Source organism: Juglans microcarpa x Juglans regia, chromosome 6D, assembly GCF_004785595.1.
Source record: "Juglans microcarpa x Juglans regia isolate MS1-56 chromosome 6D, Jm3101_v1.0, whole genome shotgun sequence".
Lineage (NCBI taxonomy): Eukaryota > Viridiplantae > Streptophyta > Magnoliopsida > Fagales > Juglandaceae > Juglans > Juglans microcarpa x Juglans regia.
This window is the reverse complement of record NC_054604.1, coordinates 4,393,871-4,465,959: the sequence shown is the minus strand read 5'-3', so window position 1 is coordinate 4,465,959 and position 72,089 is coordinate 4,393,871. Positions and strand designations below refer to the sequence as shown.

Here is a 72,089-nt window from a genome sequence, read left to right as displayed (position 1 = left end):
TTCCAATAATTTGTTTAAGAAAAGCGAGAACTGAGAAGGAACAAGTTTCTTCTTCACTGCTTTCACCATCGGAATTTCAAAATGCATCTCTCGTATTGTTCACCATTGCTTTGTGTCATCTTCCGAAGGACGTTCCACACAGCATCCTCTTTCTGTCTCTCAAAACAACAAAAAAAAAAATTCAAAATTCAAAAGCCTTGCCAAATTGTCTCGATCTCCAACTTTAGGCGATGATGGTGGACATGACAATTGACAAATACACAATTCACTTGAGTATTAGATATTTTAAAAACATTACCAGATATTTTAAAACTTGAAGTTTATTAGGCAGTCCAACTTTCACAAGCAGAATAAACATGATCAGTGCGCCATCATCATAGGGCCAGCAGGATTCATGATAGGAAAGACACACAAAATGGAAAGAGAAAAAAGTTGGTTAGATTCATATGATTTCTTTCGTCTCTTTCCCTGTAGCCTCTCACGTCGAACAACATTCCTTTTGCCATTCCTCTTACCCTTCTCGGAGCTTTCACATATCATAGAAAAAACCAACGCTTGTCGGGCAAAGTTCTCATCTCATGTAACATGTTTTAGCTGATATGGCTCACAGCAAAACCAATGAAATGAAACATAACTGGACATATACTACAATACATTTTCTAAGTGAAAGTTTATGAGTGAAAGCAAGTACTAAGTAAAAATTTATGAGATTATTTATTGACGACAATTTATAAATAATTATATGAGATATGAATGGATCTTTATAATATATATATATATAAACTTACAGACTACAACTGAATGGCAGTCTTGTTTCAAGCCCTCTCCTTCATATAATGCTTTTATTGGCCAGAAGCCTTAAGTTTGTCCCGACGAAAGCCAAGGGTTAGGAGCCACATAAGTATAACCTTGGAAATGTTCGCCTGCAGTTGGTGTTGAAGCAGGTGAGTCAGTTGGAGGCATTGCTGTCCAGCACCTGTCAAAATTGGCTGTACAGTTTTTCCCAATCACATCAGGCTTAAACTTGGGCTGCAGCTCTCTGGCCTCCAATTTCTTCCAGTTGATTGATTGAAACCATTTATGACTTCTAATCTCATCCCCTCCGTTATGCCCGCTGCCTAATCTTCTCAATGGTTCCTTCTGCAGTAACTGCAGAAGTAAAGAGAAAGTCCAAGAAGAGCGATGTTACAAGAGGAAAAAAAAAAGGGGGGGGGGGGTGGAGAGAGAGAGAGAGAGAGAGAGATGATAAACTTACTCCTTTGAGCAAAGAGTGAGCCTCGCTGGTGAGGTAAGGCGGAAGTTTTACCTTCTCTTTGATGATTCTCTCCTGAAGTTTCTTTCTATTTGCATGTGTATATGGTGGCTGCAGGAAGAAATATTGGCAACTTTGGAACAAGAAAAAAAATGGTAAACTAAGGTTGCAGCCCTTTTGATTCTTTATACAGGCATTGTAGCAATAAATGAATTGATCGGACTAATATTGGAACCAACAATTATAATAGATTACATGATACATTCCTCACAAGATCAACCTAGATATCAAGAAAGGAACTCAGTTCAACCAGCAGTACCAGGCAGTCCCAACCATGTGACTCAGTATCATCTGAGCGATAGCACCAGGCTGTGCTGCGCAGGTGACTCGGTAACATCTCAGCTATATGGAACTATGGATACTAAAATGTGAGGAACTGTAATGAACTCAGCATGACAAGCACATTATTGTATGGGTCATGTGTTCAATACAACTCTCGGATACATACTCAGTGGGCATGTCCAACAAAGAAAATGAGGAACAACTTCCCAGCATACCATTAAGTTATTCTGACCATACCAAAAATAATTCCCTCTTCCTCGGACATCTCAATCTGATGAATTAAAATCCCTTAAAAAGCTGCTGTAGTTTTCTTAGGCACTTCATCAAGATATAATACGTAGCTAATTCAGTAAGATTTGTCCCTTATATAATTTTTTAACCCCCTTTCTTGCCGGAAGCAAAACATTGACCCTTTGACATAGGTGCACACTAATTAACAAGTTATTTTGACCACTGTGAATGGACTAAGATTAGAATGCTCATGGTCATAAGTAGGCAACCACTGCGGTTTCACAGGCATAACTTTCACTGTGACCACCGTGAATGGATTAAGAGTAGAATGCTCATAATCATAATTGGGCAACCTCTGAATGTCATCTTCGTGACAAATTGAAGTCTCTGATGAACTAAAAATGTTGAACCAGTGGTCTTACCTGCCCAGTTAGCATCTCATACAAGAGTATCCCCACACTCCACCAATCAGCATCTTTATTGTGGCCTTTAGACAGTAAAATTTCAGGAGCCATGTATTCTGTGGTCCCACACATTGAATTTGATCTGCTCGATTCATCAATTTCCTTTGCCAGTCCAAAATCAGTCAGCATAACCTATATCACAGGCACCGACATCAGGCAAAAAACCCAAATCATTTATGCAAGAAAAGCATATTACACGACTTTCATACATATTCCTAGAACAGAAATGGGTAAATGGGCAGGGCCATTACATGCCCATCTGCGTCCATGAGAATATTTTCGGGTTTGAGATCCCGATGCACGATACCGCACTTGTGAAGATGTGAAACGGCAGATACTATCTCAGCAGTATAAACCCTTGCTTGATCCTCACTACTCAAGACACACCCGAACAAAAATCAAACAGGTAGAACATAAAGTGTGACAAGAAATCTTTAAGTACAAGCAGATCCGCAGAAGATACCTGAAGATCCCCTGCCGGTACAGATGAAAGAAAAGGTGCCCTCCATTTATAAAATCCAAAATCAAGTAAAGCTTACTCTTTGTCTGCAAGGGTCAACCACAACAGAAGAATCAGGACATTATATACCAATTAAATTCACAAGAAATGGTCCGAAGTTAGAAGAGCCAAAACAAGAATTTCCAGCCAATCTTTGACTTTTTCAATGAAAGACACAACCATTCCCTAGTGAGAACAAACGAAATTAGCACATGCTAAGCCAAAATCTTCTAGATGTAGGCTGCATGTTTTTTTTTAATTTCCCAAAACAAATCATACAACCAATTTACAATTGATTTGGTAATCTATGACCACCAACACTATCTTTCCAAACTGAGTTGAAACTGTTGCCATACGTAGGCCAATTTGGTTATTTCTGTAAAGTGTATCATCATATACCCATAATCTTGGTTAAATTTGAAGTTAAAGAGAATACCTGGAAGGAGTAGCGGAGCTGAACAATAAATGGGTGCACAACTTTAGTGAGAATGTCCCTCTCGGCCTTCATGTAATCGACATGGTTCTTCTTTATAATGGTATCCTTCCTCATCACTTTCATGGCGTAAATCCCATCGCCATCGGTATTAGTATCACGATCTCCTCCACCTTCACAATCATTAGGAGTATCCACTCTCACTCTCTTCCTGACTACCTGGAACACTTTTCCAAACGCACCCTGCCCACAACTCTCAAAATGTCAAAATCACCGGGCCCAATTTTCCCGACTCTCTCGCTCTTATCAGCATTGCAACTTTCTATCTCTGTCTCGGGCTCGGATTCAGATTCGGAGGCGGACTCGGCATGGAAGGGGAGAGAACGGGAGAGGGTGAAGCGTGGGGAGGGGCCACAAAGGAGTGGGACCTGTTGTGGATGACCGGTGGGTCCCCAGAGGATGAAGTGGACGTCGGTGATAAAGAGGGAATTGGGTTTTGGTGTGGGCTGGAGGGGCCAAAAACTTCAGAGAAGTCGAAGTCGGACTCGGACTCTTTGGTGGAAGAGGACGATGGGATGGAGATGGTGAGCTTGCTACAGAGATTGCTGGCTAACAGAGTCTGAAGCCTTTTCTTCTTCTTCTGAGAATTGGAGATCATCTTCGATTACTCAGTGAAAGAGACAGAGAGAGAGAATTTGGCGGTGTTTGCGTTTAGGATGAAAGCGAGCCAAGAAATCTTGCCTCTCCAGGCAGGCTGAGAGAGAGCCTTGGAGTTAGAAATTTACATCAGAGACACAGAGATGCAGAGGGGAGGAGAGAGAGCGAATTCATTGAATTTAACACGGGCAAGTTGGCTGCGGCTCTCAACGCGCCTCTTGGTGCTCGTGTCGAGTACTCGCCAGAAAAAACTAAACTTTCATCCTTCTTGTTTACAAAAAGAACGTAAATGTCGTCTTTTTTTCCGTTTCTTTTAATAAGTCATGTCTTTTAGATACTGAGAAAATATAAGATGATTTTGAATAAAAATTACAAGTTAAATAAAATATCATTATAATATTATTTTTTAATCTTATTTTAATTTAAAATTTAAAAAAATTGAATTGTTTATTATATTTTATGTAAAAATTTAAAAAAATTATAATAATAAAATAAGATAAGATGAAATCGTTTCTGTATCCGAACAAACTAACTGTTAATCGTGCAGTGGATAGAATTAAGGCGGCTGGTCGATCCCTACCCGAATCATCTGTCGGCTACACATGGGTCCAAGTGAGCAATCCACTTGGCCTAAGAAGACAAGAGAGTGTACCTTTAAGAAAATAAACATGCGGGTACAGGGGTGGGCGGATGCTACCCATCCACCCGAGTTTCATTGGCTTGCCCCCACATAGGTCGGTATATAAGAGAAAAAAACCTAGTTTCACTTTCATTCCTCCCTTCTTTCTTCTCTCTCAATCCTTCTTGTTGTTAGACTTCGACCCCCTATCTCTCAATTTCTTCACTCTTATTCAACTCTTCCTTCGTCATTGACCCAACCCTGCAGTAGTGTATCACATTTCCTCCTCCTCCTCCTCCTCCTCTTTGCAAGGCTCAACCCTTAGAAAAAGCCCAACCCACCCAAAAGAATGAAAGAAAAAAGAGCACCAAATGGTGCGTTTTAAAGGTTAACATCTTCTTCCCCAAGCGTTAGTCTCATAATCACATTGTTATTTCCCTGACTGGTACATTTGGTGCCTATTGGAGTTGAATTTATCTCTGTTTTAAAGTTAGAACATGTAGATTTTGTGATTTCATGGTTGGTTAATGCTCGGAGGGTCTCTTGTTTTGTAATGCCGTGGACGAAGGAAGGGACAAACTTGAAAATGTGGACTGCTGGCATGAAGCTCGAGGCACCGACGACCATCTAGAATATTCTCCTCTGCACATAGCGATAAGTGGCTTTTTAGACTAACCTTGAAAATGAATATTGATGGTTGTGATCTGTGTGGTTCTATGTGGTGTGGCTAAGTGCCCTGTGGAAGTGTGGTGATCTGTATGGTTCTCTATGGTGTGGCCGAGTGCCTTATGGAAGTGTGGCGATCTGTGTGATTCTCTATGTTGTGGCTGAGTGCCCTATGAAAGTGTTATGATGTGTATGGTTCTTTGTGGTTTGGCCGAGTGCCTTATGGAAGTATTGGGATTTGTGTGGTTTTCTGGTAGAACCTTCACTTACTGTCTAATTGCTTATTTTGTTGCATAAATGTTATTGTGAATTTTTCATTATAATTATTGTTGTTATTTAGTTATGTTGTAGGGATTTTTCCCTCGTTCACACTATTTTTTAATCGTAAAGGGGTGTTGGAACTTTTCACTTTTACTGGTTTACAACTTGTGAATGTGTGCTAGAAACTCCCACCCTTGAGCTAAATTACAGTTTGTGAATGCTTGTTGGAAATTTCCCCATATGCACTATTCTTCATCATGTAATTGTTGTTGGAGTTCTTATTTTTGGAATGCCTTATAACTTGTATATGCTTGCTGAGAATTTGTCGCCAGACTCATTTTATACATGTAAATTGGATTCTAAGATATTGTTAGGTTTTTAGACTAAATGGGTTTTATGTGAGTCTATGAGTATCACAACTCTAAGCCGAGATGAGACATTATTTCGGTGGAGCTCCTCTAATCACTCTGGAGTACATAATACTTAGTGATATCACTTAGGTTGTCGCTGAGTGACATTGGACACGGATGAGACGGTAACACTCTCGAGTCGAAGTCGTGGCCTCTCTAATGCCAAAGGCCAGAGAACGTCGTGGTCAAGGACGATGCGCGAAGTTAAACATCTCTCGTAATGAAGTCACACACGGTCGTTACCTGTGGTGTGGCAAAGTGAGTCAAGGTGTATGAATGGTCCTTTTAAGGGAGACCATGGTGCACACATTAATAAAATGAATGTTTTGAAAAACGGAATTTTTTGGGATGTATCAACTCGTGAGTTTCGTTATGCGGTACGTTTTGGGTGAAAAATACTATTATTTGGTTAAGGTTAAATTTGGTTAATTTGGAAATTTTAATTATAACTTTCCTTACATTAATTATTTGCATAATTTTCATTTACACTAGCATGCATTTTTTAGTGTTAGTTAGGGCAATTTTGGACACTGTGAGAATTCTTATAATTATCGGGGTTTCTCATAATTTCATTCCCAAATATTACTAAAACACAAAACACTTTTCAATTTCAAATCTTTAGTTTTTTCATCGAATCATTACTCAATCATTTTTCAAATACAAAAATCAATACAACCTTTTTAGATTTCAAAATAAGACACAAAAAATAATACAACTTTTACACTTAGAATATCTCTGAATATCTGTAAATAGTAGTGAAATAGTTTGAGTTAAGATGTTTTATTGGGTTTTGAGAAATGAGAGAGAAAAAACTGAATAAAAATATTATAAAGTTAAATTGTTTAAATATAATTTTTGAATATAATTTTTATTTTAAACTTTAAAAAAGTTGTATTTTTTTTAGAGTTCGGAAAAATTGTAATTATTATGTAATGATTAGATAAAAAAGTTAAAAATTTGAAATCAAAAACTGTTTTGTGTTTGAGTGATATTTGAGAAGAAAATATATGATAATACCTGTGTTCCCAAACGCACCCCTACAAACTTCAAAACAAAATTATATTGAAAATTTATATTCAAACAATTCTTTGACTTTAATATTTTTATTGAACTTTTTCTCTCTTATTTCTTAAAATTCAATAAAACATCTTCACTCAAATTATTTCACTATTATTCATAAAATTTTGAGATACTCCAAGTGTTCAAACTTGCATTTAGTTTCACTTACTGAGATTTTGAAAAATCTCATCTTAGTTGTCTCACTATAGTCCCCTTTCTTGGAATCGTAAATTTTGATGCAGAGAAAGAATTTGGTGATGGTTATGAGCATGGAGGTTCGGCACCGCCAGAAGATTAAGGATTGGGGCTTTTCCCCACATTGTTAAGTTGATATCTTTAAATTGTTTTGAAAACTGGACAACTATAATTATTCTTTTGCTTACGGTTGGAGGTGTGACTTATTGATAATATTGGGATCATGTTGTATTTGAATTTTCGAATACTATTATTTAGACTTTATGACTATTATTTTTATTTCTCGTTGCGAATTAACTTTACACTTTTATTAAGCATGTGAACACACACTAATTATCACTACATGCGAGGGGTGTATGACACGAGCGGCCAACATCTCAACGTTCATGGCTTCCTCCAAATCACAAGCGGAACTGGGGGCGTGTCAATCTCTTTTTCTTCTTCTTCCTCTTTCTCTTCTCTTCTCCTCCTCCACTTTTTTTTTTTTTTTTTTTTCTTTCTAGGTGGTGAGATACCCATGGGTCACAATGGCGTGGGTCTGAGGCCATGAATGGTCATAGGTTTGCAAAGAGACTCAACCATTCGTGATTGTGCTTTTTTGCTCAAACTCACAGCCATGTACTGGTCAACGCCATTGTAGTTTCATTTGTGTATTTGAGATTTGATCTCTAGATTTGATAAATACATCTTGTGGACTTGGTGAATGAAGCGCTAGATGATTCAATCTCTGTTAACCTCCCCTAGTGGATTTTGGCTGATTTGCAGGCCATCCATCTCCTTAGCACTAGGCGAGGTCACCACCCATGTGGGATAGGACCAAGTGTTGGGATCCATTGCAGCATCCTGTGTAACACCCCGTATTTTAGTATATTTTTATTGAAGGATTATTTTTATTAATTCAAAAATTTATTCTCTTATTTTAAAATTGTTGGATTTTAAAATGGTTTATTTTATGATCTTTAATTGTGAAAATTAAATTTGATATGTTTCCTTAATATATTATTGTTATGCATTTAAATTGTTCTTCATTTTAAATTAATTGATTGTTGAATTTAATTATTTTATTTTTATTTTATCATTACGTTTAAATTATTTTAATTGACTTGCTGTTTAGAAATCTTTTTCGTTGAATCATTTTTGGTGACCCAAGATGTGAGGATTGGACCTCATTTCTTTCCATCCATTTTTTTCCTTTTCCTTTTTCATTTTCATTTTTCCTTCTCTTTTTCTTTCTTCTTCTTTTTCTTTTTCTCTCCTCTCTCTTCTCTCCCGCACACCACGTCTTCTTCCTCTCCTTGCATCCGCATCGTTCTCCACCAGCCCGCTGCCATGCGCCTCCGTCTGGCGACACCGCCCATCCCATTAGCTTTCCCTCCCTCCGGCGACCACCCCCTTCAACCTCAGCCTCCCTCACGCCGTCGTGAGTCCCACGCCCAACACCAAGCCGCGGCACCCTTTGAGCTCGCGCGCCGCCGTCGCACCACCTTCGGCCACCATCTCTTCACTACTTCATCCTCGACCTCATAGCAACACAATGCACCCATCCTTAGCCCCGATCTACCACCGGTGAAGCACATCCATCAACAATTCCGTTTTGGACTTTGTGGTTTTTGACCATCCTCTACGCCACCACCCATGACCAACCACCACCACCACTAGCTTCACTGACATCCCTAAGCCCTACCCTATCAATTTCGGGTATTGGTTCATCCCCATTCAAAAGTGAGTTTTTGAGACCCACGGCCACAGTGCATTTTGCACTGTTACGTTGTTGTGTCGCCACTTCTTGCACCTCCGTGATCCTTCAGAAATTATATTATAGCACTGTAAGTATTTTTCCAAAGAACTATCATGATTTGAATATATTTTTGCACTAACCCATATTGTTGTGATCTGGTTGGTTATGCTGGACTGAGTCCGAGGAGTTCGAGGGTTGGATGGATTGTGGACGGAGTTGTTGTGTGTTTGGTTTGCATTGTGAGTTTTTGGTTGTTGGTTATGGCGTCATTCATGTACATGACATATTTGCACGCATGATCATGTTTGTAAAGGAAATTGGGTTTTCGTGTAATTGCATTCATGTTCATGTGTTTATTAAAAATTGGGTTTTCATGTGTTAAAGGATTCTTGGGTGCGTGCGTATCACGACCCCAAGCCGAGATGGGGCATTATCTCGTTGGAGCTCTTCTGATCACTCGGGAGCGGAATATACTGAGTGACGTCCCCTGGGTTGTCAATGGGCGACAACGGGATTGGACGAGATGGTCTTGTGCTGACTCCGTGGCCCCTCTGCTGGCGGGGGCTAGAGGATGCTTGGCCATGAACGCGCTGTGCGTGGAACTGGGCATCGCTTGTTGCGTAGAGGATGCTTGGCCATGAACGTGCTGGGCGCGGAACTGGGCATCACTACGTAACCAGTAGGGCTGTGCATAGAAGGCCCTAAACCGATCCGTCCGCAAGACCCGCTATTGACCCGCCCGATAAAAGTCAGGTTCATTGGATCAAGTGAAACAATGGGTTTGCTAAGTATTATATCGGTCGAAACCGACTGCCGACCGGTAGGATAACTCATAGACCCATCCCTGGTTCGTTCACTCAAACTTTTTGGACTGCAGTAGTACTGTACCGGTGCAGTAGTACTTCATCTGTCATTGTACTTTAATCCATAATTTTTTTTTAAGCTGAAACACCCACTCACATAGTCCTGTCGTGGTGTAACTCGCGCTCACCCACCCAACCAAGATAAGGTTCTTATGACAATGTCTCAACAGTCCCTCCCTACACGTGGGTCTAAGATTTGGATTCTTTTTCAACACAACAACATAATGTTAGTAAAGTTCTCGTAGTACTTGGCGGTCAAATTTGCAATTCTCAAATAATAATATTATATTATTACTGATGGAATTCATTAATTAATGAGAAAATGGGAGTATGTCAGTCTCATTGGACCTATTTAGCAGACATTAATTAAGGCGGCAGTAGTAGCGAACATCATTGTAATCGGAGGGTCGAAAGTAGTATGAGCCAGAGTCAAATCAACGGCTACGTGAGCCCGTCCATCAACAAGTCGACGATTTCAGCTACACATGTGGTCTCAAAATATCTGAGCCAAAACTTTTGTTTTCTTTTTAAATTTTTTTTAAGGTCAGTCGGGTCATACGGGTTCGACCCGATTTTTATTTTGAATTGTCAGTTCGGATCGGGTTGCTGCTTCAGATGGAGGTATTCGGGTCGGATCGGGCACAAACCCGATATTTTGAGCTCGGGTTGCAGGCCTAGTAGCCAGGACGTGCGGATGGTCCCTAGGGGAAATCATGGTGCATTGGTAAAATGGATTAATGGACTATTTTTTGGAAAAATAGCGTGTGTTGAATAAAAAGATTTTTATGTGATTTATTTTCTGGGAAAATGACGGATTATTATTTTTGGGCCAAAATGAGATTTTAGCGTGTGTTGGAACAATATCTATTTTCGGAGAAAATGATATTTTTGGGTCTGACGCATATTTCATCATATGCATGCATGTTGGTTGCATTAATATGTTTTTATCTCGTAGTTATTTGGTTTATACTTACCTGCGGTACCGTTTTATGGTAACGCAGATTTTAATGCAGAGGAGGATGAGGGTGAGCCTGAGGATTCGGCTCCGCCTGAGGAGTGATTGAGATCACTCGTATTTGGTTTGAGACTTGTATTATATTTTATTTGAGATGATTGTGTAACTCTTTTAATCATTTTACTTATGTTAGTTTGTATTAAAAATTCTAGTACTTAGTTGACTTATTTATATTATCCGTTGCACTGTTTGTTGTACACTGTTGCATGTACACACACTCTTGGCACTATCGTTAGGATGCATGACCGTGTTGTTACCATCCTGGCGTCTCGATTCTCGTGTTCCCTTGCATGGAGGTCAGGGGCGCCACACCCTGTCCATCTAGGTGTGGGGTGGCCGATTGCCCATCCACTAGGGGCAGGTAACAGGCATAGATAGAACCCTAGATATGGTTCAAGAAAACCACAAATAGGATTCCTTGCGATATTGCTAAACTAGGAATGTAAATCCAGATGTGAATATGGGTACTTGGGTACATGTACCTACCCAGATTTTAATCGGGTATCTGAATTTTTTAAAAAAATCGTTTTTAAAATGATGACTATAAACACAAAACAACATCGTTTTATCTATAAGATATGTTTTTTTGAAATGTAAAATCTGGTTACTAGTATCAAGTATTAATCCAGAACCCGCATTATATAACATACCTATATTCAAATAGGCGTTGATACAAAATCTGAATACCTATCCAGATGAACTCGGTTTTCCAGGTTTAAGATTGGACCAGAAAAAAATAAAATAAATAAATAAATAAAGAGCCCAAATGCACATGCTAGTAAGGGTACAATTGTAAGGAAACAAGCAATGAAAGATCCCGTCACAATTCTCTTATAACCTTAATTTCATATATATATTAGGGTGTAAATCGGTTGGTCCGGTTTGGGGGGTGATGAACCAAAATTTTGGTCCACTATTTTTCCCGGATCGGATCGGACCGAACATCCATAGGGATTGGACTGGACTGGTAGCTATCGGTCCGTTCGGTTTGGCCAATTTTTTTTTCTTTTTTTCCAGATAAATTAATAAAAAAATTATTTAAATTACTAAATTAAAATTAAATTATTAATGTGGATTATGTAACTAACTCATTACAAAAATAATTAATTATAATTATATTGATGATGTTCATTGCTAATTTGTTACTAACTTAGAGTATGTCAATGTATTATGATAGTTGTCAATATATTAAACTTTTTAGTTTTTACATTTTGTATATGATTAATAAATAATTGTATTAGGTATTTTACACAAATTTATCTAATAAATTAGAACTTTATTTAGATGTAGATGTTAGTAATTAGTTAATGGTGAATTGGCATTAGGTTAGTTAATTGATATTCATATCATGCATTAGTTAACTACATTAATATTTGTAATTGCTTTATACTCACTTGCAAGTTGCAACTTAGGTATTTTACAAAAATTTATCTAATAAATTAGAATTTTAATTAGATCATAGATGTAGATATTAATAATTAGTGAATGGTGCATTGGTGATAGGTTAGTTAATTGATATTCATATCATACATTAGTTAATTACATTAATATTAATTTGTAATTACAATTTACATATTTAAGATTTTATATTGTAAATTGCGATAGGTTAGATGAAAATCACATGATTAATTATACAATTATTATATAAATAATATATATAAAATATTATTTTATTTTATTTTACTATTCAGTCAGTTCGGACCGAACCGAAAACTTTCAGTCTTCTATTTCATAGACGGAGACCGACTGGTCTCAGTCTTGGTTCTGTCCGATCCAGTCTGAACCAGTCAGTTTCTCCTGTCCAAACCAACCAACTTTCAGCCCTAATCTATATCCCTCTTTCTTTCAATCTCTAAATATTAAGGACCAATCTATGGAAATGCTACCTGCCCAAAATATAGCATAAAACAAAAATTCTGCAGTCCCACATAACCGTGCATATCTTACAACCACATTCACATAACTACAGAATATGGCTTTTAGAGAGAGCATTTTTTTTCTACGTACTATAATTATATCGTTTGGGAAAAATCTATTAAGAGTTCCCTTCTCTCTCTTATCCTCAACTAAAATCTTTTCTTGTTAATTTTGTGTATCCTTGCATACATTTCTTGTTAATATGAAAACAAGCATTCATGAAGCCATTATAAAACCAAATAGACTGGTTTTTGTTTGTAGCATTATATGAGAAACATTTGACCCTAAAATAAAACTTAATGTTATTATAGTACAATTAAACCATTTAAGATATTATTTGTTTCTGCATAATCAAACCATCTATCTGTAACCATAAATCATGAACATATGCACGTCATTCCAAAATAATGCAATGAAATTATGCTATAAAGGCAAATAGATTCGAAGATTTACTACATAGTAAAGGATGAAACACTCCGAAAATGTCCTTGTTCTCTTTTTTTACCCATTTCAGTAAAATACAATTCTTTACCAAATAAATTTACCCCCCCCCCCCCCCCCCCCCAAAAAAAAAAAAAAAAAAAAGAAAAAGAAAAAGCCAAGACTAGTGAAACCACTCGATGATCCCCACGTCAATAGAGATACAAGATCGCTCCTCCCCCAATAAGAAGAGGCAAGGATTCTCCTCTAAAATTGGAGAATGAAAATTAAAACACGAGGGAAAAAAATAAAGAATATTACCCCCAATACACAGCCAAAGTAACTAATGTCTATCAGAGGCCTAAGCAAAATGGCCTTTTCATGTCACTAGCTAATATCCTAGGATACAGGGGTCAGATTCAACTCAAGTGGCCTCAGGGCACCTTGAACAATCTCCTGAACAGTTCGGTTACGCCGGCAAACATCCGACATCTCTTCAATTGGAAGAGTCAGGTTATTAATATCAAATCCAGAAGCCGCATCAGATAATGCTTTCAGAAATCTCGACCGCTCGACTTCCGTGACAGCCGTCAATGGAATTAGAGAAACACTCTCCTTAGCCCACTCCACTGCACGTGCTCCGTATGCACGAGTTAACGCCAGTAGCGTGTAAGTTACCTGGGGTAAAGCAGGCTCCATAAATTCCAAAAAGTTAAGTGAAATGAATACGGCTAATCATGTACACGCAGAAATAGTAAAAGGTTAAACAGTTCTATAATAAAACTTGGGGCTACCGGCTCTATTCGAGAATTAGGAAGGGCCCCTGTTAAAGAGGCAATCAAAATTCTAGTGATGCTAGCCCCACGAGGAATAATCACCGAATCCCTGACAGGTATGTATTGCTCTCCCTTGCTAGAGTTTGTAAGATCAAAGATATCGGATAAGAAGGTCAATATGGAATTAGAGGCCTCTCTGCAAGATGGAGAAAAAAACACATGAAATATGTTAATCACTAATATAATTCCCCCGCGGGAGGGAGAGAGAGAGAGAGAGGAAGGGGGGGGGGGCTATACCTATGCTGTACTGTGATCCCAATCATAGAACAATCTATCAATGGTTGAAATATCTCAGATGGCATAAATAGCTGTGGACAATAACGAATGCACCTCGATGCCAACAAAAAGCAGTCATCTGCTATATCTGGTCTTGCAGTAAATTCCTGCAGAAAAGTTTGAAATAGGATGAAGTATCGATCAACGTAAAGGCAGATCTCAAGAACAGAAACAACAATTGCCCCAGAATCAATACCTGAATATTTGTGAGAAGACTTGTTGTATGAAGGAAGAGTGATTCAATCAAATTTTTTAAATAGCTTGCACAAGATGAGTCCGAACCAAATATCTGAAACCAAGATGCACACACCACTCAAATATTAAGTAACAAAAAGAATTAAGTACTAGCTTTTATGAACATAATCCATACCTTTATTACTTCACTAGAGAGATAAAGAAAGCAGGGCTGATGGTGCTGTTTATATAGGCCTTGAATCTCTTCTAGCATAGCTCCAATTGTGATTCCCATGAACCTTCCAGATGTTCTCACCTAAGAAAAATTAAGTTCTTTATATAACCACTAATAGTAATGTTACATTTCCATTCTCAGATCATACATTATACTAAATATAACAATATACTAGGCACGACAATCAAATGATCCTCACAATGTTGTCATGGAAAACCACTCAACAATAAAAATATAGGGGAAGAAGAAAGTGAAAACACACTTCAATGCAAACAAAACAGAGACAATTCAAAAGTGATACAAGAATAAATTGACACTAACAAGGTAACTCATCATTATAGAGAACCAAGATCGACATAGATTCCTTTTCAAAACTCAATTTTGTAAGTGTTGTAGGAATAACAATAGCTCACAAACAAATCACTCAATAAACGCACATCAAAAAATAAAACTAGTTATTGAGCAGCATCAACGGGGAACAGAACTTTGGTTTACAACATCAGTTATTTGCAATGAGCATAAACACAAGTCAAAGTGGGAAGTGATCTACATGGTTCAAGGGGTAGAATACTAGAACAATATTTTTTGATGATGTGGAATCTCAACAGGGCAGGGCCTTTTAGACCCACTTTTGAGTTGTGAACCCCAGATTCAGGAGCCCATTCCACCATAACTGTGTATTAGGTAATCCAGGTGCACTTCTCGCATGGAATCGAAAGTGGGATGTCTGAATCTACAGCTCACCCCAAGTCCGCCCTTTGACCACCAGGTCGCACCCTGATGAGTAGGCTACAAGAATAATATGGTACACACACCACTAGGTTCTCAGCACCATTATGCCAGGACATTTTATTTTAGATTTTAAATGTTACCGGTATAACAGGAGGATTTCACAATAGATTTATAAGTTCATCAAGCACACCTAAGAAATAACATGGTTCAGAAAACTCACAGCATATTTGCAAGCTCGGCAAAGAGACTCCATTGTTCTCATGTCCCAAGCACGACTAAACCAGAATCATTTAGAACATCGATCAGAGAAGAATGGGAAATCCAGGTACATTTACATGGCAGCTCATCCTAGCTAAGAAACAATTCACAGTTACTTACAGATCAAAGATGGCTTTGAAGATTGGCCAAAGCCTTTGAATTGCATCAGCTACTGCTTCAGGGTGATTTACGTATCTGAAATTGGTTTCGAACTTGGTTTTAGAAGCATGTTGACAAAATCTTAAAAGGTTAAGAGAAATAAAGAAAATACCAAAGGGAAGTCGATCACACCTAAAGATGTATGCAAATCGATCGATATGAACAGTTAACTCACGAGCAGGTTTCTTGTTTAATATATCTGGACCTTGACTTACAGATTCCTGGTTGTTCACATTATAAAATTAGATAAATCGTCCACATAATAAGTTTAAGCGATAAAACCACTTGGAAAAATAAAAAAACCAACCTGTAAAGGAGCAACAACTGGCAAGCATAATGCCTCAAGGGCCCTCTTAGCATTGTCAGGAGGAAGTTCTGTAATAACCATGCTGCAAAAGATGTTAAGAAAGTTCAGAATAACTTCTCATGGAGAATCTATTCCACCATGCAATGTTATCGTGTCTGAAGGAAGCAAAAATATACCTCAATGCTTCAACTAGATGCAATGAATCTTCAGCAGAGACTTTAAAACTACCTTCTCCGGTAACTGCCCTGTGATATATGTGGAAGAGACCATCTAAACATCCACAAAGCTTTCTCCGGCAATCTACAGTTAACATAGATTTATTTAATCCATACTTAATGAATATAATTTTTTTTTTAATAAAAGAAACTTAATGAATATGATACAATATTCTAATGTGCAAAACAGCAACCACAGGAGTGCGGTAAGAGAACTGATTAGTATCTTACAATATCAGAGCTGTATATTGAAAGAGGAAAGTAAAACCACAAAAAGCATATTTGAATAAAAATAATAATATCAAGCAATCCCACGAAGTAAATATAAAATTAAAAGTAAAGCCGATGGCCCTTGGACCAAGTAGCATCAGCTCCCACCATTACTAAAGGGTGGAAGGAATGTTATGGGTTCAATTCCTTGTGTTTCATGGGCTGTTTATCATCTATCAGAGAGAGATAGAGAGAGAGAATAAATACTAAATAAATAAATGAAAGGAGAAACCAACATAGACCACAGGCTCTCAGTTTTTCAACTTTTTACTGCTGATTGGATGATAACCCAAATGATCGAGTTGTTGGCTGGTTGGAGTAGTCAGGGTATGGGTCATTGCAACATATGGAGGATGGTTCCCTCATGTCTAAACTGGTGCTTGTGGAGGGAACGAAAAGAGCAAAACTTTAAAAATTGTGATAAAATAGTGGAGAAGCTTTAGTCCCTAGTGCTAAAACCTCATGTTTGGATGACAACTCAGAGTAACACTGGCTTCCCTAATTAATCAATTTTGTCTTTTTTGTTTCCGTCTCCCCAATATCTGGTGTTCTCTCTTGTATACACCTCATGTACTTGGGTTGCACCTCTATGTGCTCTTAATAAAATTGACTTATTTAGTCCTCATTTCAATACGAGTAAGTCCTTGAATGACTCCTCAAATAAAATAGGAACATAAGTTATAAATCCAAACCATTATTCTTTTGTTACTATTTACAATTGAGGCCAAAACTAAAGATCCTAGGGACTAAGATTCATTATAACTAAAGATCCAAAGATTAAATCCATCTAAAATTTTGTAAGGATTTGCATGTGCTGAATAAATGTATCTAGAGCAATACTCCTTACCATTATGTGAGTAACAAGCCAATCGTTTATGAATGTACAATTAACCCCTATGGGTTGGCTCAAGTGGTAAAGGCTTTGGTCATGGTGGTATGCTCCCTCCAAGGTCTAAGGTTCGAATCCTTTAAGTGCAAACAATCTCTAGGGGCCATCGGATTGGGGGATTTTCCCCTTGAATTACCTGAGGTGCACTTGCAGGAAACTCCTTGCCGATCGATTGTGCACCCCCCGGGATTAGTTGAGATGTTGTTCTCGGAAACCCGGTGCCAATAAAAAAAAATGAATCTAAAATCACTAAACACCATTACTGTTATGCAAGCAAACTTATTTGACAATGCTTGTATGCTTGTAAAAAGAAAAACACAAATCAGGTAAGCTTTGCAGTTCACAACACATTTCTCACCATCACAGATGTGTTTAAATGCCAAAGCCGCAGCTGCTGCAGAATCTTCAGATGTGCCCATACCACTCATGAGGATATCGATCAATGAAGGCAATATGGATAGTCCAATTGATGCAGAATCAAGCCACTTTGAGTATGCTCCAATTGTCAGGCACACTGGAGGTATTTTTCATATGCATATGACAAACATCAATTTTAAACAATGAATCTAAATATCATATACTGTGAAGAAAACAAAAAGAAAATCCCATTTAATATGTGAATGCAAAGGCGCATCCCTCTGAGCAGCGAGGTGATGCAATGTTTTGGACTAAAAACCTTTTCTACCTTTGTAGAGATGGTTTACCATCTCCACCGGTGGTAAGACATGACCCTCATTGGGGAGAAGGCGCAGGGAAGAACAATCTTTGAGCTATAATATAAATATTACCCGTCTGAACTAGTTGGGCTTGTTGAGGAATTGGAATTCCTCAGTTTTTGCAAGAAACAGCAAACAACATTCAAACGTACGTATCACTATGAACGTTCCAACCAACATCTATTCTTGTTAAATAAATTTCAAACAATATTTTTTAAACGAAAAAGTTTTTTGCTCCAGTGAAATGGTTTTGCTCAACGGTACAAAAATATTACCTGTCTGAAGTAGTTGGGGTTGTTGAGGAAGTTTGGGAAGGAAACTCATAACCTGCAATGTGGCAAACACAACAAAAACTTGGAACTCTTAAAAGAGTTCTTTACGGCTTAATATTGTCAAAAACAGATATTACTACAAAAAATCCCAAAGCACTTCTTCAACTAACTAATTATTTTTCTGTGAATTACACCACTTAGAAACAATAACTTTGCAGGATAAGAATACCATATATAACTATAGCCATTTTCTCACCAATGGAAACAGCCTTTTTACTACATCACAGGCAAAAGGTAAGAAGGATAGAGACCCAAAAAATATATATTGATACCCTACCAGTCATGCTTTTTTGTTCACAAGTCATTTTTATTAATTGCACAAAGGGGCTCTACCCAAGTACACATAACATATACAAGAGGAGCATGACAAGGGAGTTGAAGGAAAGCAGAAAAACATAAGACTCTAAATAAGAACTAAGATGACTAGAACAATTACGAGCCGACATCCTGACAGAGTGCTTTTGGCATTGTGGAGCTAAGCTCATCCAATGTCTTCTCGCAATCTTCAGTTTGTTCCTTTCACGCATACCACATTACGTGTAAAGGAGCTATCCTCTGAACTTCTACTCAACAAGCCAATGACTCTCCTACCTACCCTTTTGGGGTATCACCCACTCCACCCTAAAAGATAGAAGACCAAGGCCTAGCCACTTCATAGTACAGCGAAGGATGATACGTTGTTTTGCAGAGCTTTTTGCACACCAATCCATGACCACGCACAACACAAATCTGTTCCCATGGAAGAGCATTTGGAAGACAAAGACACCTCTAAATGCAGAATTTTTTGTATGGGCGGCTTTTTGGGGAAGATCCTCACTCTCTCACTCTAGACAATTTGAGGAAACGTCAAATCATAGTCATGGATTGGGGTTGTATGTGCAAGAAGAGCGGAGATTCAGTTGACCATCTACTATTTCATTGTGAGATTGCCATGACTTTGTGGAATAGAGTCTTAGCTCAGTTGGGACTAGCTTGGGTGATGCTGAGAAGGATAAGCGACCTCCTAGCTTCTTGGAAAGGCATTCGGGACAACTCTCAAATTGCATCAATATGGAAGATGATCCCAACATGCCTATGATGGTCTATTTGGAGGGAGAGGAATGCAAGAAGTTTTGAAGATCATGAGCGGTTAATGGATGAGCTTAGAAACATATTTTTCAATACTTTACTACATTGGTCGATTGTAATTGATTTTCATAGCATGACTTTCCATGAATTCCTTGTATCACTAAACTAGCACACTTACATGTTGCTCTTGTATATGTCTCGTATACTTGGGCCTTGCCTACTCTTTTGATCAATATAAATTTGTTTACTGATCAAAAAAAGAAATTAAGATGCTCCTCCTTGCATTATCCATGGTTAGGTCCTTAGGAGCCTCCCTAATACAGCTGTCCATATAGAGAATGCCACCTGTGATGGAACTTTGTTCCACCAAAGACCCACCCATGAAAAACAAGTGCGCACGGGTCATACATAGGGGTTTCTTTTCTTTTCTTTCTCTGTAGAAGTTTTATCTAGCTAAAGTGCCAAAACATAAATGTACTATACCCCTAACCCCATGCTTCATTCCCCAACCAGTTTTTTTTTCTTTTTTAATTAAAAAATAGAAGAAAAAAAATTGTTGGCTAATGAAGGATGGGATAAGCAATAAAAAAAACTCCATCCAGTTTCCTGTCCATATAATTTTTGGGCAAATGTTGTTTGGTTCTCCCAGAGGAAGAACTTCAATTCACACCCCCTCCCTGGAAAACCTGTATTTTTTTTCCCGCTTTTTGAACCTCCTTATCTTTTTCCCTAACAAATGCTGACTTAAGAACAAAGTAGTAAGTATTGATGAATTTGAATGACATTATACCTGAGGCATAACTTCAGCTTCAACAACTGAGACATAATTTGATATAGCCCGAATGCAAAACAAAGCAGCCTCCGCTGGGTGCCACTCATCGCTTTCACCATTTCCACAGCAAGCTACAGCCTTCAATCATACAAAAGATAGTAAATATACCATAGCAAAAGAAATCTCGCAACAAGATTTTCAAACAACAAAAAGTACAATATACTTAACACATTGTCAAATTTTAACCTACAAAACACAGATCCACAACCCACCATATTTTAGGGAAAACTAGGAAAAAAGAAAAGGCATTAACAAAAAATATATTTTTCCAACACCTTCCACAGATGCTTCATGAAGGACAAATGGTCACAAATTTTTGAATTTCCTTTTTTTTTTTAATTGGACTGGGTGTCTAGGACAAAGTCCTAGGAAATCCCGAGGGTGCGCGTGCACCTTGGGTAACAGGAAATTCCCCCAGCCCGATTGCCCCAAAAGTGTGAATGTGGAGTTTCAAACCCAGGACGTCCGGTTTATACAGCTCGCCCTAGGACCACTACCCACCTCTTGGGGTTTTTGGGATTCTTATTCTTTTTTCTCCATCTCAAATCAAGAGCATGGGTGCCCAATAAGTTTGATCCACGGCCTGACTTAGAAAAAACCAAAGGTGATTCATTCAAAAGGAGGGAATAAGAAAGAGCGGTGATGCATTGTTGATCCAATTCAACCTAAACCCCTTTATATAATTCTTTATCCTACATGTTTTAGTTAATAATGTAAAATTACCACTTGTCCCAAAAGTTTAAGCTAATGGGAAGATGTAGATTTTCTTATTTATTTTATATCTTAACATTTCCCCTCACGTGGAAGTTAGACTCCCCCTCAATGAGTGGCCCAACACGTGGAATATTTAATTAAATGAGATAGAGTGTAGAGTCAAGGTTCGAACTCATGACCTCTACTCTGATACCATGTGAAATTACCACTTGTCCCAAAAGCTTAAACTGATAGGAAGAGGTAGATTTTATTATTTATTTTATATCTTAACAAATAGCATTCAAGGCTTTCAGCATACAGGGAACCTATGGCAACAATTCTCAGGGTCATATACCATATAAGGTTCTTAAATTAAGACTTTTCAAATCAGTTGCAAAGTCTACACAATTAAGATCTCCTGATGTGTTTCTAAAACAATGGAGAAAACTATTCCGGCAATAGGCAAAAGTAAACCGACCTCAACAAGCTTCTTGTAAAGGATTTGCAGAGTTGCATCACCACCCAAAACTGATGCTGCATCAATCAAGACATCCGCAACAGCTACCAACATCACAGATTTGGTTAGCATTATGCAAGAAGAGATTAATTATCACTTGGCTGAAGACACAAATATGAAGAGAAAAAGGAACACAACATCTAATGGAAGCTTCAATTCTCCATACAAAGCAAATTGATCGAAAATAAAAATACAAACAAGTCTGTAAAATATCATTGAAGAGATAAAGATCTGATCAACTAGGATCTTTGTGCACTTGGTATAAAGATACACTATGTAATTCCAATCAACTAGAATCTCTTTGAATTAGATGTTTCGGTATGAGCTAAAAATAAAGAGCATTAATTCTGTGCCTATAGTCTGTCATTCTCTGTCCACCACTTGTCTTAATAATATTACCTCTTCATTGGTTCAGCAACCACAATATTCTGCTTTACATTCTGGAAGATTCTCCCAATAGTGTAAAATGATCAGCTAGAAATTGCCCTTACCAAACATTTTGCATACTATCATAAGATGACAAAATAAGAAATCTTTTAAATCACGAGTAATATATGAACTTCTCCAATTAGTAAAGGACAATAAAATTAAATTAAAATAATAATAATAATAATAATAATCAGAATACCATAAAGGTGATCATTACCATATCTAGTATGTTTAAATTCTTTGCGGTCCTCATAAGAGAGGTCAAGATAATCTTGGGGGTATTGAACTCGAAAGCTAACCTGTGGAGAAAAACCATAGCTCTCTAAAGATCTTGTTAGGGGGAAAATACACACTCATAAGAGTTGTCCCTGTAACACTTTTCTTTTATCGATAAATAAGAATTTTATTGATGAGAACTAGGCATAGCCCAAGTACATGGGACATATACAAGAGTGACACCTAGGCATGATTGGCTAGTGATACAAGGAATCTGTAATACAGTAATAAGTCCAGTTGAGAGACATTTTGCCAATTCTCCTTCACTTTCACAAAAACATGTGGAGAGAAAAGGGTGTCTCAAATTAATACTCAACTGTTCATAAGGAACCATTTCTTGGCAAAAGTAAAAGTGGAAGAAGTTCCAAATGGAAAAATCCAAAGAAATGCATGTTCTTCTCCATGCCAAAGAGAGGAGGCATCTAATCATGCTAGACAAGAAGATTGCTAATAATTTCATTCCAAAATTATTAAGATAAAAATACCACCATCACAATGCAATAGGAAAAATGAGAAATAAGAATAGTTGTACAATCATATACACAAAGTTACCATACTAATTTTTGGGTGTAAGAGAATGTGCCATTAGGAATTCATATTATTCTTTTATTACTGTAAAAATCAAATTGAAGTAGGAAGGTCCCTGTACACAGATGCTAAACATGTACCCCCCCACCCCAAGAGAGGAAATCACAGCCTAGATGAAGATAGTCAACAACTCCATAAAAGGAAATGGAGGATCAATACCAAGACAACAGATGTTATACATAGCTCAGCATATGCTACAAGAGTTTTGATTTTTGACTTCCTGATCCAAAGACTCACCAGGGATACAAGTGACTCATACGATGGAACAAAAGCATCCTGCCTCCGTTTTCTTTCAGCTTCAATGGACACTTCATTACCAAGTGGTAAATAAGAATCCCTGACGGATTTTGCAATTGCTATATTCAATATTTTGATTTATGCACGACTCAGCAACACGAGTAGACTAAGAAAGATTACCTTTTGGTCAAGACCACCTGAAGACTGTGCCAAAAGTTAAATGTCATGGCAGCAATATAGTATTCTGGGTGTGAAGCAACTTCTAATAATGCATTTACTATCAACATCGATTCATCAGAACCTAAAGAAAAGAAATAATCAACCCGAAAGGAGATTTATCAGATCGAGGCAACTCATAAAGTCAAGAGAACTGTGCAGTACTCCAAAGTATTATGCATCGTTATAGGTAAAAAGCATTCAAGAGTTTCTAAGATAAGGCTTTCGATCAATTTTAGATACGTATACCAGTGGCAATCAGTTCAACATATGAGTCACCCATGTCAGAAAACAATCGAGCAATGGCCTTCACGTCCTCTTCATCCTAAAAGCAACATTAGAAAGAAATAATATTATGTACCCATAATGCATTAACTTCTCCAATTTGCAATTAAATTCCTATGAGAATCTGAATGTATTTGCTTCAAACCTTGTTTTTATAAAAGCAAGAACAGCCTTGAACAATTCGAATATACTTGGAAAAAGAACAGTACAACAAATCATTTATTGTATCTCATTTTTGTTAAGCAGAGACTTATTAAAAATCATTTTGTTAAGCAGAGAAGGTTGGAATGCCTAATATCATTCACTAGTATCATTTCCAATAACTTCCATGAAAACTGTGCTAAATTCCACTCAGATTTAGCAAAATCCCTGGCACAAAGTAGAACTGGAGTATGTCTTGAACAATTCAAGCTGTTAATCATGATCTGATTTTGGAGGAGAATACTGTGGATAAAAATTAAGGAATAAGTCAAACATACCAAGTTTTCCACATTAATAAGAAACACACTCAAATGGGTGTATGCATTGTGGAGCTGACGTTTCAACCCAAGATTTGTAACTCCGTCAACAAAGGCAAAGAATTGATGCCTTTTAGACAGAATAACCATTACTTTAGCAGGAAACCCATTATTTTATGAAGTAATGCTAGATTCAGGCCTAGGGCTTACACAATCTAGGCCTGTACAAATCATTTTCCTATTTTATGATATTCAATAGTACTGTCTACCACATGGACATTAGCCTATTATAAAGACCTAGACAAAGCAAAAATTCAAAACCCCATAAATGTAATACCTTTGAGGAATCTTTAAGATGTGCCTTTAAACTCATAACTTGAGGTACAATTACTTGGATCAAAGGCATCTGTGCAGAAACATCACTAGAGCTTCCTGCCGCTGTGTAGTGTATTAATTCAGAAATGACTGCAAAAAAAAAAAGGGTATAAATAAAAAGGCAAAATCATCTGATTCTATAAAGATCAATTATGCAAGGACTTAAATACAAAACAAGAAAAGAACTTTTCCAATACAATTCCCCACGAAATATAGCTTTTATCAACTATAATACCATTTACAGCTGCCTCTGAAAGAAACTCAGAATTCAAGCTTGAAAGAGCAGTGAGCACCAAGGGATGAGAAGCAAGCACAGATCCAGGGATCCTGAAATAACACAAGATTCACTTGTCATGTTATCCACATGCTCAGAAAAGATCACTTTATGCTGCATAAGAATTGCACACCAAGGAAACTTCTACTTGCCAAGTGGAGGTATATTTAATCTAGTAAGATTCACTATGTATGATATCATCATCCACAAATGCAAGCACGCAACTTGTATAAATACATACAACAATGTATTAATAGGACTCCAACCAACAAAGGCTTTGACCCAACTATTTCAAGAAGGCTAAAAAAATTTATGTTTTAGCATTCCATGCTTACCAATTTCTTTAAGTAATGCAAACTTTATCAAAAGCACAGAGGGGCACAATACAAAGTAAGTATACAAAATGATATGCCCAACCAGCAAGAAGAAGAAAGACAGCAATATTCCTTAACTTCTAATAAGCTGGATAATTGGGAGCTGTTGTGAGCAATCTTCCAAGCATAGAGATTGTTGAAATTTATGTTCTGACATCATCCTCCCCCAGTCTTCAAAACTTTGGGCATTGTGTTCTTGCCAAATTCACCACATTAAGCACAAAAGTACCATCCTCCTAACATCTAAATTTTTATGACCACCACGAGGATTCAGCCAACATGTCAACAACTACATTACCCTCAGGGGCATAACCCACTAAAACCCAAAAGTGCTAAATATCGTTGCCTATAAGCTTCTAGATAATTCACAATGTAGTAGTAGATGATCAATGCTTTCCCCGTTTTTCTTGCCTATACAGAAACATTCCAATACCACACTATGCCTTGTTCACAGATCATCCATCGTTAAAATCTTACCTAAGGTAACCCACCTGTGGGTAGCCCAAGTGGTAAGGGCGAACTTGTGTGCATGAGCTCCATGTCACAGGTTCAATTCTCCCTGGGATCAAACTGGGATCAAGTGGGAGGCCATGGCGGTGGGTTGCTATGCTGTCTCCCTGGGGGTTTAGGTTCCATGGGTGAGTTTAGAGGACTCTGCCGTGGGGTGGTTCCCCCGTCATCAAAAAAATAAATAAAAAAAAAAAAAATCTTATCTAAGGTAGCCATCCAAACAAAGAAAGCTATCCTTGATGGCAACTTGTTTTCCAAAGTCCTCACAAGTTTACCCTTAGCCTCAAAAGCCCTCACATCAAGTCTCAAATAGGTAAAAGCCTCAAAATGCTCTAGCGATGTTTGGTTACCATCAATTGTAAATATTGATCAAAAATATTTTTCAACTTCGAACCAAACATCTTTTTATTATTTAAATTTCTCGTCCAATTAGTTTTACCTAGAGTCCAATGAAAAGTCAAAAACACAAAATCAAAACAACTTTTTACAAAAACCAAAACAAAATGTCCTAAACATATAATATACTATAGTTAGAAATCAACTTCCTAAACATATTATATGCTACGGTGGTTGAACTCCTAGCCAGTTGGAAGAATTTGGGCGGAATTCCACAAATCACACGTGTGGAAGATGGTTCCTATATATATTCTTTGGTGCCTATGGAAGGAACGAAACGATTGGACGTTTGAAGATTAGGAGCAAACATTGGAGGAGATTAGATTGTTCTTCGTTAAAACTTTGTTCCTATGGGTGGGTGTTGTAGTTTGTAATGGATTAGATTTTAATGATTTTCTTGTTTCTATCTCTCCCTCTTAACTAGGTGTAAAACTCTTGTATACCCCCTGTGTACTTGGGTTATGTCTATTCTTATTAATATATCTTTTTTTTTTACCTATAAAAAAAATCAGCTTCGTAAATGGAGAGTAGTTATTGTATGTTTGAAAGAAACAAAGTTGGAATTTATCCCCATTATTAGGAGTTTGTGGGGTTGTAATCAAGTGGAGTGGCATTACTTACCATCCAATGGAGCATCAAGAGGCATCTTAGTGATGTGGGACAAAAGGGTGGTGGAAAAGATAGAGGACTGTTAGGAGGACTTTATGGTAGCTTGCTCGTTTAAGAATGTTGTAGGTGGATACCAATGGGCTTTCACAGGAGTTTATGGTCCTAATCTAGACCACACACGAAGTTTATAATGGGATGAGCTGGTTGGACTAAGCAGCATATAGGACTTATATTAGTGTATCGGTGGCAATTTCAACGTCACTCGATTCTTGAGTGAAAGATCGGGTGGTTCTAGCTTTAACCCAACCATGGTAGCTTCTCCAACTTCATCTTTGAACAAGATTTACTGAACATTCCTCTTGTAGGTGGCTCCTTCACTTGGTCCAACAACTGAGAACATCCCTCTTAGTCAAGGATCGATAGATTTCTAATATCATCATAATGGGAAGCACACTATCTGAACGTTATTCAAAAGAAGTCCCCAGGTTGTGTTCTGATCACTTTCTTATCCTCCTCGATTGTGGAGGTTTTCATGGAGGCCCAAGATACATTAAGTTTGAGAACATGGTTGAAGTCAGAAGGATTTCTCGACAAAGTCCAACAATGGTGGTGTTCTTACCAATCTCATGGAAACTCAAGCTATATCTTAGCTTGCAAATTGAAATCCCTAAAGAAAGATTTGAAGGTGTGGAATGAGAAAGGTCTGGTGACGTGGAGGGCAAAAAAAAAATACTCTCTTGGAGGACCTCAAAGGATTGGAGGGCGTGGAAGAGGGGAAGGAACTATCTGAAGTAGAGAGGGCCCATAAAATCCAAGTGGTTGCGGACATTGAAAGGGTTTCATTATTGGAAGAAATATGTTGGAGACAAAAATCGCGAGCATTATGGTTAACAGAAGGGGATAGATGCACCAAGTTCTTCCACCGGGTGGCCAACTCACATAGGAGGAACAATACCATAGAGATCACAGATCACATTGTCAATTACTATGAGAATGTACTCTCGGAACAATTTTCTTGGAGACCACAATTAGATAGGCTTGCTTTTGACATTATTGATGCATAGGAAATAGAATAGCTCGAAAGGCTGTTTGAGGAGTTAGAGGTCAGGCAAGTATTAAAACGCATGGCAAGTGACAAAACTCCAAATCTGGATGGCTTCTTTTCAAACATGTTGGGAAGTGCTTAAAGATGACATCATGGGGGTCTTCCATGAATTTCATGAAAATGGAAGGTTTGAAAAAAGCCTAAATGCAACTTTTATACCGCTCATACCAAAAAAGCAGGGTGTTGTAGAGGTAAAAGATTATCGTCCCACTTGGTGAGCGGGTTGTACAAAATTCTCTCCAATGTATTGGCAAACAGATTGAGCAAGGTGTTGGAGAAATTAATATCGAAGCTTTAAAATGCCTTTGTCAAAGGTAGGCAAATCCTCGACTCGGTGCTTATTGCCAACAAATGTTTGGATAGTAGACTCAAGTCGAGAAAGTCAGGGCCTTTGTGCAAGCTGGATATGGAAAAAGCCTATGATCATGTCAACTGGAGATTCTTACTCTACATGCTAGAGAGATGTGGCTTTGGTAGGAAAAGGTGTACTTGGATTCATCATTGTATCTCTACGGCTTGTTTCTTTATATTGGCAAATGGCACGCCAACAGGCTTCTTTAAAAGCTCACGATGATTGAGAGAAGGTGATTGGTGATCCTCTATCTCCGCTACTCCTTGTTTTTGTGATGGAAGCTTTTAGTAAGATGATTTCAAGTGTCGTGGAGGGTGGGTTCATCTATGGATTCTTAGTGGGGAAGGCAATCACTGGCTTGCTCAACATATCTCATCTATTATTCGCCAATAATACCTTAATCTTTTGTGGGACCAGCCATGAACAACTTTGAGCTTTGAGGGCTCTCCGGTTATGCTTTGAAGCTATATCAGGGTTGAAGGTGAGCTTGGCCAAATCAAAAGTAGTGTCAGTAGGGAATGTTCCTAATGTGGAGAGTATGGCTTCTATTTTGGGATGCAAGATATTGCAACTACTCATGAAATATCTTGGCCTCCCATTGGGTGCTACGTTCAAGTCGAAATTTATTTGGGATGTTGTTCTAGAAAAAATGGAGATGAAATTAGCTAGTTGGAAGCTAATGTATTTATACAAAGGTGGTAGGGTCACCTTAATCAAAAGTACTATTTCCAATTTCCAAACTCACTTCCTCTCATTATTTCTGATTTTCGCTCCCCGCCAAGGTGGCTCATCGCATGGAGAAACTCCAACATGATTTCTTAAAAGGGCGCCCCCGCGGGGGTGGGGGATATAAATAATGAGCTTAAATTTCACTTAGTGAAATGGCCATAATATGCTCTCCCATTAAAGGAGGGGGAATTGGGTATTCGGAACTTGAAATCTTTCAACAAAGCCTTGCTTCACAAATGATTATGGAGATATCACTATGAACAGGGGGCCTTGTGGAGAACCGTCATCGAATTGAAACATGGAGAACCATGGGGAGTATGGTATTCTAATGAGGTGAGTGAGTCTTATGGAGTGGGGCTGTGGAAGCATATAAGAGGCTAGGATACATATGCAAGAAATATCCCCTTCATTGTGGGTAATCGATCCAAGGTCAAGTTTTGTCATGATGTAGGGTGCAGTGATAGGCCACTCAAGGAAACTTATCCACAAGTTTATGGTCTAGCAAGAATGAAAGAAGCATCAATTGCAGACCTACTTATCATCTCCAATGGTATTCCCCAATGGAATGCTACATTCCTTAGAGAAGCACAAGATTGGGAAATCGATGTCTTTTCGGCATTCTTTGACATTGTGCATTCCACCCGTTTGTCAGGGGTAGAGGAAGACAAGATTTTTTGGTGCCCCTTTAAGAAAAGGATATTCAAAGTCCGCTCTTTCTACCAAGCCATGACCACGCGCAATGTAAATCCTTTCTCATGGAAGAGTATTTGGAAGATAAAAGCACCTCTAAAGGCAGCATTTTTTGTATGGACGACTTCTTTGGGGAAGATTCTCACTCTAGACAACTTGATGAAATGTCAAATCATTGTCATGGAATTGGTATTGTATGTGCAAGAAGAGCGGAGAGTCCATTGACCGTTTGCTACTTCATTGTGAGATTGTCATGACTTTGTGGAATGAAGTTTTTGCTTGGTTGGGACTAGCTTGGGTGATGCAAAGAAGGGTAAGCAATCTCCTCGCTTCTTGGAAAGGCATTTGGGGCAACTCTCAAATTGCATTTATGGAAGATAGTCTCAATATGCCTATGGTGGTGCATTTGGAGGGGGAGGAATGAAAGAAACTTTGAAGATCAAGAGCAATCAATGGATGAGCTTAGAAACTTTATCTTTGAAGATCAAGAGCAGTCAATGGATGAGCTTAGAAACTTATTTTTTATTACTTTACTCCATGGGTCAATTGTAATTGATTTTCATGGCATGACTTTTCATGAATTCCTTGTATTACTAAACTAGCACACTTAGGTGTTACTCTTGTATATGTCCCGTATACTTGGGCTCTTGTGTACTCTTATGGTCAATAAAAATTTGTTTACCAATAAAAAAAACTCTTCCCATCCACTTTCATAAATCTCAATTAAAAACATATTTCAAAAAAATATTCAGATTTTCCTATCTACCTTTACAAAAACTAATAAAAACGTATCTCAAAAACTCTCAAAATTCCATAAACCAAGCATGGGCATGCCTCTATGTTTTACTCTATCCCATAATAAACAAACACTGTCCACCTCTAGATACCATCACCTTTCCTTATAATGTAATGATCAAGCTGTCCTACAAAGCCAATATTAGAAGATCCAAAGGATAAGGAAACTTCCAATCAAGTTCAAAGGAATCTAACCAATTAAACAAAACAGTTTTCCTGATAATACAATCAAGTAAACCATGCTTTCCCAGGTGGAGGATCCTGATTTTGTAACGACTGCATTACTCAAGTAATTGAAAACTCTAACTCTATTCTCTTATGGTTAGTGTCTCCAACCATGCACCACTTGTAATGAACAACGCCATAACAAAATAATTCATCCTAAAATCTCCTTTAGATTAGAGGGGTATAAGCTACTCGCCACTATTTATGAGACTACAGGACTTGCACAAAGTACTCCCCTCTCTATCTAGGAAACAAAGTTTCTGAGGACTATTAAAATACACGCATGTACAAAACTCAAAAAAAAAAAAAAAGGAAATGCATGCATACCCATGCTTCAGTCGAAGCCAAGACGCAAATGCCTCAAGAACCTGACAAGTCAATAAGATTGAAATGACCCAAAACCACTTAGTAAACAAGAAAAGGTGGGTTACCCATAATGTCCCAAACAGCAACATAGACTCAAATTAATAAGTTCCCAAAAAGAACAAAAGCTCCCACCTGCTCCTTAAGTTCATTAATACTCAGACAAGCTGTCAAAATACTTAAAGCTACCTCCATTTGAGAAATGAGCTCTTTTTCAAATTGGCGACGTCTTTCTGGACGAGCTGCTATCTTGTAGTTATATACTTCCTGATTGCAAGAACAAAACAGGTAGAGAATCCATAGAGGCACCAAAGTTACTACCTTTCTAACGGTATATAATATGACTATCTATCCCAGGAAAAAGTAAAGTGTGTGTATTATTATATTTCCTCCAAAGACCACCGAATGAAACAGTCCCTTGTTTTCTCCATACTATCAATCCCTATTTAAGGGCATTGGAAAGACAATAAAGGCCACAAAATAAAGGTGTTCCTGCATTTTAATTTTAGATGGGAATTCCAATTTAAGGGAATTGGAAATATGACTTGTACAGCAAAGACTATAATGGTGTTATAAAGGGGAAACAACACTCTTCCATAAAGACAGATGCAAACATTCATACTATCGACCAGTTGGCTTCAAAGGAATCTGAATTCAAACCACCTTTTCTTCTTGGTAAATCTGAACCACAATAGATGCATCAATGGGTAGCCCAAGTACACAGGGTATGTGCATGAAATATATAAATCACAACCTTTAATTAAGTGCTAAGGATATGACTGCTTATTTATGGTCAATTAAGATATCGTGTTTGACCAGAGCTGTTAATCCCACTTCTCAGGTATCATTTCTTTTACTCCACTTTCTACTCGGTCAAGGGCATCCCTCAGATCTTCCATGGACAGAATTCTCATTATTTAATTTTTATGCAGATAAATTTCTTTCTTTTTTCTTCCTAAGAGATTCTGAATAGATCACCAATATATATTCTCAAAATCCATACTTTATCTATACCTCAGGCAAAACCGTTAGTAGCTCCAAGAATCCAGGTATGTATTCTGGATGAGACTTCATCTCATCTCTAAGCCAATTCACGATACCACCATCTCCCCAATCTTCTGCAGGAACGTATACAGCCAAGGCAGCCACAGCAATGCTAATCTACGAAGCAAGCCAATTGAGCATAATATTCTCTTGATTTCATAAAATTACAGGATGAATGCAGAGGAAATTCTAATAGTACCTGGGTTCTAACTTTAGGAGGCCCTTTGTGAAACTTTTTCAGTAATGTCTACATTGAAACATCCATGCAATCAAATCTCATAAATATGATAAGAACTTTTAAATCACTATCTCTACACATGTGTAAATGATTGTTTAAATTCAGATCAAAACTAAAATCATTTCTTCACAGACTATATCCTGCAAGGGGAGAAAACCTTCAGAAGATACAGAACAGATATTTACTCACATTTAAGGAGTCCCTTAAGGGACGAAAAGCTTCAGAAGGAAGTTCTTCAAAATCTCGTTGTACCTGGATCAGACACAAAGGGCATGACAACACAATAAAAAGTCCATTCCCCAGCAACCATCATATCTAAACTAGGTTTTCATTGTTTCATATTTCATATATCTGTAGCATAAAGTGTGTAAGCTTACCTTGCTCCTGAGGGTTTGAGAACAGAAGATTAAAGTTTCAAGATTGCTAGTGGCATCATGAAGCAAATTATCAGCAACCTAAAAAGGGAAAAAAAAAGTTAACTAAAACAGAACACACTATGGCCGTATGGCCTTTTCTGAGAAGTCACAGAACAAGAAAGAACAATATAACAAATGCTAATCAAAATGGAACAACATGTAAAAGCATCCAATACAAATGGAATCAACACACAAAGCACAAGTATAGAAATATACAGCCAGAACTTTGAACATGAAGACTAGTACCAATCAGATAACATGAAATTGCCAATACAAGTTACGAAAGGGACAGAAACCAAAGATTTTTAAAAGTTCAACCAAAGATTTATTAAACATATACATATGACTAATGCAAATTTATTAAACGCGCAGAATGGCGCAATCCAAGTATACAAAAAGTAACACCCAGCTAGCTAGAAGAAAACGAAAAGTATTTTTAGTCTAGAAAACTGGAGAATTGGAAGTTATTGTGAGCATCCATCCGAACATAGAGGGTGCAAAATATGATAGCTTTTTACTTCTGTCACTGTCCACTCTCAGTCTTCAAAGCATTGCATTCTTGTCAAATACATCACTTTAAGCATAGGGTAACCATCCTCTAAAAATCCTGGAGTTTTATGAACTCGGTAAAGATTTTGCGAACATGCCAACAACTCCACCACTCATTAAGGCATAACCCACTCAAAACCCCAAAGTCATGAATATTACCGCCCATTGATAAACCCTTAAGCAACTCACAATCTAGCAGAAGGTGATTAAAGCTTTCCCCACTCTATTGGCACATAGAACAACACCAATCCATTACTATAACATGCCTCTTTCTCAGATTATCTATCATTAAGATCTTTCCTAAGGCTGCCAAGCAAACAGCATGTAGAAAAAACAAAGCGCGTGTGTGTGTGTGTGTATATATATATATATATCTCCTAATGTCAGGCTGGTATAATAAAAATTGCAACCTATTGGGGCATACTGTCAGAAATCAGCAAGTGCTGTGCAATTCAGCCTCCTTGCATTGGGATAATCGAAAAAACAAGAGGAAGGTAGTCTTCTAGGTGTTGGTCACCCATCACCCACCTCATATCTAGTAAAACAAGAGGAGTCCCACACTCACTTCTAATATTGTTCAACTTTTTCATCTAATCATTACCTAATCATTACAACTTTCCCAAACTTCCAAACAAAATACAAAAAACAATCCAACTTTTTCAAATCCCAAAACAAAATTAATATTAAAAAATTATATTCTAACAATATTTTAACTTTATAATATTTTTATTCAATTTTTTCTCTCTCATTTCCTAAAACCCAGTAAAACATCTTAACTCATACCATTGCACTGCTATTCACAGATTTTTCATCTCAACTCAACATCCAAACGAGGCCTAAGTAGTTCCCAAAAATGAGTTAAGCATAACCCTAGCCCAGCATACCAGGTGAGCCTGAGCCCTCAATCCAAGCCCAAGCTGAAATAGTTAAAGCTTGGCTTTTTCGCAATCATACACCAAAACATATAAAACAAACAAATCGATTCAAAATTAATGCCAAAACGCATAGAACAGAACATATTTCTCCGACAAGTTATATAGTTTTTTTAATGAACAATAAGTTAGATAGTTTTCTTTAATTCTTTTTTTTTTATTGGCACCGAGTGTCCGAGAACAGCGTCCCGACTAATTCCAGGGGTGCACAGGCCCCCAGCAAGGAGTAGTTTTCTTTAATGAACGATAAGTTATAGTTTACAAAAAAACTAAAAATATTCTTCCCCAAAAAACCAACACCCAGTTTACAAGAATAGAATTCATGTGACTGAACATTAATGTTGATTACTACATCTTAAAACATACAGTTAATGAATTAGAACAAAAGACTTTCAAGTTAGTACATAAATTACTGAGATGAAAATCACACTGTTCTAGGCTCAGAAGAGGGAAATCGTTGAAGGCCTTTAGTGAGAAGTATAAAATGAGAAATCAAAAACTTTAGGACATTATCTTCCCCTTTTTCTCTCAGCAGCCAAGCATAGTACGACTGAAGGATAAGAAGAAATCGTTAAAGATTTCCTATAGTTAGAAGTATAAGTATAAATGAGAATTCAAAAACTTTAGTACATTATCTTTCCCTTTTTTCTCTCAGCAGCCAAGCATAGTACGACTGAATTCGAGTGCAGGCCTTCGCGTAGTTGCCAGATACTTATATTATTCAAACTTGTCAATTTACTTTCGTTTCTTCACATTTTCTAAGCAACCAAACAGACCATACGTGGCTTTCATGACCCCAAAAAAAACAAAAAAACAGTGGACCGCTACTCAGATTTCAAAACCGAGCCCTAAATGAAACACATTCGAAAAACGCACGTGCACCAGTTTTTCAAAAGCAATCCAAGCATCAACTTGTGAACTTCTCAAATCCAGCTCCATCAGTAAAACAGCAAAACAGAACCAAGCATATCATAAAAACCTCCTAAATCTATCACAGATAAATCAAACATAAAAAATAAAAAGAAAAGTACTCTTCTTGACACAAATCGAATCCCCAAGCTTCCAATACCAAGTGAAACTCCTCGACTCCAAGAAGCAAAAAGTGGATAGCGAAGTACCTGCCAGGCGTCGAGGGTGCGCTGAAAATCTTGGAGCCAGCGATCTGCTTGCAGACGAACCGTATCGTCCGGGTGATGGTAGAGAGCGTTTAGGGCTTCTTTCACCGTGTTTTGGAGCTCCATGCTCTGCTCACGAACCAGAATTCTGAGTAGTAAAGCTTACTCTTCTTCGATTTGCGTCAGCGTAATGTTACAACGATCTCTCTGCCTAATATTACTTTCTCTCTTTTTTTTCAATTTCTGGATAAAGAGGTGTTCTTTTGGCGCCCCGAAGGAGAGAGAGAAATGACGTTTGGGGGATGACGACCATGAAGATCGGTGGTCTTTCGGAAGGAATTGAATCTCTATCGGCCGTCCGATCTGTGTTTGTCCGACTCTGTGGTCAATAACAGTCCTTGAAATGTACACTTGGCTGATGGCTCGCAATTAATACATATAATATTTTAATTAGCTGCAAATTATTATTTCATCCCACTTGATTTTTATTAGGTAAATTGATCTTTTTTTATATTTTAAAAATTTTAAACATTATTAGGGAATATCATCCCACAAAAATAGAGGAGTGTGTACTTTGTAAAATTGTTATAGTTTTATAAATAGTGTAAAATCGAAAAAAACTTCTTTTTTTATTAAAGAAAAATTCTAATATTCTAACCTTCACTTTATTTACTTAGCATAATGAGATTAGATGATTTTAGATGATTTGAATAAAATATTGTTATAATATTATTTTTTAATATTATTATTATTTTGAGATTTGGAAAAGTTGAATTGTTTATTATATTTTATGTAAAAATTTAAAAAAATTATAATGATAGATGAGATGAAACAATTTCTGTATTTAAACGGGACCTTAATCTAAAATAATACAATAAACAATAATTTGGAAGAATAAGAGAAATCTTGGAATGAAAATGTTAGATATACAATTCTTTTTATAATAATTTATAAAGCTATGTTTAAAGTATGAGTATTTTTGTAAAATAATATCCCTTTATATAAATAAATTTATTTTAAAACATAGTTATAAAAAATATTATAAAAAAAGTTGCGTGGATCATTATTTATCTTAGAAACCAAATGTGTGTGAAGGGTTTCATCATTAAAAAAAAAAAAAAAAAGGGGGTTTCATCATCCAATGGGCTATGTCAACCTCCCATTGCTGCAGAAAAAAATATAACTACACTGAATTATGCCCCCAACCTTCTTGAGCCATTCTTCCCCAGCTCATTCTCTATCATGAGTCATTCCTGTAGACAAATTCGTCAGGTGTTGCCCACTTTTTTTTTTTTTTTTTTCTCGGAAGTTGCTAATGATATAATAAACATAAACAGGTGTTGCCAACTTGCTTGAACATAAAAATATTTTGGACCAGCTACGTGCACCGAGAAATTCCACCAAGGATTTCTATTAGAGAAATGTTACACGTGAGAATTTCTATTTGAGTAATATTACATATAGTCATAAAGTGTGTAAGTATCGTGTAATCACTTTGAAAAAGAATGGAGTCTACTATTAAAAAATTAATTTTTTTACATGTGGGTCCCTTATATATTCAATTTTTTTAAAATGATTGTACAACGCTTGCGCACTCATAATTATAACTATCATTTCTCTTTCTATTAGGGGTGTGCAACTAGGTTGGATTTTTTCTTGTCTAGTCCCGAACTTATAAATCTGGGCGGTTATTCACTAGATTGGACCCAAGCGAATAAGATGAAATTGGATCTAGTATAGACCCGATTAGGGGTGTAACCGGTCTGGTTTGGTCCCGTTTTGGACAAAATTTAGGACCGAGCCGGTATGTATAGGTTTTGCATTTTTCAAAACAGATTACGCACCGGTTACTTTCCTAAACTGGTACTTCCGATTTTACCGATTTCTAGTCCGGTTCGTTCCTATTTTTCAATTTTTTTTAAAATGAAATAGACAGTTTATCATTAAAAATCTGTTTATAAGAAAAAAAAAATGGTTTAATTGTTGAGCCTTCACTATTTATTCAAATCATCAACCCCAATTGATAAACAATAAACAGGACAGATGTTATTCAAATAGAAAAATTACAAAACCTTATCAATGTAATTTCACAAACTCAATCACAAAACACAATTTCACAAATCCAATCACAAAACCCAATCAAAGTAAATTTCAAATTCAAAAAATCCTAATATCACAAATATCATCTATCATAATTTCAAAGTAATTTCACAATCTCAATCACAAAACCCTAATATCACAAACAGAATAATAAATACAATCACAAAAAATCTTAAATTTTGGATTCAAAAACCCTAATATCACAAAACCCAATCACAAAAATCTCAATATCACAAAACTCAATCACAAAAAGCCTAGTATGTAATTAAAAAAAATACCTTTGAGAGGACACTGGGCAGACTCGGCAGAGAGACAGAGTGAGGCCGAGAGAGTTGAGACTTGAGAGAAGAGAGAGTGAGGGACGAAAGAGTTGAGAGACGAGAGACTTGAGAGTGAGAAAGGACAAGGCCGTAAGGCAGAGATGCAGACGAGAGAGTTGAGAGACGAGAGACGAGAGAGTGAGAAGGGGCGAGGCCACGAGGCAGAGACGCAGACGAGAGAGTGAGACGTGCGCAAACGAGAGAGAGAATGACGCAGAACAAGATGGGAGGGAGAATAAGACTTTAGGAATTAGGGTTTAGTTATAGGGGAAACGGTGTCATTTCCTATTGAGTTAATATTTTTAATGTGTTTTTTTTTAAATGGTACTTAAAACTTTTTTTGATGGTTTGGGAAATTGATTTAATATACTATAATCTAATATATTAGACTATATAATAGTATTAACTATTAATATTAGACTATTAGTATAGTTATATATTAGTATTAGTTATAATGATTTAGTATAACTATATTAGTATAAGTATAACTATAGTCTATAATAAACTATTAGTCTATTAGTATTAGTTAAATAGTTATAGATTTATATATTAGTATAGCTATATAATATATTAGACTATATAATAGTATTAATATTAGAATATTAGTATAGTAACTATAGTTATATATTAGTATTAGTTATAAACTATATATTTGTATTAGTTATAAACTTTTAGTGATTTAGCATAACTATATTAGTATAACTATAGTCTATATTAAAATATTGGTATTAGTTAAATAGTTGTAGACTTATATATTAGTATTAGTGATAGTGATTTAGTTTTAGTTATATAGTTGTAGACTTATATATTAGTATAGCTATATAATATATTAGACTATATAATAGTATTAATATTAGACTATTAGTGTAGTTATATATTAGTATTAGTTATAAACTTTTAGTGATTTAGTATAACTATATTAGTATAAGTATAACTATAGTCTATATTAAACTATTAGTATTAGTTAAATAGTTATAGACTTATATATTAGACTATATACTAGTATTAATATTAGACTATTAGTATAGTTATATATTAGTATTAGTTATAAACTATATATTAGCATTAGTTATAAACTTTTACTCATTTAGTATAACTATATTAATTATAAGTATAACTATAGTCTATATTAAACTATTAGTATTCGTTATAAACTTATATATTAGTATAGCTATATAAATTATTAGACTATATAATAGTATTAATATTAGACTATTAGCATAGTTATATATTAGTATAAGTATAATTATAGTTTATATTAGATTATTAGTATTAGTTATAAACTTATATATTAGTATAGCTATATAAATTATTAGACTATTATTATAGTTATATATTAGTATTAGTTATAAACTATATATTAGTATAGCTATATAACATATGATCAATTAAATTTTCATTTTTAAGATTAAACTTTTATTTTATAATAATATTTTCTTATATATAATTATATTAATAACATATGATTAAACAAATTAAAAATGTTCACATTTAAGATTAACATTTTATGTTAAAATTTATAAATTATAATATGAAATTATTTCATATATGATATATAATTATATATAAAAATTCCGCATATAATTATACATTATATATAAAACTTATTTATAAAAAATATTTTTTATAATATTAATTTTGTATAAAAATTATATATAAAATATTTTTTTATCAACCGGTCCGGTCCGGTCCAAACCGATTTTACTGTTTTTCGGTTTAAATTTACACATTTAGACCCGGTTACATAACCAGATCCTTAATCAGGTCTTATCTAAAAAAAAATACAAAAAATAACTTAATTTTTTCAAATCTCAAAACAAAAATAATATATAAAAATTATATTTTAATAATGTTTTAACTTTATAATATATTTTTATACAATTTTTTATCTCTCTTCTCTCAAAACTTCATAAAACATATTAACTCAAATAATTTATTACTATTTACAAATTATTTCACTACTTTTAACAAATTATCTCGTCTCATTTTATTATCCAAACTAGATAATCTCATCTCAATATCCAAAACCACAACTTAAGATAAAGGTTTTGCTAAAATCTTAACATTAATCATGCATGCATGTAGTACCTTTTTTTTTTTTTTTTTTTTTTTTTTTTTAAGCAGCCTTAGATTTAACCTATTTGTTACACAAATATATTGCCTTCAGAAGGCACATTTTTACAAACTTCTTGAGTACTTATTCTTACACGTCGAAGTCGTATATATACCAACATTAATTAACATGCATGGGTAATTTGGGTCCTTCAAGTGTGAGTGGTGTAATTCGAAATGATCAGAGTGAGTTTATGTGTAGCTTTGCAAACTTTACAGGCCATAATTCTAATAATGCGGCGGAAGGGTTGGGTTTATTATTTGGTTTACGTAATGTTCGTGATCTGGATATTTGGGATGTGGAAATTGAAGTTGATTCTATGTTAGTAATTAACTGGCTGCATGCAAAAAGATGTGGGTTGTGATATTTGGAGGATTATTGGGATGAAATATTGCAATTACTTGACGGGCTTAGATTTTCTACAAATCATTCTTCTAGAGAGACAAATGCGGCGGCAGATGGATTGGCTTGTAGGGGAGCAAAGGGTTATAATGGATTATGGTTTTCATTTTCAGATTTACCATTGGCTATTAAAAGTATTATTAGATTGGAGAAGATATGATGTCCTTATATGAGGATTGCTCGTTCATATGTATAGTTTTTTCTCTTTCGATTGTTATTATTTCTGATTTTTAGGTCTAGATTTGGATTGTTTGTTTATTTGATTCACCAGGTGTAAAATTGTTTCCACGATATTCATCCGCCATAAGTAAGGGTTTCTTCTTAATAAAATTGGGACAGGGGCACTCGTGGACATGTGGTCTTGTCTCTTCGGAAAAAAAAAAATGCATGCGATGAAATATTGCATTTACTTGACGGGCTTAGATTTTCTACAAATCATTCTTATAGAGAGACAAATGCGGCGGCAGATGGATTGGCTTGTAGGGGAGCAAAGGGTTATAATGGATTATGGTTTTCATTTTCAGATTTACCATTGGCTATTAAAAGTATTATTAGATTGGAGAAGATATGATGTCCTTATATGAGGATTGCTCGTTCATATGTATAGTTTTTTCTCTTTCGATTGTTATTATTTCTGATTTTTAGGTCTAGATTTGGATTGTTTGTTTATTTGATTCACCAGGTATAAAATTGTTTCCACGATATTCATCCGCCATAAGTAAGGGTTTCTTCTTAATAAAATTGGGACAGGGGCACTCGTGGACATGTGGTCTTGTCTCTTCGGAAAAAAAAAATGCATGCATGAGTGATTGTCCCATGCAAGACTACTGGAAATTTCTAGCATATTTTTCACTAGTTTTGTGATAAATTAATGTTTAGAATAGCATTCTCCACTAGAGTTAATCTTAATTTATGATTCATAATATATATGTTCTTAATTTATCACCGATTAAGTAATTACTAAGTAAACTAAAACAATCAGTTTGGATAAGTTTATACTAGAGACAAATAGTATTGAGTGTTGCATCTTGATATTGTTGTGATGTATTATTACTTATTTTGTTATTTATAAATTGATGTTTTGCATTGTGATGTAAACAACAATGTAATATGTAGTATGTATGCATTGTGTATGTCGATGTATTATTATTTATTTTATATAAAAAAACCATAAAGGCCTATAAAAAAAGCCTTTTGAATTTTTAAAAAGATACAAAAAAAGGTAATAAACTTGGAGATCCGGTACTACATCCGGTTATCACTTGGGTTTTTTCAGGCGGATAACCGCCCAGTTTTTAAAACCCGAATCCGGTTATGGCCGAATATTCGAATCCGGTTCTACACCCCTAATTTCTATCGACAGTAAAAAAAAATTTCAAACATTTTTTTTAAATTACAAATTTATTAAAAAACTATTCCTTAACCATTAATTAAAAAAAGACAATCAATACAAATCCTCAATAGGATTTGTCAGTGGGAATATCATTTCCCAAATATTTTAGCATTGTTTCAAACTCAAACTCAGCAAGCAAAATCTATTGCGCAATAATCAGGTTCTGAATCTATCACGCAAACTCCACAACCCAAATCTCATTTGATCCATTGGAAATTACAACCTCATATATTCAAATCAATGTTATTTGAAACTTGAAATCAACTTGATGCAAAATAGCATAACCTGTGTTTGAAAGGAACCACAAACAACTCCAAAAAATGGAGCTTGATCTTTACCAAAATTTTAACATCTAAAAACCATTCAAAACTTTGCTTTAAAATTCAACACAAAGTAATCTTGGGAGCAACAAGATGCATTGGTGTAGTAACCTGGTATGTTGAAAAGAAAAGAAACCTATAGTTCTAAAAAGTGGTCAATGTAAACCCATTAGTCGATGTTTTTAATTAATGAATCAACTTGGTGTAAAGTAGAGCTTGAGATTGAGAAAGAGATAACAGAGAGTGGGTAAGGGAGTGAGAGCAAAGGATTTCTTAAATACTTTCACACACTCATAGTGTGGCCCGTGTATCATTTGTAATATTCAAATACAATATAGTTGTTACACTCGTTACATAGGTGTCATTAAGATAAATACTATCTATTCACATCTCTATATTTTGTCATTGAATAAGAAATACATTCAATTTGAATTTCAAGTGCACTATCCTTGACTTTGTTTCTAGTGATTCTGTTGGACTTGGCCTTCGGAGGATTAACTTGAGTTTGAATATCAGTTGCATTATCCTTGGAGCTAGAGTTGCTTGACGTTTTTTTACTTAGTTTGACGTTGGTTCAACTTTGTTCTAACACGCCCCTACAAGATCAATGGAACTTTGAGGTTGTTTTCGTAGAAATGAAAATGGAGCTAAAGGTAGTGGTTGGTGAGGACGTCCAGAACTTGATCATTGGATGAATTTAATCGAACTATAAGGCCTTGGGAGGCCATATGATCTTGTACGAAGTGATAGTGAATGAATATGTTTAGTACGATAGTGAAATAGTGGATTAACAGTGAGATCGATCGTACCAATATTGTTGCACCACAGAGTTGGCAACAGAGAAAGTGACACCTAGCTCATGGAGGAGAGAATGAACCCAAATCAACTCTGCGGTGGTATTCACAATAGGCTTGTACTCAACCTCCGTACTTAAGCGACATAGGTTCTTTTGCTTGCGAGAGCTCCAAGACATGAATTTGACCTGAGGAAGAGGCAATATCAAATGGTGGACCAACGATCATCCAAACAACCAGCCCAATCAGAGGCGAAAAAAGCTACAAAAGTGTTAGAATTAGATCGTTATAGTAGAAACCCATGATGGATAGCTAACCGAAGATATCGAATAATTCATTTGATGGTGCTTTATTGATTTGTGGTCAATCAATGCATGAACTGGAAAATTTTGTCAATTGCAAAAGCGATATCAAGATGAGTGAAGCTAATATTGAAGAGATCCAACTATGCTCCGGTAAAGAGTAGCATCCGAGATTGGATCACTATCGGTTGAGAGAGTGCATCTATAGAAGCCATAGGAGAGGAGCTGCCTTTTGCATGTAACATGCTTGTTTTATGTAGAAGTTCAATAATGTATCTTTGCCATGCCAAAAATAGTCCATAAGTTGTGTAATGGGTCTTAACTCCAAGAAAGTAATGTAATGGGCCCAGGTCCTCAAGGGCAAGTGTATGTTGAAGAGTTTTAATGAGTTCACAAATGAGTGTAGGCAAAGAAAAAAAGGTTTTTCTCTTGATCAATATCTTGAACTTGAACATAAATTCTCATGTTCAGATTTTATATTGCAATTTGAAAATGTCGAGTCGTGGAAAAGGAGACAAGGGTTTGGGCAAGGGGGAAGCAAAACGGCACCATAAAGTTCTTTGGGACAACATCTAGGGAATCACAAAGTTGACAATTCGTCAGTTGGCTCGCAGGGGCAGTGTGAAGCGAATCAGCGACCTAATCTACGAGGAGACCCATGGTGTCCTAAAGATCTTCCTGGAGAACGTGATTCGCGACGCTGTGACCTACATGGAGCATGCTCAAAGGAAGACCGTGACAGCCATGGACGTGGTCCATGCACTCAAGAGACAGAGAAGGACTCTGTATAGGTTCGAAGGTTAGGTTTATGGCTGTAAAAAGTCTTGCTGTCAAGAAAAAGCAACCAAACAAATGGATGGTCGTGTTTTTTTCTTTTGCAATTAGGTGGGAAAAATTGTGGTTTCTAGGATTTGTATTCTGGTTGTGGTCCTTGTAAATCAACCTTCGAATGGAATTTTCTGAATATTCAATGCAAAAAAAAAAAAAAAAAAAAAACTAGTTTTAGCAAAAAAAAAAAAAAAAAAAAGAGAGTGTAGAATCCAGACATATAATCAACATGTCATGTACAAAGATGAGCATGTACACCAGTGTAAGCCCACGTTTGTAGATAAATAATGAGGTATTGGATTTGGGTCCACTGAAGCCCAAATCAATAAGAGTGGAGCTTAGTCTTGAAAACTAGGCCCAGGGAGCTTGTTTTAAGCTATAAAAAGCCTTTCGAAATAGAGAGACATGATTCAGAAATGATGAATGAGAGAAGCTCGAAGGTTGATCCTCTCCAATGAAGTCATGTAAAAAGGCGTTTTCACATCAAGCTAATAAATAGACCAATCACATGAAATAACAAAAAATGAAATAATTATGATATTTACAGGTTTCACCATGGGACTATAGGTCTCACCATAGTCAACACTCTCTTGTCGATGATACGCATTGGCAACAAGATGGGCTTTGTACCTCTTAAGAGATCCATCGGCTCATTATTTGATCTTGAACACCCATTTGCAACCACAAGACTCATTTTGAGCCTAGGAGGGACAATGGTCCATGCTCCATTTTGCACGAGGGCTATGAACTCTTTATTCATGGCCTCATCCCATTTTAGAAACTTAGGTCTTGTTTACATAAATAATATGAGATGATATTAAATGAGAAATCTGTGAATAATAATGTGATAATTTGTTAATAGTAGTAAAATGGTTTTAGTTAAGATTTTTATGAAATTTTAGAAAATGAGAGAGAAAAAGTCGAATAAAAGATTATAAAGTTAAAATAGGGTTAAAATATAATTTTTTAATATTATTTTTGTTTTGAGATTTGAAAAAGTTAAATTGTTTTTTATGTTTTGTTTGGAAGTTAGGAAAATTTATAATGATTAACTAATGATTAGATAAAAAAATTGAAAAGTAGAATATTTGAAATTGAAAAATGTTTGTGTTTGAATGGTGTTTGGAAGTTGAGATGATATGAAATAGAATAAGATAGTTTGAAAGGTTTGTGAAACTAAGTCAAATCTTAGATGTCGTGGAGTAGGATGTGGGCTCAAAGAGAATCAACTCATGCGGATTCAATGACATTAGGACGTGGTAAATGGGCCAGTGTAACAGTTGGAAAGTTTTTGGGCCGAAAGATATTGTGGTGAGACTGAGTTTGCGTGGGGCGAATGGGCATTGAGTTGTCTATTGGAGAACTCGCATATATAGCTATTTGATCCATTGAGGCTGGAGTCCACAAGTTCTAAAGTAGGTTCTGGCATAATAACGGAAGGGATTGAATCTCTAGAGTTGGCTTGAGTATTGGGAGGAACTTGAGCATGAGAGTTGGACAACCAAATGGAAGGTGGTAGTAGAAGTGTACCTACATTAGAAGTGTACTGAGGAGCAAAGAACTGTGAATGAGACAATGGAAAAACAGACTCATCAAATAATACAATGCGAGAGACATAGAGATGACTGGTGTTAGGATCCAAACAGTTATAGCCCTTATGGTTTTCACTGTAGCCAAGAAAAAATGCAAGGAGTTAAGCGACAATCCATTTTGTGTGATGTTGAATGGCCTAAGATGAGGCAAACTAGCACACCCAAATGTTTTGAGGAATAAATAATCAAGGACTTTGTTATAAAAAAGTTCAAGTGGTGTTTTATTCTTGGTCAATTACGACAGTAGAGAATGCAGTATCTCAATATTCTTTGGAGATAGAGGTGGTGGTTAAGAGTTTAAGATCTACTTCCACGATAAGGCGGTGTTTATGCACGACAGATCCATTTTGTTGATGGATGTGAGGACTACTTAGTCAATGAGAGATGCCAAACAATTCAACGAGAGGGTGAAGTTTGTGAAATTAACCTCCCCAATCAGATCTTATAGCTTTAATGGACGTACCAAAAAAAATATCTACGTGAGTTTTGAATTTTAAATAAATAGTGAAGACACTAGATTATGAAGATATGGGAAATAATCAAACAAATTAAGAATAATCATATACAAAACCATAAATAATAAAGATTGGCATTAATAGAGATTTGTGGGGAAATACCCCATACATCTATAAATAGCAAATATCTAGGGCCTAGAAACAAAATAAAAAAGATAGAAAGGTAGTCTGTGGCTCTTGCCTAGTTGAAAAGGAGAACAGATTTTATTGAACTTGTTGTCGATGGCATCTAAATGGTAATGAGATAGGATTTGATTAACAATGATATGATTTGATTAACAATGTGGAGACACAGATGACCAAGATGAGAGTATCATTGATCAAGTGAAGCACGAGCAGTGAGGAATTTAGTTGTATTGTCAAAGAGTTTTGACAGGTGTTGGAGCAGATAGAGACCATTGTTTATCTTGTCGTGAAGGAGGATAGCTCCCTAGGATTTGATCCTTAACACTAGAAAGGAAATGTGAAATCCAAAATAAATATTATTATCTTTAATGAATTGGTAGACAGAGAGAATATTCTTTTTTATAAGAGGAACATGGAGAACATGATTGAGAAAGCAAGGTTTAGAGGCAAAGTAGATAATAAATGAGCCAAGAAGATGAATATTCAGACCTTTACCGATACCAACCAAAACATGATCATGACCAGTGTATTTCTCAGAGTGTAAATTGAGATTGTAGAGGTCAGACATTACATGATGAGTTGCACCTGTGTCAGGGTACCGAGCTTTGTCAACTACGGGCTGATTAGTGGCAGCATATTGTTAAGGAGCAAATGGAGTTGGATATCCTTGATCAAAATGGTACCAACATGTTGAAGCTATGTGACCAATTTTCATGTAAATTTGGTAGCATGGGAGACTAGAATTAGATGAATCGGATTTGGAAGATAAAGAAGAACTTTGACCATGGCCTCAACCACTGCCAAGATTGTTTGAAGAAGCATCGTGAGAAGAGAAATTTAGTTTTGCCCATTATTGTTAGTGCTTTGAGTAGTGAGGTTGGTAGAAGACATGTTAATTAAGCTTAGATATATCACCAAGTTGTTCAAGATATAATTCGTGTTTTATGAGATGTCCATAAAGTTCATCCAATGATATAGGCTCCGACTGAGTGTTAACATAGGTGATTAGGGGATCATAATCAATAAAAATACAACCAAGGATGTAAGTGATAAGTTCGGATTCACCAATAGGTTGACCAAGGATGTAAGAGATAAGAGTTGGTTTTCCAAGATGTAAGCAAATTGAAGCTAGGCAGGGACATGTCAGGATTGGAGAAGACCAAGGGCAACATGTTCATGCACGTAATGGTAATCAATTTCGATATACTTGCTGCGAGCATGAAAAACTAGATTTACCATCACATGGAGTGCACTTAAGTTATCACAAAAGAGCGTTGGTGGTGATGGGAGGTGAACACGAAGGTCACGAAGAAGAAAAGAGATCCATGTGAGTTCAACAGTAGTGTGAGCCATGGCGTGATACTCAGCTTCTGAGCTAGATTGAGAAATGGTGTTTTATTTCTTGGCAGACCACGAGATGCAGTTACTCCCTAAGAAAATACAGTATCCAGTAGTGGAGTGCCGAGTTTGAGGACAACCTGCCCAATCTGCATTAAAAAAGACATAAAGATCAAGCGTAGCTTGGAAAGTAAAGTGAAGTCCAAGATTAGCAGTACCATGTAGATAATGTAAAATATGTTTCACCATTTTGTAATGAGCCATAGTGGGGGAATGCATAAATTGTGATACAAAGTTAACATTGTAGGCTAAGTCAGGACGAGTGAGTGTAAGATATTGGAGAGCACCAACTATACTATGATAGTGATAGAGATCAAGAAAAAAGACCTCACTATTGAAACCCTTTGTTTTTGGCATCATCATGGTGCCCATGAGTTTACAGTCGTGCATCTGAGCACGGTTTAGGATGTCAAGGGCATACTTAGCTTGTGACAAAATGAGACCATCAATAGTGGGGGTGACTTGAATCCACAAAAAGTAATTTAGATGACCAAGATCTTTCATAGCAAATTGTTGACTGAGAACACTAATGAATATACTGAGGTGTATGGGGTTTGATCCAGTTAAAAGTATGTCATCCGCATATAATAATAAAAGAAGAGTACCATGAGATGAATGATAAATAAAGATAGAGGGTTCAACGGAGCTACATGTGAAACCATAAGCAAGAAGAAAGTTACTAAACTTGTTGAACCAAGCACGATGGGCCTATTTTAAGCCGTATAAAACTTTGTTTAATTTGAAAACATGAGATGAAAGAGTAGGATGGATAAAACCTAGAGGTTGGTCCATAAAGACAGCTTCTTGAAGATCGCCATGGAGAAATGCATTTTTGACATCGAGTTGGCGAATATCCCAATGATGAATTAGAGCTAGGTTGAGAATAGTTTGTATGGTTCCAAGCTTGACCACACGAGAGAAGGTCTTTGTATAGTTGACTCCATCAATTTGATGAAAGTCCTTCACAACAAGTCCTTGGAGTTCATTGTGCATAGCCTTGGACCACCCAAGATGGTTGAGAGTAGAATGAACAGTTTTTGCTCCTTGGAAAGATAGACAAGCATGCGGAGGTGAGCATATTTGGGATTAGGTTTGTAAATCCCACCCTTGGCACGGGTAATTATGGGGTGACGAGATGGGTCATGGGGAGGAGAAGAGTTAGTAGGCTCAAAAGTGTCCCAATCCCCGGGTGGTGAAGAGTCAATTTCAAGAGATGGAGTGGATACATTGATTGGAACCACGAAAGGAGTGAGAATAGTCCCTATGACAGGTGAGACATCAAAGGGAGGAGAAACCTGCAACATAGGATCTCGAGAAACATCTGTTGTGTTAGGTAAGTGAGGTATAGGAGAACTTCATTAAAAATAGATAAAACTTGAGAAGAGGATGGTAGATAGAGGTTACTAGGTTGTTTGAATGGAAACATGAATTCTTCAAAAACTACATGCCGAGAAATGAAGGCCCTACGGGATGTGGGATGGTAGCATTTGTAACCTTGATGTTTTTCACTATAGCCCATGAAAATACATGGTAAGGTTTTAAGGTCAAATTTATTATGCTTAGTATCTCATGTGTAGGGATAACATTTAGAACCAAAAACTCTAAGCGATGTATAATCAGGAAAATGACCAAAAAATATAGAAAAAATGTGATTGAAGTTCTAAAGTAGTAGAAGTTGATTAATAAGAAAAAAGTCAGTGGCGTAAACTTCAACCCAAAAAAGTTTAGGCACATCGCTATAAAAGAGCATTGTCATACCTAATTCCCGAATAGTACGGTGACGTCGTTTCACCAAACCATTTTGCTCAAGAGTATGGGGACATGAGAATTGATGAATGATACCTTATTGTTGGAGATGCAAGTTATACTGGTGGCTGTCAAATTTACCACCACCGTCAAATTGAAAATTTTTATTTTTTTATTAAATTGGCGGTCCATATTTTTCAAATAAGAGAAAAGTATTAAAAAAATTAGATTTTTTGCGAAGTGGAATAAACCACATGTATTTGGAAAAGACATCAACTAAACGTGCATAATATTGAAATTTACCAGCAGATAAAACAGGTGCAGGGCCCCTTAAGTCACAGTAAATTTTATCAAATACATGAGATTCAGAATTTGAAAAAGGTAAAAAGGGAATTTACTCATTTTGCCTAGTTGGCAACTCTCGTATAGAGAGATGCTTTTATTCTTTCCTACAACTTGAATAAGACCTTTAGACTTGAGAACTTGAAGGGTGGAAGATTGAGGATGTCCCAGTCGTTGATGCCACACTTTCTTAATAGAAAAATCAACACCATAAAATTCACACAAATAAGGATAATCAGACGTTAATTGGCTAATAGATATGAGATTCTTAGCGAGATCAAGAACAAGTAATACATCCTTTAATTTAATCCTGGAGTTGCAAGAACCAATAAACTTGTCACCAATGTGTGTGATTTCGTGTAAACTACCATCGTCAATAAGAATCGCTTCATTACCAAAATATCGACGAAGGTTTTCAAGCATATCTGAGTTACCTATCATGTGAGTTGAAGCTCTGGTGCCCGCAATCCATTCAGCATCGTGAGGAGTATTTTCAAGTGTAAGAGCGAGCTTCAGGTATATCATTCGGTTGTAAAGCATGATTAAATCAATGCCAACAATTTAAAGCCACATGACCCTTTTTACCACATATTTGACAAATGTTGCTGCGATTGGAGTCACGGGTGTTGGTCGAAGGAGTAGGCGTGTGAGACTGAATGGAGCTATTATTAGGCGGACTCGTGTGCAATCGACTGGAGTGGTTTGATGGAGTGAAGCCACGTCCCTTAGAGGAGTAGGAGCGGCCTGAGTTGCATTGGCTGTGAGGACCTGTCTTATGACCATAAAAGGCAACAAATGGATTAGTAGTAGAGTTATTAAGTTGAGATCAAATTTCAATACCTTAGAGGAGAGGAACAAGCTCCATGTATGTCGGCATGGGTGGCTTAAGCATGGAGGTAGTGAAGGTTTCGTACGATGGCTCAAGACTATTCAAAAGAGAGAAAACCTTCATTTTGTCATCCACGGGCCGTCCAATTGCTGCGAGGTTGTCGCACAACCCTTTGAAGTGGCGTACATGGTCAGCAAGAGTTGTATTCGGTTCCTTCCATAGGTAGCTCAACTGTTGTGTCAAATGAAATTTCATTTCTTGGAAAACATGAGCGTAAGCTTCTTTAAGGGCCAACCACACTTGGTAGGAAGTGTTGAGACTAACAACCAGACCAAGAGCTTTTTCGGAGAGGGTGCCGATGATCGATCCACAAAGACGACGATCTACCTTACGCCATTGGAGGTAAGCTTGATTTAGTTCTTGTTGTGTAGTAGAAGAATCACCATTTGGTCGAGTAAGATACTGAGATGGTGGGGCTGGATCTCCCGTGAGCTACTGCACAAGGTCCTGGCTCTCAGCCAAGGCCAGTAGTTGTTTCCTCCATAATGGGTAATTTTCCTAGTTTAGACAAAGAGTGACGAAGTTATTGACACTCAAGGAGATGGATGCCATGAGAGGAAGGCTCCCTTATACTCTCGCAAGGCTCTGATTATCATAAAAATAAATGCAGTCTAAGTGTTTGATACATTGTCTCACTAACCGTGAGAACATGTAAGAGAGCCTTTCATTATATATAATGCTTGCACAGATTTTATCATTGTATAACAACGTTACAAATGGGGAAAATCAAGGACTATGAACTAGAAAGAAATAAAATGATTTCCTAGAAAATTAGTCATGGTTTCCATAGTTGTTTGCAAGAGTTACCATATGTGATCTTGTAGCCGTTGGAGGATTTGTGTGTCTCAACTTCCTTGTGTGTTGTAGCCGTTAGATCTGAAGTTTCCTTTTGTGTGGAGCAGATCACGTGTATATTCAATTCAAGGATGTAAGAGATTTTTAGCTTTTTGGAAAAACTCTTGGATTGAGAGTATACATTTCTTTAAGGCACTAAGTTGTAAAGGGTGTTTATATCACGAGCTTGTGACGTGGTAGAGAACATATTTTCTAAGGCAAACCAAACAATTTTGAGTGAGTATAGATTCAAATTGTGGGAGTTATGTATAATTTATAATATTCAAATACAATATGGTTGTTACACTTGTTACACCATGTGTCATTAGGACACACCCTATCTATTCATATCTCTATCTTTATCTCTATCTTTTGTCATTGAATTAGAAATACATTCAGTTTGAGTTTCAAGTGCATTATCTTTGAAAGAGCTGTCTTAAGCTACGTTTGAATGTTGAGCTGAGCTCAATTATTTATGAATAGTAGTGAGTTGAGTAGTTGGGGAAGTTATGTGAGGCTCATGTAAACTAAGTTTAAAGTGTGTTTAGATGTTAAGATGAGTTTAATACTTTTTATGGGAAGTTAAAAAAGGTTGTAGGTCCCACATGTAAGGAAGTTTTAAGTTGAGATGAGTTTAGTAATTTGAGAATTGAGTATTTGATGTTAGACTCAACTTAAAATTAGACTGAGGTTAGCTATGTCTTGCAACCAAATGCAGCCTAAGACTTTAACATGACGATAGTGGGTGACGACACTAGATGGAGATGAGACGACGAGACGATGGCTGAGAGAAGGGTTTTGTTTTTGTATGGAGGAACATGAGAGATGGAGTTCGGGAAGGATGATGATGATTTTCTATTTAAATTTTGGATATATTCTAGTGCAAATCTTTTTTGCGACCATATGGAGCTGACGTGCGAACCTCCCATTTTGTGGTGTATTTCTCTATTTTACACGGGATTCGATCGAAAGAAAGACTCAAAGAGGAAAGGTGGAGAAAATTGAAGTTTTTTAGGTGATTCAAGGAGGTAGATTCGAGAAAAGAGAATGAAAGAAAGGTGAGGGAAATAAATAATTTTTTATTAAAAATAATGAAATTGTTGTAAATGTTGACAATTTTGTTAAATAATAAATTTATGAATATCATAAGATGATGTAGCTTAATAAAAACAAAGCATATTTTCCTAAAATTATATATATATGATACCAAAATAGCGGAAATGAACAAAGACTGAAGAAGAAGAGAAGGAAATGAAGCAGATAGATCAAAGTAAGAATAATGTATGCACAATTATATGCAGGCGGTATAACCGACCATATGCATGTATACATAAACAAGATAAATAAATGCAAACATAATGAAAATATAAGCTTTATTAAATTACAAAGCTTAACAATAAGGAAATCAGGTAGTTCTGGTTTGCACTTACAATCAGGGATAGAAAGCAAGAGGTACTCAGAATTAGGAGGATAGGATGAGTTCTACCTAAATATGAGGTGAGGTTATCCTTTTATAGCATAAGGAGTTCCTGCTTACAATTATTAAAGTAAAAAGTAAAAGTAAATCTGTGAGTGAACAGTGGGGACTGTTTAGGCACAGGCATAAATATCATTATTATGTCTTCCAACTGTTTCTGTGGGCTGCTGCTTTCTGCATATGATGACAAAATAGCATAATGGTCGGCTTTAATGTCTTTCAGCTGTCTCTGTGGGCTGCTGCTTTTGGCATAAGGCGACAAATATCAAAAGAGACACTGGTTAGTAATCTTTTGAACTCAAGTAGTAGTCAGTCATCAGATAATTTTGGGGTATCTTCTGAATCGTGACCAAACACATTGTTGTATGAAGCCGCTGATGATGCTTCTGAATTCTTGTCTTCTTTAGAATCATTATTCAGGGACTTTGACAATTGTTTTTCTAATATTTTAATTAAATCCTTTTTATTAAGTCTGTCAAGAATATCAGTATTCTTTTTAGACTTTGAAGATTTTCTTGAGGATGAGCTGGTGGCTTTTCCTCGTTATGATATTGTTGGTGAATTAGGGGCCTGGATTAATGGATGTCCAGGGGCAGTTGAACCGGATGTGATGGCAGGAAATTCTTCTTTATTTTGCAAGTCAGGAGCAGCTTGAGGAAAATCCTTGATCATTCGGTCAATAGTTTTTTGTAAATATGAAAACTTATCCCACTACTTAGTGAAGTAAGAGCGGGTCATAACATCAGCGTTCCTTTCATAACTCCATTTAAAAATCTATGGCAATTTGTAGGATTTGCAAAAATGGAGAGAGTAAGGAAATTTGGCTAAGTGTTGGTCTAATTTGAGATCAACAATCATGGTGTAATGTTTAAAAGCTCTGGAGAGCTCATCAGGGAAATTCTCTGAAATTAAACCAAATTGGTTCCACCATTGGAGAAACCAAAAAGGAAAGCTTCCTTTGAATTTGGCATCAAAATTAATGAACAAGGAGTGGCTCATATCAGGTACTTGGAAGAACATGAAGCGGTTCCAAGCAGTGATGTAATCATGGTAATTAAACGAAGTGTCTGTATCAGAGAGTCGTTTAGGAGTGAAGGGGTTGGTACCAATGTTTTGAATACCGTACCGGATGCCGTACCGGTCAAGACACTGGAACGAAATATTTCGGTACCGGTACCGTTTCGTGTACCGTTTCGGGATAGTCGATATATGAATAAATTATATATATAAATATATGTATATAAATTATATTTCAAAATAATAGTCTATATATGAATAAATTATATATAAATATATATATATATATAAATTATAAATAGTCTAGTCTGAATTGAGGGTCAAAAAATGAGCTTGTAGTGTAAAAAAATGAAAAAAAAATAAAACCGAAATATTGGTCGGTACAGGTCGAAATATTGGCCGGCACGGCCGGTATTTGGGTCGGTACGAAATATATATAGTAGCTGTACCGGCCCAGTGGCCGATACAGCAAATACCGGCCGTACCAGCCGATATGGTACGGTATTAACAACAGTGGTTGGTACCCCATTCTTCTTCTGTAATGACTCGAAGGATATAGGCACTATGATAAATCAATTTGTTTGGATTATTTTTGTCATAAATGGGTTTTATGACAAGGGAATTGGTTAGAAGCAAAATATTGGAATAAAATTGGAGATTCTTTGAGGAATCTTCTGATATCCAGTGGAAATTAGGAGGGAAGTAAGAATAAGCAATTTTGAAGTTATTTGTATATGCAAACCGGTTTGGTTCTACATGAAACAGATAGGAAACAAAAGGTTTCTTCAAATAGTTAGATGTTCTTTTTAGAAGGAAATACTGAGAAGAAGCATGGGTTTTAACCTTTAATGCAATTGCCTTAGCATAAGGATCAAAATGCATAGAAATCGTTGACGCAAAGGTCGCAGGTTGAACAATTTTTCCAAGAGGTGTGAACCTATTGACAATGTCTAGGCAAGTTGACGCAGGGGTTTGTGCCTGCTCATTCTTTATCAGCTTGAGGCTGGAAATTGGGGGGAACATTTGTCTGTTTTTCTTTTCCTTTGTTTTTCTTGCTCATGGTTGGGTGTCTGCAAGAATTCACGGGTAAGAAAATCAGGGATGGAATTACTGGTGCCTTTGATAAATTCAATATCAAAATAAAAAACACTTAAAATAGCTTGCCATCGTACAAAAATACGTTTTGATGCAATGTTTTCAACATCTTTTTCTAAAACAAATTTAGCACTCATGCAATCAATCCTTAATAGGAATTTCTTATTAAGTAGATCAGATTGAAATTTAGAAATACATAGTACTATAGATAAATTTTTTTTAATAGTACTATATTTTTCTTGTGCAAGATTCTAGACTCCGGAATGAAAGCAAAACAATTTGTTCAGAAGAGTCAGGTGAAACAGATTGTTTCAGAATGCAATCATAACTAATGTCAGAGGCATCTGTTTCAACAATTTTAAAGGATTCAGAAGTAGGCATACCAAGGCACGAAAGAGTTTTGACATGTGCCTTAATTTTCCTTACTAGATTGGTGTGTGTTTCTGTCCAAGGAGGATGATTAGAATTGAGTCGTTTGAACAAAGGACGACATTGTTTCCTCATATCCTTGTAGAAATCAGAAACATAGTTGAGAGATCCTAAGAATCTCTGCAGTTATTTTTTGTCAGTGATGACATCTGGGAATTGGTTGGCAAATTCAATGGCTCTTTGGATGGGTCTGGTTTTGCCTTCAGAAATATCATAACCGAGGAATCTAATCTTGGTTTGGAATAATTTGATCTTTTTTGCAGAAACAACAAGACCATTGAGTCTAATGATGTCAATAAACGAATTCAAATGTTTCCAATGTTCATCAATAGATTTAGAGAAAACAAGTACATCGTCTATATAGACAATGGTGAATTGGGTGAACGAATTGAAAATGTTGTTCATGATATTTTGGAATTCACTAGGAGTATTTTTTAGACTAAAACGCATTACATTCCACTCATAGTGACCAAAAAGGGTAACAAAGATAGTCTTATACCTATCTGACTCGGCTATTTGGATTTGTCAAAATCCTGATTTTAATTTAAACTTAGAGAAGACTACAACATCACTTAACTTATGAATTAAGTCATTTTTGTTGGGAATAGGATACGTAATCCACTCTAAGATTTTATTCAAAGGTTTGTAATTGATGACTAGTCGAGGGGTTTCTCTTTCTAGTTCGGCATTCTTTTGGACATAGAAGACAGGACAAGACCAAGGGGACTTGCTATGTCTAATTATTCCTTTTTGAAAAAGATCAGCAATTTCAATTTGACAAAATTCTAAAGTCTTGCTATTCATTTGAATAGCACTGGCTTTAGTTGGAATACCTTTTTCATCAAAATTTTTGATATATGGAGGGGAAACGATGTGTTTCTTCCTATACTAAAAAGCATTGGGTAAATCAGAACAAACGTAAAAAATTAAGCGTTTGTTGAAATCATCAATTTTAGATAGAAGTAAAGGGGAGGATAATTGTTCAGAAATCTTTTTATATCTGATTTTCTATTGGAGGAAATTCAAATGTTTTTCTTTTGCAAGAATCAAAGATTTTAAACCTTTATCCTGGTCAATCTAAACGAGAAGCAAATTTGAATTTAACTTTTTGGCCAAATGGGTCGGTAGTGATACCATCTTTTTCAGTCAAAAAAGGATATAAAGACAAAATAATTGATCATTGGTGAGCTCATAATTGATCTTCATCTGAGATCCATTTGCCGAAAATAACCTTTCAGTGGATTTTTTAAAATATTTGCTAGGGATTAATCCTTCTTGAATACAATTCAAGTCTGATCCAGAATCAATCATAACAACAACAGAAAATTGAAAATCTCGGGAAACAACAATAATGACACGAGAAAACCATTTAGGAGGAATAGTTTGACGGATCAAACATATCTGGTTGTCAGCAGCTAGCTCATGTTGGCTTGAACCAGAATTATTTGTTTGCTCATTATCAGAAGGAAAATCTTGATCAAGTTGTTTATCAATTTTAAACATTAAAAATTCTTGTTTTAAAACCTCATTTTCAGATTTAAGATTGTTAACCTTATATCTGAATTCAAGGATTTCTTTTTTAACAGAATTTATTTCATATTGTAAATCAGAGGTAGAAATATCCTTGGGTTTTTTTCTTTTGAAATCTCTCCAAGGTTTCTTGAAAACCAATCCTTTGTTTGGAAGTCTCAAGTTCTTAGCGAACCATTGTCTTCTTGAGTTTAAGAAGATATTCTTTAAGCTCAGGATTCGTAATTTGAGAAATTAAGGTTAGCAAAATATTCTCTTGTTCTTCAACCTTGGTTAAAACATTGATTGTTTTACCAGAAGGCTTACAACAAGTACTATTGCAATTGCAACCAAGCTTTGCACCAGTAGAATCAGGAGATTCAGTTTCTAAGTGATATTCTGAATCACTAGAGTTGAATTCGAGGATATCAGATGATGAAGACGAGACTATTTATAGGAGTTGAAATAATTCTTCTTTACCATTCTTATCAATATTCAACTGATTAAGCTTCTTTTTTAGTTTTTTGGCTTTCTTGGGACATTTAGCAGCAAAATGCCTAGGTTTGCCACAATGAAAATATTTTCCTTGCGAAAAATTTTTGTAATTCTTTTTCTTAGAAAAGGTTTGGAAAATGATTTTTTATAAGTTTTCTTATAAAATTCATCACAGGGTTTTCTCCTTGTACCTCCATGATGTTTAGAAAACTTATACTTTCTTTTAGATGGGGCAATAGAAGGAAGACCAAATTGTTCACAAAAGGTTCTCATTTCATATTTGACTTTCTTACTATTTCTCATCTGTTCACGAAGTATTCTTTGATCATTACACATACTAATACCAAGTTTCTTAATTATACTGAAAACATCACCATAGGTGTAATTTTCATAATTAAGAATTCTCGTGATATCAGTAAGTTCTTCCTTCACTTTGTAAGCAAACAAACGAGGTAGACCATCAATAAATTTCTCCTTCCAGTAAGGTTTCTGGCTATCTTCCCGAAGCATTACTCGAACAATAAAAACATCTTGGTACCATCTATTATCTGACATCTGATGACACCGCAGATTATTCAACTGATCACTAATGCGATTAGTTATATTATATGGTGTTCCGATAAAGTGTTTTAAAATAGTGTAGATCAAAGTGTTAATACCATCAGGATGTGCCATCCCAGTTGTATCATAAAAAGTAGGTAATCCTTCATCATTACGCTAAGACAGCATTTTGAATAGTTTCTTTCATAGTACTAGTGAAATGCTTATCCCACTAGTTGCGTAAAACATCAGAAAAACCTTGGGTTAAAATCATATCAATACCAGGTTGTCTGATATTATTGTTAATGTAAGCATTTGCAACAAGTGACATTTTACTCATGGTATTGATGATTTCTTGTTTAGACAATCCATCAATATTTCATTCATAAACTTTGTCAGCAGAGTAAGAACATTGATTTTGAAAAACCTTTTTTTCAAACTGTAAATCAGGATGAGTGGGCCTGGAATACCAGTTTTTCATCAGACTCATTGGTTTGGGTCATTTTGAAGAGAATCTGACGATTTCAGGTTTTAAATCAAAATCTTGAAAATACTTTTCATCTGTGGTTTCAACAAGAACTTCTTCTCTTTCATTGCTCGTTAGAGCACTGGTAGAAAGTTGTTCTTTATTAAGATCAGCAATCACTTGATCAATCTTATCAAGAGTCTTGGCCTGAGGGGTTTTAAAATCAATTTTAGGCCGACTTGATGGTAAGACAATCAAAGGTTGTTCAACTAGTTTAACATTTTTCTGTGGCTAATCTTTGGGAGGAACCAAAGGATTTTCACATTTGAAAACAGGATTTAAAATAAAAATAGGCTTTTCAACATTTTCTTCAATCCGATCTAACTGTTGTCCGATCGTATGAAGAGTAAGATTTACAAAGTTATTTTGGGAAATAAGCTTTTTTGTTTCTTTTAAAATCTTGTCATTCTCAGGATCTCTAGAAACAGTTTCAGAGATTTTGAAAGGAGAAGCAGTTACTTCAGATCCTTTACAAGGAATACGTAGTGTCTCTATAGGCGGATGGCTAGATTGAACTACCATTTTATCTTCTTCCTTGACAAAATCAGTTTTAACAACATTTAAAGTATTTTAAGAACATAATAATTTTCAACAAAATAAAAAAAAAGAATATGCCTTTGGAGCTTATTCATTTCTTCTTTCCATTTTCACTTTATGCGAGCTTTCTCAGTATTAGTAAATTTCGAACGATAGACTTTACGCTTATCATGGTTTTGTTTGGAACCATATTCATCAACAAGGGCTATTAAATCATACCGAAAATGTTTGTTTAAAACAGTCAAATTGTGATGAATATGAGCAATTGGAGTAACCAAATCTAAAGCTGTGGGGATAAGTATGAATTTTCTTCTTTTTTATCAGCTTCTTCCTATATGGGTTTACCACTAGAGGATTCACCCTCTTTGGAAGAATAATAAGCAGAAGTAACCTTAGAGGACGTAGACAGTCCTTTCAGTTTTAAAACAGGATTAACTGGTCGGGCTGTTTGTACTGAATCTTCCAGAAATTGTTTGAGATGGTTGTTTCGTCTTACTGGATTATCAGAAACAGAACCAGCAAAAGAAGATCTAGACCCAGCAAAAGAATTTCTTCTTAAGTTTGGAGTACTAGTTTGATCAAAACTAATTTTAACAGTTCCATCCAGAAATTGTTTGATGTAATCTAGATTACAATCAGTAGGAATATTTATGGCTGGAGGGGTTTCATGTTTCAAAGTCCATTCAGTTGGAAGATTTATACCTTGCCAATAAATCATTTTTGGAACTTGAATATTTGCATCTGGAGTCGAACTCTGGATCAACAGAGTATGTTTTCTAGAAGGTTTTGCAATAGCCTATGGATTTAAACTCGTTTTTAAAAGACGATAATAAATCCGAAAAATCAAAGCGAGAAGTTTGCTTCCCTCAAGCATATCATAACCAAAAGTCAATATATTCAAAGTTAAAGCACTAATAATATTTTTATCAGTTAAAGCTAAAGTTAAATCAGGGAAACAATCGAAATGAACTAGTCATTCGGAAAGAGAAGATTGGATCATTCCTAAGATACTAGTTTCAAAATGATTAAATCTAGCATCCCGTAAGCAAAATAGAACATAAGCATTGATGCCTTTCCTAGTTAAATGTTTGGCAGCAATTTGGACTAAACCAACATGTAGATACTTAAAACCATTTTTTCGAAACTCATCAATATTTTCTTTTTTGAAAAGAAAACACTTTTCTTGAGATTTTGAAATGGCATAGGTTTGTTCGAACATTAAAAGCAGAACTAAAAGCAGTTTGAACCCAAGTGGTTCGATAAATGGAATTAGGGTCGATCGTTGGCATCTTCCATGATTCCAGAGCAGGGGGAATAGCTTCATCAAAAGAGCAGTCTTCTTTATTAACTATGTCTGGAGGCATAGTCGACCTGGAACTAATTGTTGAATTGGATCTAAACATCCTATTCATTTTGTCATTAGACAACACCGACCTTCGCACTTAAGGAGTCTGCGAACATCATACCTTATCCGACCCGACAACCCAAACTACCCTCAACGCCCTCCGACAAACGGGACTTACCTAGGGTACTGGACAAACAATAAGGAAATGAACCAACCATAGTAAGAACTCAGGGTGGAGGTTGTAGAACAACAAGATAAATAAAATGAATAGAAACAATTACAACATTCAGAAGCCAAATGGTTCTGATACCAAGAACATCATACCTTATCCAACCCGACAACCCAAACTGCCCTCTCTGAACATCATACCTTATCCGACCCGACAACCCAAACTGCCCTTGCTCTAATTGTTAATTATAAGCATGCATTGAAGAGTAGGCATGTTCATCTTGGCCGGGTTTTTCCCGGTTTGGAACTCGGAGGCCGGAACAAATTCGGGCCGGTACCAGTATAAAAGAATTCGAGTACACTTGATCCAAGTACTGGGTTTACATAACACCCTTTGATCGAATCCATTTTTTCTTTTTTACTTTTTAAATGAATCAAAATCAGTTAGATCATTAAAGATTCAAAAGTAAGAGAAAAAGTAAAAAAAAAAAAAAAAAAAAACTCAATCAGGCTTAATATCATTTTCCATGAATAAAATGCATCATGATTTGTGCATGATTCAGTCAATTTCAACCATTATGGCTAGAATTTGCATTCCGACATTGTTGTGGACTATTTTAATGATATTTTTGTAATTTAGATTTTTTCAAAACTTTAAATATAGATGAAATTTATGTAATTTTAAAATATAAAATATATTTATATAATTTTAATTTTTTAATAATTTTTAAATACATTCTCCATTCTCTACTTTTTTAGATTTCATTATTCTTAATAGTTTTTCAACTCTTTTATTTTTTTTTTCTTTGTTTCTTTTGTATGTATCTTAATTGAATTTTGTAATTTTGTTTTAACACCAATATGGTTATATTTTTTTAATATTTTAAGTGTATATTCATTTTATAAATATTCAATTCTTTATATATATATATATATATACAATCACATACATACATTATATATATATATATATATATATATATTTTACAAGAGGTTAATATTTTCATACTTGACAAAATTAAAAGATAATTTTGACAAAAAGTTTCATATACAACTTCAGTATCTCGACCCTGTAATTTTTTATAAATAGTTAGCAGATTCAAAATAGAAAAATAAAATATTACACTACAAGACTTACAATAAGAAATTAATCAAATAAAACAAGAGACTAAACATTTAAAAACTTCTAACCTCAAATTGGAAGTTTCTAATGAGCAATTATTACAAAAAAATATAATTAAAAAGGGACTTGCTAGGTACAAAGATTTGGCGCACCAAACCATGTACTAACACTCACATAACTTTTTTAATTACAAAAAAAAATAATAATAGAAAAAAAATTTTGAGAGAAGAATAAGGTACTCTGTCTCACAAAAATTATTTTCGTCTTCAATTCGCATTGTTTCATTAAACAAATGCCTTATATTTAATATTGTTTGGTGTGCAAAATCGTTTGCAAGAAGACTTTTCCTATTAAATGATAAAAGAATCACTACCCTTGATCTAGAGAAAGGAGAAACATCATCAACAATCATCCTCCAAGAAGAAATAGAAAATTTCCTTAATATCCTAGATAAGATACTTTTTTGATAATGGTATATTAAGGTAACAATTTCAATTAACTAAGAATTCTCTTTCACAATAGTTGCATTACTAGATATTGTAGCAGGCTTTAAGGTCTCGTTTGGTTGTGCAGTTCAGCTGAAATGAGATGAAATATTTTGAATAATAATGAGATTTTTGAGTTAAGATGAGATGATATGATTTGTAAAAAATGTGTGTTTGAATAATGAGATTAGATGAGATAGTTTTTACTTCTTGGAATTTGATAAAGGTGTGAGTTTCGCCAATGATTGAAAATCATTTTAGAATTATTGAGTAATAGTTATAAATATATTAATAAAAAATAATATTTATAATTAATTAAAAAATATACCATAAATAAATTTATATCTCAAAATATATTTTTTTAATCGAAATTACTCTATATTCCCCCCACAAATTAAAATGGTGGATTTCAACAGAGGGGAAGAGACATAAACAGGGAGGAAGAATGACCTCGAAATGGGATGGGAAAAAAAGAAAGGTGCATTGTTTACATAATATTTTACTATTTATGCAAGTTTGTACTGTTTATTGTACTGTTCATGTTAGTTTTTGCACTGTTCACTTAACTTTTTACTGTTTACATTAGTTATTAACCTCAAAAGGCAAATGAAAGCTGAAAACGCAGAGATGAAATAAAAACATCCCACTAGCCGTTTGGATACCCATATGAGAATTGTCGTACAACCCAGATGAGTATCTCATCTAGGTATCCAAATCGGGCCTAACTGTATCAAAAAAAGATTAGTACCTTTAAATATTTAAAAAAAAAAAAAAAGACATCATCTCATGCCAACGACAAAAAATTAAATATAAATTATAAATTATTAAATGCACATATTTGTAACAATGAAATTTGTTTTAAAACCACATTTATTTTAATAAAAAATATTAATACTAAAGTAATATTAAGAAATTCATTTCTTTCCTTCTTATATCATTTTTCTGTAATAGATGAAGGAACTTCTACTAACATATTAGGACAAGAAATCAAATTTAGATTTTTATTTCCACATTTCTCAAAAGAAATAATGTATCTAAAAATACCTCATTAAGCAAAGAAATTTATTATCTAACAAAGCATAAAATTAATATGAAAGAAAAAACAAATAAATTTTCTAAAATAAGAATTAAAATATAAAATAATTGAAGAACCTATAACTGATTCAAAAAGAAATATGCTATAGTTTACCAAATATCTTTTTATAGTATAATTACCATATAATAGAAAACTTACTGAGATTTGTTAGAAAAAGTAAATCACCATGAAACTATGCTGTCTTTTATATACAACAATAAGTATAATTAGAACGAAGAGTTTCTCGATTGGTAACTAATTATAAACCATTAAATAAAGTGTTACAATAGATTCGTTATCATATTCCCAATAAAAAGATCTATTATCTTGCCTTTATAATGCTAGTATATTCTCAAAATTTGATATGAAAAATATATTTTGGCAAATCCAAATAGCTGAAAAGACCATTATAAAACAACTTTAACCATCTTATTCAGACATTATGAATGAAATGTCATGCCATCTGGATTAGAAAATGCTCACAGTTAGTTTCAAAATATTATGAATAAAATATTCTTCGAAAAGCTCTTTGTGGTGCCTCCCGACCCTCTGCCCTTTCCAAGTGCACCTTTGCATCCTTTGCTCACCACGACGATGCTCGTGAGGTGGGGAAATGGGAAAAGATAACATATGTAGGCATTGTTTCATGCTCTGCTTTAGCAATTTATAACCTATCGAAGGGCCATCCCCATTACGACGGGCCTCCTCCATACCCATATATGCAGATCCGTAACAAAGAGTTTCCATGGGTCTAGATGGGCTTTTTGAGAGGAAGCACCACCACTTAAAAATTCATGGCTCAACGAGGGGATATTTTCCAGAACCACTCATGTTTAGCACATTTCTCTCGTTCTATTACATTTTATTGGACTACAGATGTTGATGGTAGTTGTTGTTCTTTTGCATTATGAACTGTGGTTTAATACTTGCAAATGCAAGTTATTTGGTACATTTTGTATGATGTTTGTTTTCACCACTCTTTTTATAGCTAAATAAAATTGGTGGTAGTGTGGATGGTTCACTGAGCTGATAAAAAAAAAGTTTCAGCAACCCTAAGCACTTAAGCATTTTACTCAAGTTTGAACTATTGTGCATGAATCGGTATGGAAATGTAGCCGCTGAGAAAAAAATAACTAGGAAGAAGAAGAAGAAAAAGAAGAAGAAGAAGAAGAAGAACGAATAAGTTATTTGGGGATGAACTCTGCTACTGCTACCATGAAAGAGGCTATTGATAGAGCTAAAGCTAAATTCATGCATGCAAGGAAAGTTAGGGGAGAGAGAGTACATAATCTGCTAGAAGTAGAGATGTTGTGCAACTAGAAAAAGACGAGAGAACTATGCAAGATGAGAGAGAGCAAGAGAAAAAGGGGGACTGACATGGGTGCTTTGTTTTTACTTTTTACTTTTTGCTTTTTTATTTTATTTTTAACTAGCCGATTACCTCTCGATTTCGCATGCCTGTTGTCCCTAGTCCAACTGATAGTTTATATAGATTATGTATTAATTTTTTCCTCATCTATTAAATAATTTTATTCAAATTATTAGGCAAAATAGATTAGTTATCTCATCACCTAAAATAAGATTATTTCAAAGCAAAATTAGATTTCTTGAGCATAATATATATTTGCTAGTGAACTATCACACATATTAGTAGAGCAATAGGATTTGTTAATAAGTTTTCAGATGAAATTAAAGACGAGCAACAATTACAAAGGTTCTTAGGAAACCTTAATTATGTTTATAATTTCTACAAATTTCTTAGGCCATTATGTAATTCCTTATTTAAGAGAGTAAATAAGAATTTAAAAGCATTATAAAACAAATTAAGTCTCATGTTAAGATTTACATAATCTGATGTTTAAGTATGGGAGATGATTAAGTCCTGAGCTGATTACATAATCCACCTTTGTTAATATGAGACTTAATCTTATATGAGACTTAATCTTAGCATTATAAAACATATTAAGTCTCTGTGCTTAGGACTTTCTTTTTCTCATACTTTTAAAATTGTTGAAACAAATATTTCTAACCTTGGCTATGAGGGAATCTTAAAACAAAGAATATCGTCTAATCTTGAACGGATTATTCGTTTTCATTCAGGGTGTTGAGACTCTGTTTAAAAGAATTATAGTACTATTAAAAAAGAAATTGTAGCTATTTTATTATATATTTCAAAATTTCAAGATGATTTATTGAACAAAATTTTTTACTTCGAATTGATTGCAAAATAGCGAAGTAAGTTTTGATAAAAGATGTGGAAATGTAACCCCCACTCATTTCTTTTTACGTAAGCTTATCTCTTTCTTACGTAAGACTCATCCTTTCTGACGTAAGCAAATTTCGATGACGGAATTATGCAACAGTTTGTCATTCTTTCCAGCGACTGTAAGCATCGTCATGTGTGCCGAACCATGACTACGTGTCTCTCGAGATATTAGGTGACTTCTAAGGCACGCCCAGTGTTCTAAATGTACTGAAAATATTTATATGAGGTATTTCCAGTATCGTTGAGTTAAACTTGTTTTTAAATGAGACAATTATAATATTTTGAAGAGCTAAAAAATATTATAATTGTTGGAGATCATTTTAATATTAATTATTAAAATGATTCCCATTATTTGAAATATTAAGAGATTTAAATTATGTTGAAAGTTTTAATTAAAATAAATAGTTTCATCCTTTTAAATATATTAAATAAGAAATAAATGATGAAGAAATATTATTTTATAAACTAAAGTTAGTTTAAAATAATATTTACCTTAATTCCTCTAAGTGCTTTTAATTAAGTTAACGTTTATGCATTTTCAAATCAGTATTTTAATATCTCAACGTTAGATCGTTTTGTAGACCCCAAGACGAAGGGATTGGATTATAAACCCAGACCCCTCTCTCTTTCTCCCTCACTTTTCCCCAGCCCTCTCTCTCTCCTCCCTCTCCCCAGCGTACGCGATACGTAGCTCCTCCCACGCCGAAGCCTCCATGCCTCAGCCCGGCGCCGCCATGAGTCGGGAGCCCTCACCGCCGGCACCACCAGCTCCCCCTTCCTCCGGCGAGCACACCCCCACCAACCTCTCCCTCTCACGCTCTCTCTTCCTCTCCCTTGGAAGTGTAAAGCCCGAATGGGCTTGATGCACATAGTGCTGCCGTGCGTCGTCCTCCGGCGCCACCACTTCCATGGCAACTTCCTTTACCACCAGCCACCACCGTCCAGCAAAACCAGCACCTCCCATGCAACCACCTTCCCTGTAGCACGCACGCACAAGAGACCCACACACGGCTTCACCGTGCGCGACCTCTAGCGCCACCGTGTGTGGCACCCACGACCACTAGGCGCCACCATGGATCTCCCCTTACCGCCCTCTTCCTCCTCCACGTGACCCGAGGCCAGTAGCCCTTCTACATCGCACGGCCTTCCTCTCTCTTTAACTCACGGGTTGCACATCGTGCACCGCCACCCACGGTGGGTAACCACTGTCATCAGCCTCCTTAGGCCACCACCAAGCCAACCCAACCTCCGACGGCCCCGATCTGCCACCCATGCACGCACACTCTCTCTCACTCTCCCACGGCCTCTCACCCACTGTGCTGCCAGGTCCGCCGCCGTGAGCCACCATGGCGCCACCTCGACGCCACCACGAGTTCCACCGCACCTCCTTTAGCCGAGCCCTAGGGTCAAACCACCACTTTACGTGGTGGGTAATCACTACACGTAATGGACAGTCACTGCGTGTGACTGAACGCCACTGTACATGGCTAGATCCGCAGTGTTACGCTCCTTGCCACCATCACAAGGCCTTCACGAGCCCTTCCAAGAGCACACTTAGCTATCCAAATGCCCAAACAGTCAACGTACGTAGGTTAGCCGCCACCTACGACCTCTCCGACGTCATCGGCTGTGATGATCAGCGAGCAATGCATGGGTTATCCCGTCGATGGTATAATCCTCTATCTCTCATTATTTATGTTAGATATTGATTAGTGGACTAGGTTGTGAACTGTGCTGTTAGTATTAGGGGATTGACTGTGTAGTATGGAGGTGTGATGTACTGTGAAGTGTTGGGCGTATTTGTGAAGTGTTGTGGACTATGTTGTGTAATGCAGTTGTGGAGTTGTGTCGTAATTATGGTGTGGTTGTGTTGTGCAGTGTTGTTGTGGGGCATGTGCTGTATGGATGGCGTGGCATTGTGTGGAGTGGGAACGGTACACGCTGAGTGTACTTTGTGTGTGGCGTAGGGTGAGATAAGGAGAATATATGTGAGATATACTCTCCTGGCGTATTGTGGATTGGGAAAAGTACACGTAAAGTGTACTCTGTATGGCGTGGTGTGTGAATGGAGTATACGTGAAGTGTACTCCATATGGTGGAGTAATGCACCATGTGGCGGATATGCCATAATGGTGATGTGGAGTGATGTGTATGAAATGAGTACATGTGGAATGTACTCCATATGGTGGAGTAATGCACCATGTGGCGGATATGCCATAATGGTGATGTGGCGTGATGGGTATGAAGGGAGTACTTGTGGAATGTACTCAATATGGTGGATTGATGCACCATATGGCAAGTATGTCATAAGGGTGATGTGGCGTAGTGCATATAAATGGAGTATGTGAAGGGAGTTGTACTCCATATGGTAGAGTGATGCACCATAAGGCGGGTATGCCATAGTAGTTATGTGGCATATGTGAAGGGAGTATACGTGGAGTGTACTCCATGAGGCAGCGACACTCCGTGTGGCGTGTCGCAGAGATAAGGATGGTTGTGCAGTTGATGGGCGTAGAACGTGGTGAATAGTGTCAAAAATTGTGGAACAATGTCCCGAAGTAGTTATGGTGCAGCCTGTAGTCTGAGGTGACAAGTGTCATCGTGATGGACTTATGGCTAGGAGTATGCGTGAAGTAGTAGAACAAGTGTAAGAGTGCGCAGCGGAAGCATGATTGGGCAATGTCACGGAGTGACGTGGTTACTTACAGTCGTGCTTATGATGGGTGAAGAGTTATTGTAGAAATGACGTAGCAGGAACGTGACCAGATGTCACGATGTGACTGGAGTACGTGAGGAACCGTACTCGTGATGAGTAAGAAGTTGGCGTAGAAGTGACGTAACAGGATGTCGGGTGACGTGACAAGGTCACGGTGTAGCTTGAGAGTAGTCTCGAGCTATATGACGTGACATAGGACGTAGTTGTGAGCGGAGTCTTCTCGCGTTAAGTATTGGGATGAACTGTAAGGAGGAACGACTAGCATGAAGAGTCGTGCTAGACGGGTTAAGAGAAATGGTATCAGAATATAGCCCTCATCCCTACGAACAGGTGATCAACATGTTATATGTTGATCTTAGGTGATAAAGGGGTAAGGTACATGTGTAATCTGGTGAGACACGTGTACTAGACGGATTCACTATATGTAATGGGTAATCTGTCCACAATATAGTTACACAGTGCTTAAGCCTCAGAGTTGGCTTAGAGCCGTATGGCTTGTATGGATGAGAATGAGGATTTAATATGGGCTAAGGTGCATGAAGGTAGTGACGAGTGTACTCTGTAAGGATGGGATGCGTGACTTAGTTGGTCTGAGTCATGCGTCAGAACGTGGTTAATGAAAAGAATGAGACAGAGGTCTTAGTGTCTTAATCCTAAGGTGAATCATGGGTTCACTTTAGTGGATGAGCACTCAAGACAAGACGTTGAGTTGGAAGATGCGGTGACCGCAATGGGTCCCCGAAGGTTTTAACGTAGTAAAGGGCACGTAAGTGCACGAGATAGAATGAGAGTGTTGCAAGTATAGCGTAGTTCTATTTATAGTTAAGTTGCTTATGCATTAGATAGAGAATGACGTTAAAGTTATGTATGCATGTAGGTTGCCAGCTGACACGCGCATGAATGGACTGCATAGTATGAAAGTAGCATGAAGTCCAGGTAAGTATTACGTTCATGCCCTTCTGGAGTTTTCTAGAAATGTTTTCTCATGTTAAATGAAAGAAAGAACTGAATGAAAGCTCCAGCTCTTCAGAGCTGGCATGAATGAATGAAGCTCCAGCTCTTCAGAGCTGGCATGAATGAATGAATGAAAGCATGAAATGTATGAAGATACGTAACGGCCATATGAATGAATGAAAGGGTACCAATGAATGGGCAGATTGCAATGCCGGGTAAGTAGTACTGGTAGTGCACCCAGTGCTGCCCCTATGAAAAGGGATTCCCAACCTGTGGCCACGGGAGGAATCCAGGTCAAAGGGCCGTTAACCCTAACACACGGGGCGTAACAGTGTGTACCGGCCTATGAAAGTGAAAAGAAAGAATGTATGTATGTACGTATGTACGCATGCACGAACGCACTTTAAGAAATGAAGGCACTGACGGGTGAAACATTTTACGAAAAGAAAGGAAAATCCCATCCAGTGACGTTTTCAAATGAACGCACGTATGCATGCATGCATGTATGTATAGTATATACAAATGATGAATGCATGAATGAAAACCTACGTTGTTATATTTTAACTGCATGAAGTAATGCTTACGAGTCTTCGACTCATTTTAGTTTTTATGCATGTCCCCCCCCACAGGAAAGGAAATGAAGCACGCATCGGGACAGACATGTCCCATGAGGAAGAGCACGGAAGTCTAGGCATGAGGTTCAAATGTAAGAGAGGCATTTTTATTATTAAAATTGATGTTTTTTAGATGTAAACCTCTTTTATTGCAAAAGCACATTTTTATTTTATAAACATAGAGTCTTGCACCCTGGAAAGAAGCAAAAAGTTTTAAATCGGACAGTAATTCCCGTCGTCCTTTCTCAAAATATTTTATAAAAAGACCCACTACAAAGGCGGGCGTCACAGGAAAACATGACTTCTAAGCAAATATTTGCTAGATGGCAAACTATATTAAGTAGTTTTTATTTTTATAACGAACATATTAAGGGAGAATCTAATTATTTCCCTAATTTTCTTTTTCGAGAATTCTCATAGAGAAAATCATGTTATCTTCAAAATCTCGAATGGATGAATATGACCCTTTTAGAGACAGCCCACATTATGCTTTCGAATGACAACTTGTCTAAAGATTTTTAGGCTGAAGCAGTCAACACAGCTTGCTATTTGGTGAACCGTTCTCCAGCCACATCTATTGAATTGAAAACTCCAAACAAGGTGTGGTTTGGTACTCCTGCTGATTATTCTAACCTAAAATTTTTTTATCATCCTGCATATTTTCATGTGAATGAAGGTAAAATTGAGCTAAGAGCAAAGAATGACATATTCATTGGATATTCTAGTGGGGTGAAAGGATTCAGGTTGTGGTGTATTGACCCTAAATCACCCAAGTTTTAGTTAGTAGAGATGTTATATTTGATGAATAGGCTATGCTCAGTTCGGAAAAGGAGTCAGTTATTTCCACAGGTGAAGAGAAGACAGGTTAAAGCTTCACAAGGGGTGCCATGTGTCATTATTTTCTCTTCAGTCATTGCTACGAACTAGTGTGCAAACTCCTTACTTTTGATAGCTTTTGAATGTGGAAGGCTCTTAACCATCAATATTCTTATGAAGAGTCTGCACACTCTTCATAAGAACCAAACCTAGGATTTGGTTAAGTTGCCTAGGAAGACGAATACTGTTGGGTGCAAATGAGTCTTCAAGAGAAAAGAAGAAATCCAGGGTGTTGCAGATGCAAAGTACAAGGCACACTTAGTTGCAAACGGCTACAGTTAGAGAGAAAGGGTGGACTTCAATGAAATTTTCTCTCCAGTTGTGAAACCAGTTCAATCCGTGTGTTGTTTGTCATGTTGCTTTGTATGATCTAGAGTTACAGCAACTTGATGTTAAAACAATTTTTCTCACGGTGAGCTTGAAGAGACTATCTATATGCATCAACTAGAGAGATTCATTGTTGAAGGTAAAAAAAATCATATATGTAAATTGAACAAATCATTATATAGTTTGAAGCAGTCTCCGAGTTAATGGTATAGGCGCTTTGACACTTTTATGATTAATCATGGTTATTTGAGAAGTAATTATGATAGTTGTGTTTACCACTGACAGTTGTCTGATGACTCTTTCATTTATTTGATATTCTATGTTGATGACATGCTCATTGTTGCTAAAGGCATGTCAGATGTAAGCTTGTTTAAAAGTCAACTCAATAATGAGTTTGAAATGAAAGATTTGGGCATTGTAAAGAAGATTTTGGGGATGGAAATCCACAGAGATAGGAAAGTTGTATTTGTCCCAGAGAAAGTACATGGAGAAAGTTCTTGAGAGATTTGGAATGACCAATTCCAAATTAGTGAGTACACCACTTTCCACACACTTTAAAATTTCAGCATCCCTATCTCCTCAGAGTGAAGAGGAGGAACAACGCATGTCGGGTGTTCCATATTCCAGTGCAATGGGCAGTATCATGTATGCAATGGTTTGCATCGTCTAGACATTTCACGAGCGTTGTCAGCAAGTATATCACTAATTTGGGTAAAGTTCATTGGCAAGTTGTGAAATAGATACTTCATCTTTTAAAGGGCACTTCAATTGTTGGCTTGGTCTTTGATAGAGGAAACGACATCAGTTCAAGCGTCGTTGGTTATGTTGACTACTTATGATGGAGACTTAAATAAGAGAAGATCTTCAACAGGGTACGTGTTCACTTTGTGTGGTTGTGCCATTAGTTGGAAAGCAACACTACAATCAACAGTAGTTTTATCAACTACAGAAGCAGAATACATGGCAGCAATAGAAGAAATGAAGGAGACCATTTGGTTGGGGGGTTTGGTCAGTGACTTGGGGCTACAACAAGAGAGAATCTTTGTGTTTTGTGAAAGACTGGCAATACATTTGACCAAAAATCAAATATATCACGAGAGAACCAAACATATCAATGTCAGATATCACTTCCTTCAAGAAGTTGTTACATAAGGAGTAATAGCAATCAAGAAGATTGATACCATTGAGGATCCAGCTTATATGATGACCAAGCCGATTCACATATACAAGTTCAAACTTTGTTTGTACTTGATAGGTGTTTGATATTTATGAGTCCCTTAGGGGATTGGATGCATGAGTCATTTTGGTGGAATTCATTTTGTTCAAGCTAGACGGAATTCAAACCAAGGTGGAGATTTGTTGGAATAGTGG

The 72,089-nt window shown here is 36.2% G+C and overlaps 2 protein-coding genes and 1 pseudogene across 3 annotated transcripts; 1 reads left to right on the top strand and 2 right to left on the bottom strand.

Annotated features, from left to right (window-relative positions):
• Positions 1 to 691: 691 nt before the first annotated feature.
• LOC121234985 lies at positions 692 to 4,115 on the bottom strand (annotated as a pseudogene).
• Positions 4,116 to 13,015: 8,900 nt separating this feature from the next.
• LOC121234768 (transportin MOS14-like) lies at positions 13,016 to 35,504 on the bottom strand. Of its 2 annotated transcripts, XM_041130857.1 has the most exons (27): positions 35,134 to 35,504; positions 32,496 to 32,573; positions 32,308 to 32,370; positions 32,080 to 32,127; positions 31,851 to 31,997; positions 30,972 to 31,103; positions 30,801 to 30,841; positions 24,650 to 24,741; positions 24,377 to 24,504; positions 23,546 to 23,621; positions 23,261 to 23,381; positions 23,081 to 23,180; positions 22,197 to 22,278; positions 21,512 to 21,594; positions 20,299 to 20,418; positions 18,384 to 18,435; positions 17,751 to 17,906; positions 16,195 to 16,318; positions 16,019 to 16,100; positions 15,844 to 15,932; positions 15,673 to 15,747; positions 15,515 to 15,569; positions 14,524 to 14,643; positions 14,350 to 14,442; positions 14,115 to 14,260; positions 13,836 to 14,013; positions 13,016 to 13,719 (listed from the first exon to the last, which is right to left on the bottom strand). In XM_041130857.1, exons 1-27 carry the CDS (start codon positions 35,254 to 35,256, stop codon positions 13,441 to 13,443), a joined length of 2,883 nt encoding a protein of 960 aa, XP_040986791.1. In that variant the 5' UTR covers positions 35,257 to 35,504; the 3' UTR covers positions 13,016 to 13,440. The 2 variants fall into 2 exon arrangements, with proteins under 2 accessions (XP_040986791.1, XP_040986792.1); XM_041130858.1 differs by lacking the exons at positions 32,496 to 32,573; positions 35,134 to 35,504 and having other exon boundaries at positions 31,851 to 31,992.
• Positions 35,505 to 43,343: 7,839 nt separating this feature from the next.
• Positions 43,344 to 43,875, top strand: LOC121235022 (histone H4 type VIII-like). The gene is made up of 2 exons (XM_041131217.1): positions 43,344 to 43,411; positions 43,463 to 43,875. The coding sequence occupies exons 1-2, from the start codon at positions 43,367 to 43,369 to the stop codon at positions 43,676 to 43,678; spliced, it is 261 nt and encodes an 86-aa protein (XP_040987151.1). The 5' UTR covers positions 43,344 to 43,366; the 3' UTR covers positions 43,679 to 43,875.
• The last annotated feature ends 28,214 nt before the right edge of the window (positions 43,876 to 72,089 follow it).

Coding starts and splice junctions, on each gene's coding strand:
- LOC121234768 (XM_041130857.1), bottom strand. CDS start 35,256: ATGGAGCTCCAAAACACGGTGAAAGAAGCCCTAAACGCTCTCTACCAT. Junction 24,505..24,649: donor TTCAGAGGCAGCTGTAAATG/GTATTATAGTTG, acceptor TTTTTTTTGCAG/TCATTTCTGAATTAATACAC. Junction 21,595..22,196: donor ATTTAAACATACTAGATATG/GTAATGATCACC, acceptor TGATGTTGGTAG/CTGTTGCGGATGTCTTGATT.
- LOC121235022 (XM_041131217.1), top strand. CDS start 43,367: ATGTCGAGTCGTGGAAAAGGAGACAAGGGTTTGGGCAAGGGGGAA. Junction 43,412..43,462: donor AGGGTTTGGGCAAGGGGGAA/GCAAAACGGCAC, acceptor GGAATCACAAAG/TTGACAATTCGTCAGTTGGC.